Raw genomic sequence first — 72,089 nt, forward strand, 5'->3', positions numbered from 1 at the left:
ACCCCTCACTGTCCTTTGGCACTGTCCTGCTCAGGAGATGATGTGCCCTGGCTGTCAGTTTGGCTTCCCTTTGTCTCCATGTTTCCCTGGTTGGCTGGAAGCCGTTTTGCATTGCTCTGTCAGAAGACACAATGCACTTGTGTAAGTGCCTTTGTGCTAATCACCAGTGTTATGAAATGAGCCACTGAGAAGAGCGACAGATGTATGATGTGCATCTATGTGTTTTCTCCACACATGTATGGTATCTCAAGAATGCCGTTTTCACTTGGCCTATCTCTTTCTCATTACCTGAATCTCCTGTTTATCTTTCCCAAAGTCTGGAAATATCAGTGAATTTCTCTAGTGGGTATGTATAAGCAAGATCAAAAAAAAGACAAATTCACAGTCCTGCCAAAACCAAAAGAAAACAAGAGCTTTAAGAAAAAGATACATCCTCAATGCATGTTCTTTCACTCAGGACTCTAAGGGAAGTTTGAGCTAAGATCCTCTCAAGCATAGAAGGCTATGTGAAAGAAGAAGGATATATATAATCAGTTTGTCAATCTTTGATAAGATGGATCACAGCTTACAAAACACTTATTTTGCTCTATTGACTATAAAGGGACCCAAAGCCTTTCCTGGCAATCCTGAAATCAACCATACTAGATAAGATTTCATGTTCTTCATTCAGAAGAGTGGGAAATGGTGTAGATGGTCCATTGGCACTTCCATCTGTTCTCTGAAATACAGAAGAATGAGTCAACTCTGGTTTAGTAAATAAAGTTCCTATACCGTGCGTCTTGCCAAATGGATTGCTAAGATACATAATGGCTTAGGAGTTAATAGTAATAAAAACTGATTCAATACTCCAGACACCAGCACAGCCTTCTCCTAGGAATGAATGGAAAAAGCGTGTCTGTCATTTCATATACAAACATATTTTTAATAAGGCTGTAATATTGCCAGTAGGTAGCTGAAATGCTTTTGAAATCCAAAACAAGTTTGATACTACCATCAGTAGTAAATGACACACTTTAATGCTTTAATTGTAACTCACTCACCACTAGTTAGTTAAATATTTCAAACTGACCGGTGTTTTACAAGCCTTTGGAAGAAGTGGCTGGCTGAAATATCTGAGGTTTGAAATTTGCAAGCAATGGTACAGAATGGTATTGTTCTTTGTTAGTGCCATGGTAGATAAAAATCTTCCCTATGTTTGCATTTAGGACAGATTTTTTATGTTGTGTGTTTTCCTATCAGATTCACTAGAAATTATAAAACTGTTTCTGACCATTTCCCCACAACAGTTTATGATCAGAGATATTACTTTTGCTGTCTTATCCTAATCTTTAATTATAAAGATAACAGCAACCTGAATCTGCTGTAAGGAAAAATGGATAGGAAGTATTTTGGCATGAAAAAAGGGAAAGAAGGGAAGGGGTAGCTCCTTGTGCTTTTTTACATGGAGCATATTGTGGCATCCTGAAGCATACAGGGCAGATGATGCCTGTGCATATTGGTATGGAGCTGTAACAATGTCATTGGCCATGTAGAAGAGATTCCTTTAAAACCTTGCTAAGTCTGTAACATACAGTCGCATACAGATGTGAAATAGGTTTTGCCTGTGAAATGAAATGAAGATTTTTGGCATTTAATACAGTTTGTGGTTTAATAAAGAAGTCTAATTCAATGTTAATATATTCTGTGGTACTACTAAAAATAGATTTGTATCTCTATAGTCTGACATCTGACAATATCTAAACAAACTTTCATGTTCAGATTAACTTTCTCTCATGTAATGACTGGAATTTGATGCCTACACTGTGTTAATTTTAAGCCTGTCATAACTCAGCTGCATTTGCTTACTTGGTAGCTTCTTGTAAAATAAATACCATAATTTTTTATTGCTTCTAACAAAATCTTTCTTTTCCAGTCTTTATAGTTCTGAGTGATGACCTGTTTATGTCCGGGCTGAGGAGATAAGGATGCCTGGGGGATACTGAGCAAGTCTTGCAGTCTGAATGATTCTGGGACCCTGCAGCAGGCAAGTGGAGGCCTGAGGCTGGCTCAGGTACCTGCCAGGGGTGCAGCATGACCCGGAGGAGATGGGACCACGGAACCAGGCTTTCCTAGTTAATGGAACGGTGACTGGTGCAGTGCAGCTCATAGGACTGCTGTTAAAGGACTAGAGAAAAGGATGAGGAGGGGCAGGTGAATAGTCCCTGTTGCTTCCTTTGAGCACTCATCAACATTTCAGATTTCAATGTTCTATTTGTCTCCCATCTGCCAAAAAACATCTGGTAGATTGCTGGGCAAGGGAGATGACAGGAGCAAAAATAGTTTGTTTCTTCCATGTAAATAGAGTGTGTGATGCAGAAGCTGACACTATATCATGTTTCCACAAGTTGTGGCAGCCCTGAAGGACTGTACATGCTGGTGTACTTCTTGTCTCCGTGGTCAAAACCAAAATTCAGTGCATGCAAGGCACCCTATGCTATTCTAGTAGCTGAGGCTGTGACAGCACCTTGCAGTGTGTGCTTTCTTCATGGTCATTCCCAGGAAACAGACTTCAGAGGGTTAATCACTTCAGCCACACAACCACAGTCTGAGTCTGAGTCTAGGCAAACTCAAGCCATAGGGCTTCCCTGTGCTTGCTGGCTGGGATTCATCCACCCCAGCCTTAGACACTCAAAGATAGCCCCTGTTAAACTGGTCCTCTGCATTTCTCTCCTGTATGCCCTGGGATCAACAGCAATTCCTCCACATGTTCACAGGGACCTGTCCCAGTTCCTTACCTTTCTGACACATCCCCCTTCAGTCTTGGGTAACCAGTTATGCCTGAAAATTGATATTACACACAGTTCATGACAGTGTAGCTCAACAAAAGCTGCTCTTTACCCAGCCCAAACGTATCTCCTCCACAGAAAAAAACAGCAAGGTGGTATATTTGTGAAGGGGACAGTCAGACCTAGACTGTGCAAGGGTAATGTAGTGCCAGAAAGTGCTCAGGAGAAACTTCTTCACTATAACAGGCTGCAATTCAGCATTGCAACTCCTGCCATGGGCAGGGACACCTCACACTAAACCATATCACCCAAGCCCTCGTTCAACTTGGCCTTGAACACTGCCAGGGATGAAGCATTCACAGCCTCCCTGGGCAACCCATTCCAGTGCCTCACCACCCTAACAGGAAAGAATTTCCTCCTTATATCCAATCTAAACTTCCCCTGTTTAAGTTTTAACCCATCACCCCTTGTCCTATCACTACAGTCCCTAATGAAGAGTCCCTCCCCGGCATCCCTATAGGCCCCCTTCAGATACTGGAAGGCTGCTATGAGGCAGGGGGGCTGGAACTTGATGGTCTTAAGGTCCTTTCCAACCCTAACTATTCTATGATTCTATTAAAGTTCGACACAGCAGTGGATGAGGTGAAGGACATAGGCCCTATCCGGCTTCAATTCACTGCGTGAAACTCGCTTCAGAAATAAAACACAGGCTGGTTCATTGCCTGTGTCTGCACTTGCCACCTTACAGCTGCTACTGTAAAACTGCAGGAAGCAAAGTGAGCCTGTTTCCTTGCATGCTGGCAGCCTGCTTGGTTTTGCAACCCTGAATACCTTCATAAGGAGTTTTTGCATTCAAAGAGTTTGATCCTCAGGAGCCCACCTTTTCCCCAGTGCTTTCCATTCTTGTGTTCCTTCTGTCCACGGACAGAAGGATTTCCCAGATGCCCAATGGAGTGTCTGTTTTTTGTTGAGAGAGACATCTCCTTTTGGATTGAAATAGTACAGCAAGTAGTCTTAATCACACAAGCAAAACTTACATGAAAGATGCTTAACATATAGTCTGAGTACTCCCATTACTCCTAGATGTAGTTGGGAGTGCAGGAGGTACTATCTGAGAAAGATGGTCTCTGAGAAGACATTTGGCTAATTGACAATGCCATGCTGTTATTTGGTTTGCTTAAATTAAAGTGTTTGTTGCTGAGATGGTTAAGGCAGGTAATTGAAAGCAAGTGAAGAGATGGTCAACCGTGGTGAAAACTGAAGGAAAAGAGTATGTATGTAGCCCAAAAGCACGTATGAGAAATGGTAGTAGCACTCGGGGAAGGAAGGTGGCATGGAGACTCACGGACTAGCTGAGGGAGGTCAAATCAGAGACTGCAGAGGACTTTTAGTACCTGTTTTGGTATCAACTGCATTGCTCTAATTATCTCCCTTCAAAATCATAGTTTCTAGTCTGTGTTACAGTACTAAACCCGTAGTATAACTTCATGCTCTCGTTCCATTACTGGCAGTTCTATGAGAAAAGTCCTTTCTCCCTTCAATCAACTTCAGTATTTCTTGAATGATTTAGGGAGGTGGTCATTGCTCCAAAGACCGTGTGAACTTTTACATGCTGTGTGGCAATTGCACAATGGCATCTATTTTTAAACTGTGTTTCACATACCTTTTGCAGGAAAGCAGCATTCTGCAGCTATCTGTTTATCCCATTCAGAAAGACTGGTGTAGGTAGTTGCAGTACTTCCTATGTTACCCAGGTGATTTATACAGCTTGTCAAGTTAGGGGATTTGCCCGAAGGGAAAGAAGGCACTTTTGAGGATGCAGTTTTACAACTGGCCAAACTTGATCTAAGACTGCTTTGCTACCCAAAGTGGGAGATCCTTAGCTAGAAAGGTTGGGGAAGGTGAAGCTGCTCCTTTTAATGACAGACTGGTTCAAGACAGGGTACAGTTTCTTCATTTCCTTAAGCTTAAGTGCACAGTGCCTTACCTTCTTTGGTTTCATTTGTCCAATCATTCATAGTTGAATCATAAGAGGATTTCTTTCACATTGTTCTCTATAGACATAAAAATAATGTACACATTTTTTTCCATTCTTTTTCTCTCCCAGGACTTCAGGTAGAATTTCATTTTACTATAATCAGCATGTTGGATGTAATACCTTGATAGCTTTCTGCCTTGGTCTGTGTCCCAAAGGCTCTTGTGTGATCAAAAGTCTGCATGGTACAGCCAGTCCTTTATGAATGTAGTATTTGACATGCATGATGGAGTTCCTGTTTAATTATGTGCACTAGTTATGTCACTTAATTGACTTTAACCATTCTCTATTTTCCCTTTGAGAGCAGTTTTTACTTTCGTCTTGCGTGTGAAAAATCCTATGCTCTGCATTCTGGCTGTGTGATGAGAACAGACTATGTGATTGTAGAATCATAGAATAGTTAGGGTTGGAAAGGACCTTAAGATCATCAAGTCCCAACCACCCTCACACTAAACCACCCCACCCAAGGCTCTGTCCAACCTGACCTTAAACACCACCAGGGATGGAACATTCACAAGCTCCCTGGGCAATCCATTCCAGTGCCTCACCAGCCTGACAGTAAAGAACATCCTCCTTATATCTAAACTAATCTTCCCCTGTTTAAGTTTTAACCCATTACCCCTTGTCTTATCACTACAGTCCCTAATGAAGAGTCCCTCCCCAGCATCCCTATAGGCCCCCTTCAGATACTGGCAGGCTGCTATGAGGTCTCCACGCAGCCTTCTCTTCTCCAGGCTGAACAGCCCCAACTTTCTCAGCCAATCTTCATACAGGAGGTGCTCCAGTCTTCTGATCATCCTTGTGGTTTCCTCTGGACTTGCTCCAACAGTTCCATGCTCTTTTTATGTTGAGGACACCAGACCTGCACACAATACTCCAAGTGATCCAAGTGATCGTGCAGACTTTGTTGCATTTTATGTGTCAAATAGATTTGAGTGCTTTTTTTTGGTGTACTTTTGTTATATCAATATTTTACACTTCATAATTTGAAATATTGGCACTGTAGCTGAACAGCAAAAGAGGGCAGCCAAAACTTTTTGTTTGCAAATGCTTATTTTTGGATTAACAGAGGCAAAGATCTTAATGCTCATCTGCATTGCTTGCAACTGAAGGTTTACATGCTGTCTTTTTTTATTTTCTTGTAAAAGTTATTTTTGTAACTGTATTTTGTATATTCAGTTTGTGTACTCCTTACTTTTACCAAAACTCTGTTGATTTTCCACCTACAGCCATAGCTAAAGCAGAAGAGGAGAGCAAAGTTATGTGTTAGCTATTACAGAAACTTGATTTGAATAGGAAAGTTTTTATATTTTATAAAGCATGAATAAATTTCTTGTGACTCATTTTCAGCCTGAAGCTTTTTAACCAGACTGACGTGAAGTCCGAGTGCTTTCAGTCTTTCTCCTTGTAGGATAAAATGACATCTCTAACAAATGTGATATGGGTCATCTGGAGGCATCCTGTCTAGCCACTGCAGAACAACTTCTAGCTGGGACTTCATCATCCCAAACCCAGGCTAAAGCCTTGCTGTCAGGGCAAAGCCCAGTTATAAATAAATAGATTTCCTATTTTAGTAAGGAGTTGGGTTTGGGAAGGAGACTTAATTTTCAGGTTTGTTTTATTTTTCCATGGAAGTCCTGCTAATCAACTGCAGGCATTTCAGTAAAACCTGCGGAGAAGGACTTGGGGGTCAATGAGAAAATGAACATGAGCCGGCTTCAGTGTGCGCTTGCAGCCCAGAAAGCCAACCGTATGCTGGGCTGCATCAAAAGGGGCGTGACCAGCACGTCGAAGGAGGTGATCCTGCCCCTCTACTCTGCTCTTGTGAGACCTCACTTGGAGTATTGTGTGCAGTTCTGGTGTCCTCAACATAAAAAGGACATGGATCTGTTGGAGCAAGTCCAGAGGAGACCACAAGGATGATCACGGGACTGGAGCACCTCCTGTATGAAGACAGGCTGAGAAAGTTGGGGCAGTTCAGCCTGGAGAAGAGAAGGCTGCATGGAGACCTCATAGCAGCCTGCCAGTATCTGAAGGGGGCCTATAGGGATGCTGGGGAGGGACTCTTCATTAGGGACTGTAGTGATAGGACAAGGGGTAATGGGTTAAAACTTAAACAGGGGAAGTTTAGATTAGATATAAGGAGGAAATTCTTTCCTGTTAGGGTAGTGAGGCACTGGAATGGGTTGCCCAGGGAGGTTGTGAATGCTCCATCCCTGGCAATGTGCAAGGCCAGGTTGAACAGTGCCTTGGGTGATATGGTTTAGAGCAACATATCCCTGCCCATGGCAGGGTGGTTGGGACTTGATGATCTTAAGGTCCTTTCCAACCCTAACTATTCTATGATTCTATGATTCTAAAACAAGCATTAAGAGAAGTTGTTGTCTCCAAGCTGGTTAGTCAGGAGTAGTAAGTAAGGCGCCTGCAAAGGGACAATACATATAAGCCTGAAAGACCTCTCCAGGTAAAGTGCATTTTCCTACTAATTTAGCCTTTTCCTGCTAATGCAGAACTGAGGGTTTCCTTCACATCTCCTTTCTCAACTTACATATCTGCTTACCGATGGTAATCCCAAGAATCTAACAAATGACAAAACCAGGGAATGACTGTGTTCTGTTTCCAGTCATGCCTTAATTTAGACATAGTATGGTTGTTTATAAAACTTGCTTTAAAGTTATTCACAGAGGTGCACATAGTTAAACAACCAAGGTTGTTTCCAACATCCCAGTTTTCTTCCTCCATAGACTGTCACAGTTGTCTGGAAGACTTAAATGCTGGACCATAATGATCTCCGTAAGATGTGGGAGCCCTTGGCTCTTGGCTTTATGCACTGGTGATTCAAGGAGCGTTTCTTACATGCATTGACAGTGGGTAAAATTATTTGCCAGACAATGGAGTGGATAGGCAAATCAGCATGAAGGCTATGAACCAGAGGGAGCATCTTGTGTATTTGGCCTGAAAGGCAGCCTAGATATGTGCAAGCTGAGTATGTCCTCCTCTGGATGCCATTCTTATCTTCCAAAAAAACAAGCTGGCATCTTCTGATAACCACTATGGCTTATAAAGTGTCTGTTGTATGAATGGTGTTCTAAGACGATGGCTGTCCAAATATATGCCAAAATGTATTCTCCTGGCACTATTCACTTTGCCTGAATTACAGGCTATTGGGATGATGAACCATCTCTTTTACTCATCCTATGTGTCTTCTTTCACTTGCTAATAAATATGTATACATTGCCCATGCTATGCCTATTTTTCTGACATGCAACATGAAAGAACAGTACTTTTTTGTTATAAGTAGTTTATATTTTACAGCACATGCACATAATGAGTTGTAGTTTTACACTGGTAATGAGTTTTAGCTTTACAAAGTAAGGGGACCTCAAGCTGAGCCCATACTTGATCGTGTACGATGTGCACTCTTGAAAATATATTACAGAATTTCAAAGCTGCAAAGGCAGTAGTACTGGGTGCAACAAGGATTATTCAGGCTTGAGTCCACTTAAATTCCTTTCCTGAGGGTGTATCAAGGGAATGAATTGAATGGTTCACTGCTAAGCAACTATCGATAAATACTAATGGAAAAATACAATGGTGGTGGGAGGAACAAAGAAAAGACCCTTTTTAGGACTGTAAGTTGCTGAGTGAGGGAATATTTTTGAACACACAGCAAGATTTAAATTGATGCTGATTTCCAAGTGAAAGGTAGTATACACTAGAGCTGCTGTGTTAAATAACAGGTGTCAGCTTTAATTCACACTAACGTATTTGTAGTCATATAGCTGGTCTATGCATTCATTACATAGAACCACAGTGTTATGAAGCTTTCTTGGATTGGTCTAATTAAAGAGAGGAGACCCTTTTCTGCTAGAAACTATAGGTCTTCTCTCCAAAGGACCACATCTCCAAACTCAAGGTCTCCCAGTCAGTTATTGGATTCCATCTCTTGCTACAGAGATCTTTGGGCACGTCTGCAATAGACTTCTACCAGAGGTACTCTGTCCCTCATGGTCATGCTTTGCCAAACTTGTTATGCTCAGGGTGCCAGCCGCTATTTTAAACCATAGTTGATGATGTACAGAATCCCTAATCTAGGGGCACATTTCCTTATTTGTTATGTAGACTTTCTGACCCAATTGTTTCAAGAAAGAATGAATCTTACTCTTTTTAAATATATCTTGCCCATTTCTCACTAAGAGGGAAAAGTCCCTTATAATGCTTTTGCCTGCCCATGATCCTGGCTGGTTTTTTACTCACCATTCAATTTTCTTTCTATAACCTAGAATCTCACCCTTTGATACAGCTGAATGAGCTAGGAAAATCCTTTTTCCTTTGTGAAATCAGTGCATCAGAACAACTTCTTTAAATGGCTCCTAGAAGGAAGCCTACACACCAGAAAATCCCCTTCCATGCTTCTTGTAACACTGATGCATTTGTCAGCTACTGCTGCTATTTCAGTTTTGAGAGGTTGCTGCAACAGCCACAGCTGAACAGCCTTCAGAGAGTTTGGGGCATTTTCCTTTGGATACTTTTAGTTCCCTTTCCCTGAGCACATCTGAGTTCACCCAAACCCCCTCTTTGAGCAATTGCTTCCAGCAGGGTGGGAAAGGCAAAATACCTTGTACTCACTACACTCTTCTGTAGTAGCACTGCCTCATCCTTGTAGGACTCTTCCTCCTTGTGTAGCATCCCTTGCACATTGTCCCATCCTTCTCTGGTCTCTATGAACCAGCCAACAGGTTTTCAGGGGCATCCCCCTTCAGCACTATGTCTGCAGCTGTTATCACAGTAACCTGATCTGTCCTGGTATCATACTTTCCCCAGACTAGGCAGGGGCATGGACAGGCAAAGAGATCTATATTCCTTCACCGAGAGATGAGGCCAATGAGGTTTTATATGTGTCAATTGAACAACAAGGAAAATATTTGTATCCTTTTTTTCTTTTCTTTGATAACTTGCCTTTTCTCTTTCAGGTTGGTTGGGTTCTCCTGAATAGTTGCTCTTTTATCATTAATATACTTGATCACCTTTTCTGATGACATATTGAAGTCTTACAAATACAGGTTCTGGAGCAGCACAACTGGACTTCTCAGATCTGGAGGCAAATTGCTGAGCCTGAAGCTGAAGCTAAGCAACTGCCACCTAGGGGAAGACATAGGGGTTGATTCAGCTATGACTAGGTTACCTGAGCATTGGGGGATCACTATGGATGTTTCACATACTCTTGGCTGGTGAGAGAAAGTACGTGCTTACCCCTGAAGGCAGAATTTTTCCAAAAGACACAAGCAGGGCAATACCAAAACCATTTCAGGGAATATTGCGGAAAGCAAAACTCCAGGCAAGAAAAAACTCACCTGCCGGTGGCAGATGATACCTGTACGTAGCACTGGGGGTCTGATAGGACTCCTTCAGTGCCTCATTGTTTGGCTGAATCTCAGCACGACAAACATTTGCACTACTGCTGCATGCTTGATATAACAAAATGCTATTGAAGTGCAAAAGGAAAGAATTACTGACCAGGCAGAGAATAAAGTGTAATAATATGTCTGGCTGTTCAAGGTCAGTAGACAGACACAGTAATTCCAAGTATGGCTGAGGAAAGCATTCAAAGTGTCTACCAATGCTTCATAGAACTGACTGGCTTTCCTGGTGCCTTATTTGGGGAGTGGAGTTTGATTTAAAGCCATTCTATTATAGCTATGTCCTGATGCTTTAGAAGCTGTTGCATTCACCAATAAATCTGATGTGAGTTTGAACATGGTTGTTGCTACTGATAAAAGGGAAGAGTAAATGGAGAGGGTAGTAAGTGCTCAGGGGCATCAGGCACCATTAAAAGTGAAAGGTGCTTGTTGACTCTATGCTTAGCACTCATGCACATACCATACTTTCCATCTTTACACAGAGGCCTCTTAAAGGTATCTGACATAGTTCTGCTTTGTGTCAAGGGAAGCACACAGCTCTCTAAAAATTGACTTGCACATGAGGTACAAAATATGCAGGGAAGTGAAATGTGCTGGGAAAGGGGATATGTGCTGAAAAGGGGATATGTTTGTTTACTGCAGTATGGTCAGTCTTCTGTTCACACTGGTGGGTACTCGTGCAGGGTGAATTCAAAGCTCAGTCCTTTACAGACCCACGGCATGCTATGTCCTGCCCACCCCAGACCGGTCCAGAACACATGAAAGCAAGCTCATACAGTACACGATGGCTCAAGCTTTCCCTATAACGTACACCTTTGTTCTGGACCTTGGTTTAAGTCTATATCAGAGCAGAGATGGAGGGGTATTCACAGTTATGGGAGCAGGTATAAGTTTGGGAGTGGGCTAAACGCCATTCTTGACCCTACTACCACCACCTCCAGCAGTGGAGTTCAGATTAGCATCAGAGTGAGCATCACTTCATGAAGGAGGACATTACAGTGTGGTTACTGAAAGGCTGTCACAACCAACATGACTAATCCTGCCCTGAGGCCTTGTGCCTTTCTAGGATGGAGTCTTGCAGGGTGTTAAGGTTATTTTTACAAGCCAACTCTGGATTTGTGTTTCTGCCTGTGGTCACCATAGTTTCATCTGTTTGATAGGCCCTTAAATGAAGATAAGGCCTGTGTCCACTAGGAAAGGTTCATACATTTTTGAACATTGCAGCCCTAAGACCTATCAACTGCTTTACAACAAAGTTAGTGAAGCTTCTGTAGCTCTTACACAATTCTTAGCTAATTGGTGATTAGAATGAAAAAAATGAATAAGAAATTTTAGCTAAAGCTTTTTTGTCATAAATTAAACATGTTTTTTTAATGCTATGTTGCTGTCATTGTATTTTGAAGATTTTGTGTCTTGTTTTGCTTTTTTTAATTCAGCAAAGTTCAGCAGAAACCATGGAAATCATCCCCCCAGCCCCCTCCAGCTTCTTCGTGTTTTAGGCTGATCTTCCCTTCTGAACCTTCTTTATACTGATTGAAATGAGTGAAGGACTTCAGTGAGGAGCTTATTGTGACTGTAGCTCTCTCCTCCATTACTTCCTCTCACAAATGTCCTCTTCATAACATAAAAAATAGACCTTTTCTCAAGAATGTCTTTGGGTAGAATATGTCATTTATATACATAAATGTCACCAGTACATCAAAAATCTTTGTCTAGTGAGTGGAGACAGGAGGAAAAACTGTCTTGAACAAAAAACTAAACACAAAAATGACATCTACTTTACTGAGATGGTAAATGGCATAAAAATTGGACAGAAGATAAAGCCGCTGACAGAAGAATATTCCAGAGAAATACTTTTGTTCTTCTTAGTTCCCTGCACACCCACCCCAGAACTGCCTTGTACAGATGAGTTCAGGAACAGCTGAACACCTGGCTGTTGATAAACTGCATGACTCATATCTGATCTTATACTTCTCTTCATTTTAGTCATTTGGGTACTGCTATGCATACACAGTTGCAGGACAGAGTGTTCCAGATTCAGGGATTTTTAACACTTTTTCCCCACTGTGATTTCTGTAAACTTCAGGATCCTTCTCACATTCTGAGCATCTCCCCACAGTCTTTTGGGGAGGCCCCAAAAGTTCAGTGAGGAGAGAAAGGAGGATAGAGGGAGAGCACATTTAATTCATGGGATTAGACTAGAACAGATGTTGATAGGACTAGGTAAATGGAAATGAGAGCTATAGAAGGGGCAGAGGGGTGAGAGGAAAGAAGCTGGACAGGAAAGAGCTTGTGGGGATCATCCTATCACTGGGAGCTGTAGTGAAAAATCCAAAAGGTGTTGCCCACTGGAGGTATCCTCAGAGGCCAAACCTACTACAAGGCACTGCAGCAGTGAAGGTAGGACCCTATATGAGACAGTTTACTGGGTACAGGTACTTGTAGGAGTTTGAAGAGTTCTTGCATGCTGCATTACTTACCCAGGCTGCTGATTTATGATCTGCAGCACCCTGGAGTGAAAGAGGTAGGAACAAAGCTCAAAAAATATGTCTGCTTTTCATTTTCTTCCTTTCATTTCAATTCACTTGCTATGTGGCAGGAGGGATCAGGTCCAGCCAACACACAGAACTCAACAAATGCAGTGTGCACTCTTGATAGCCAGCTGCCCCATCCATCCAGGCTGCTCTACCTCCCTCTTGCACAGTAATGACTGTGGCCTGCAATGGCTGTCCTGTTACTGAGGTCTTGAGGAGCTGAGGTCCTTCCACACCTCAGTGTTCAGATTCTGATCTGATGAATCCTGGGCTCTTGGGTCCCTGGGCTGACCTGGAAAGGGCTAAGTTCCCACATAAACTGGGGAGATCCCAATCACTTCCCTGACCTTGCCACTTGCCCTGGCCCAAGCTGCCCTCCAGGTGTTGTTGGCAGTACCTAGACACGGAGGTCATGGTTGGAGATGGAGGTACTTGGTGGTATCCTAACATTGTTTGTCTGAAGCCAGCTTTTGTATCCTAAGCTGGTTGTGTTTGAATGTCATGAATATATTACTATTATGAACACATTGTTTCCTGATTAGTCACAAAATGTGTATATAGTTTTGTCTAATTACACAATTTCCAGTTTAAATGTCTATGGGATTTGAGCCATTTCAAAGCAACATAGGGAAGGTTCTGTTCCTAAACTAGCTGCAGCACACTCTGTCATTAGCATTCATAAAAACATACAGTCAACATGTAATTGATTGATATAAAATTAAATCCAGGAAAAAAATATCCTTTGCTGTTTTTTGGATGACCTTATTGCCTTCTTCAGGCTGGCAGGAGTAGAGTGACAAGTTGTGCTTCCAAGAGGATTTAAAATTAAGACTTTGAGGAATGAAATGGGAAATTATCACATGGGTAAGTATTTGGTTAAAAATAAGAAACAAAAGGTTGGAATAAGTGGTCAGTCTTCACAGTAAGTTATATTGCAATCAAGGAGATATTAGAGAAGTTTCCAAAGTTATGAGTAGTATTGGAGAAACTGTCCTTCAGTGTCTGTTTCAGTATCAAAATGAAAGACACTGAGAGAAACTATTTAATGGTATGTTCAGTATAAAAGAGAGTCCCAGGGTTTGGCTCTTACTACGTAAACAAGTGGCAGACACCTTGGAAGTTCATGGAGTTCAAATGGCACCTGAGCAAAGCTCATGGAAGAATGGCCACTGAGGGCCATTAAACACCTTTATCCCCTCTGGGTCAGCAACTTCTTATTGCTCAAAGTGCTGGATGGTAGGAAAATGTTTGGAAAGTACAATTACATCCTTTTGCTCTTCTTTGGCTGTTGGCAACTGACAGTGATAGGGTATGGACCCAGATGGCCCCTTGTTTTGACCAGCAGTGCCATCCTGACACGAGCTTTTTGCAAAGAGGGGGCTGTAAGAGGAGAAGAGAGAGAGGACCTGGTTTGTCAGGGTGGAGGACAGGCCACCAAAAAGGCAGCAGGCCATCTGTCTTGGAGAAATGGCTTCTTCGAGGAATTAGCAGAGGCCCTTTGGACATCCAGCGTAGGAGAGATTATTCTGGAATGAAAATAGGGTGATGTCTCTCTTTCCACAGAATAATCACATTTTAAAAAGTAAAAATGGTAAAATTAAGCAAATTACCACAAAATATCTCCTTTAACTAGAATGACTCTGTCTTCTTTCAGAGCTTATATGAAAAATACAGTCCTTCAGCCATGGCATCAGTCTGTTGGGTTTTTTTAGCATGATAGAAGTCTCCATCAGCTGCTTGTGCAGAGGACAAGGTGCTCTGTGAATATTAGGCCATTTATCATTACAAGCGTCATGAAGAGGAACCAAAAACGGTTGCTTAGAATTTTAATACCACGTAAAGGAAGAGCAGAACTGTGGGAACTGGTGAATGTTCAGAGGAACATCACGTGTTTGCAGAGCAACAGCAAGTTATTTTATAGTTTCTGTTTAAGCTGCTTTCAAGCTTTGCTTAAAATTCTTTGAGGCCTGAGTCACATACAATAGAAATGACACATAGTTACATGGGAAAAGTTCATTACAGAATGGGCTTCTAGCCAAAAGCTACCCAGCCTTGTTAGATGGAGGGGAAACTGAGAACAGTAAGCAAAGGGCAGCAAACCGGAAGGACAACAGAAGAGTCAGTCTGCTATCAGAAAATCTCTTTTCAGTATTAGAATTAGGGCTTCCAGATTTTTGGAAAAAAAGCCTGTCATTCGGTATAGTAATTAATGCTTCTCCCAGCCTCCATCTGTGTGCTGCTTCTCTGTCTAACGTGGGAGAGCAGGTAAGAAAACTCATAGAATCATAGAATAATTAGGGTTGGAAAAGACCTTGAGATCATCAAGTTCCAACCCCCCTGCCGTGGGCAGGGACACCTCACACTAAGCCATCTCACCCAAGGCTTTGACCAACCTGGCCTTGAACACCGCCAGGGATGGAGCATTCACAACCTCCCTGGGCAAAAAAACTTGTGACACGGTCATTGTCAGTAGAGAAATTGCAACTGGCCTGCCCAACACAGCAATAGCAAATGAAAGAATTCAGTTTTCTTTTTGACCCAGAGCATACATAATCATGCTCCTTCTTACCCTGCACAGGACTGCAGCTGCACACACTCACCTCTGCAGTAAGGAAACAGTGATGTTATGTTGCCTTTAATACTCAGGATTTAACAGTCAGAGTACAAACAGCAGGGGAAGTAGGGGGGTGGAATTAGTAAGACAATTGGGCAGATCAAGGCAGGAGGCTAAGCTATTTTAGCCTATTTTCATAACATACCTTAGAACCTATGCAGATGGTTACCTGGGACTATTGGTCTGCACGAACTCCTGTTGTGCTTTCACACAGCAGAGAAGTATGTGTGTAGACTTTGCATTGACAAGTGAACCTACCATCCGTCTAAACAAACTGCATGTGTTAGTACTTATACAAACAAATCAGAAACCTTAATGTTGAAAGAGACCATTTAAGATCCCCTGGTCCAACCCACCTGGTCAAGCAGGGTCACCTAAAGTAGGCTGCCCAGAAGTGCCTTCAGTCATCTTTTGGACCTCTTCAAGACTGGTGACTGCACAACCTCTCTGGGTAACCTGCTTGATCCCACTCAGTAAGAAGTTGTCTCTTCTGGTCAGATTGCAGCTTGTTGTCCCATGTCACGGGTTTCTCTGTGTTTTGTGTGTGTTTAGTTGCAGTGCATTTGTTTTGTATCTGATTGTGCAGGTGTTTCAACTATAAACACTTATGACTAGCTATATTTAGCTTTTCATGCTTCCTCCTCCAATAAGTCAGCAGGTAACTGCTCTGCTGGCAGACAGCACAGGGGGCAGGTGGCCTGGAGGAAAGGCTCTCCAAGGTTTTATGCCAGGTAGATAGCTTACCACCATATTTCCAAACTTGAATCATTCATTTGTATGCAGGTTGAGGTAGACATATGATACATATGATATTCTCTGTAGGAAGTTTCTTTCCCCCAGAAAGACGTCAGGTCAGTAAATGTTTTAGTTTCCTTCCCAGCTGAATATAAGGTACAGAAAAATGATGGCTGTATCAGAAGTGAGTAGTGATAAAAACACTTCTGCTTCCTTGGTTTCCTCGTGTTGATAACAGTAGACCATGTTCATAATTGCACCCGTGGCAAAATCAATGCAGTTTTACCTGGCATTATAAAGTAATTTCTTGCTTAGGCTCACATTATGTCATATCATGGCAAAATAGTCTTCCTACTTTTTCCTGAGTAGAAATCTCCTATAATTTGTGATGTCTCATGCATATTCACACTGATAGAAAAGTGCTGTCTTGTGAACTTGGTACCCTAAACCACTCTGACACATAAAGAGCTTGAGAAATGCAGCCACCTTTCTGAACTCCCACATCAGCACCATCAGCCTTGGAACAAGAGCATGCTTTTCTCCTGAGTCATTCTATAGTGGCAAAATTCAGAGCATTCAGCTACATTTTACTTTAGGCACAAAAAGTGTCTTTCATGCCAGAAGTGTGGTATCAATTTTACCATCTGCAAAGCAAGTATTTAGAATATATATTGTCTTTTGGTTTGAAGGTCGTGTGAAAGCTAAGTGGGTTTAGTGTCTCATTATTTCTCAGGAGCTGCAAGCTCCCTGTTCTCAAATATTCTAATGCAAATATGAAAACTAACTGTAAACTGCTGCAGGATTTGACAGGATTGTGTAGGTTTATGGAAAGATAGGAGAGAACTTTGCCAGCTTGTGGTGCCATTAAGTGGAAAGGGTACATAAAATTCCAGCCAGTTTCCTATGTAAGTGAAAAGAAATCAGGAGTACTGCAAGGCAGAAGAGTAGTACAAGTGCCCACAGTGTTCCACCTTTTCCTTTTGATATCCGGATAAACAATCAGAACCTTCAGGTCTGACAGGCAGCAGTACTGAACATGGAGTGAACTGAGTATTTTAACAAAAACACCCTGGATGGATGAATACAGGAGTGGTCCAGCATTTCTAGAGTTTCTTTTAAAGCTTGGGAACCTTGCTTCTACTGTTTTCAATCACACAGAGAAACTTCACTGCAAGGTCCTCCAAAATCAGACAGGGAGATGTGCGAGGGGAAAGGGAGCAACACGGTCCCATTTACTGAATTAAGTTGATTCTGGACCTACAGGTGGTAACTCTGCATGTGAAGCCTTGATTTCACCAAAGGAAGTGAGTAAGAGCATGAAAAGCATGAGCAACAGCTGAGCCCTCGGCTCCAACCACATCAGCCTAAAAGACCTCTTCCCCAGGTTCCAGTATAGGCTGGGGAACGACCTGTTAGAGAGCAGTGTAGGGGAGAGGGACCTGGGGGTCCTGGTGGACGACAGGGTGACCATGAGCCGACACTGTGCCCTTGTGGCCAAGAAGGCCAATGGCATCCTGGGTTGTATTAGAAGGGGGGTGGTTAGTAGGTCGAGAGAGGTCCTCCTTCCCCTCTACTCTGCCCTGGTGAGACCTCATCTGGAATATTGTGTCCAGTTCTGGGCCCCTCAGTTTAAAAAGGACAGGGACCTGCTGGAGAGAGTCCAGCGCAGGGCAACTAAGATGATTAAGGGAGTGGAGCATCTCCCTTATGAGGAAAGACTGAGGGAGCTGGGTCTCTATAGTTTGGAGAAGAGGAGATTGAGGGGTGACCTTATTAGTGATATAAATATATAAAGGGGGAGTGTCACGAGGATGGAGCCAGGCTCTTCTCAGTGGCAAACAATGAAAGGACAAGGGGTAATGGGTACAAATTGGACACAAGAGGTTCCACTTAAACCTGAGAAGAAACTTCTTCTCAGTGAGGGTGACGGAACACTGGAACAGGCTGCCCAGGGAGGTTGTGGAATCTCCTTCTTTGGAGACATTCAAAACCCGCCTGGACACGTTCCTGTGTAACCTTATCTAGGTGTTCCTGCTCCGGCAGGGGGATTGGACTAGATGATCTTTTGAGGTCCCTTCCAATCTCTAACCTACTGTGATACTGTGATACTGTGATGGCAAATGGGTTACACAGGCAGAGCCCCAGGTGACTTGAAGGAGTGTCCCCAGGTCCCAGTTGTTTCCACAAAAGCATTTGAAAGAACACGTGGGTTTACTGTTTCTTTTACTCTTCTTCATTGCCCTTCCACTCCATGGGCAGTTTCTCTGTGAGATCTCCTGCTGCTGTACACTGTCTGGGGAGAAGCATCACCCAGATGACGCCATCTCCAGGCGTCCTTATGTTTTGTGACATGCTGGTTACTGAGACCTCCAGCAGGTTCCCTGTGCTCTGTGATTTAAACATTTTCTCCTTAAATCTGAAGCTTGGAGATTTCTTCTTCTGGCAGCAGTACTCGTCACAACTGAAGCCCCATTTTTCTTTGCAGCAACTATGAGAACAAGTCCTTGTGCAGGCCATCTTGAAATACACAAGTGATGGATTTAAGCTTCTGTTTATCACTTGTTCCCTGGAACCCAGCAAAGAGTTCAGGAAAATAGTTATTACTATCTGAGAGCAGAAGATGGGAACGGGTGATTTAGCCAGGAGCTGTAAGAACTACAAGGAGGGAGTCATTATTTTTTCCAATATGTACCAGTAGCAGAAAACTGAAGGTTACTTCATTTCTGGTGGTGGAGGAGAAATGAGGAAGACTGTTGTAGTGAAAGAAAGTGTAATAATTTTAGTATGAAACAGTCTTGATTTCAGTAAGAAGCCATTATTTGTCTGCAATCATTAATATGATATTTTACTTTAAATCTTGTAAGTCACACATGTTAATAGTATGGAAACTGCAGGCTTATTTCAAACCCCAGGATCCTGGGTTGGGGTTGCTCATGCAGAACTGGAAGATGACCAGTAATACTGATAAGGGAATTAAAGTATTGTTTAGTGCTTGTTTGCAAAGTTGGATCTGCCTCCCATTACTATGGCAGTTATCACTCTCTGTAACAAAGCATTTCAGTGTTGGTGAATCTGTGGAAACTGACTGAAAGAAGAAATCTGTGTAAGAGTTTGCAATGTGGCAAGCATTGACTTTGCTGTATTTATTGATGTTGAAAGGGGTTTCTACCCACAAAGGATGTATTTGACCTTAGCTTTTCTCCACCTAGAGCACTGACAAATACTTGGTTTATTCCACAGTGCAGGAGGATGACATTAATTTTAATGTAAATAGCACTGGCTGAAGTATCTCAGCTTATTTTAATGCTAACCAAGAAGCTATTGTAATCCTACTTGAACAGGAAAAGAAGATGAAAAGTTGTGTTCTTGGCATAAGTATTTCCCCTATGATCCAGCAGAGTTCCTCCCCATGAGCTGGCTCCTGCACACATTTCCATGGTCAATGTGTCCCTGTTGTGTGCATGTGGTTTTGACCTTCACTTGCTATGCACAAAGTAACTCCTGGTTTGGTTGTTTTTTTTTTTCACCCTCTTCTTCTTTACTTTTCATAGGAACTGAAAGGGTGATGTGGAGTTACAATGCCTTCTGCTGTGACTGTTGCTATAGTAATGCAACACCGTATGTACATATATTGCTGTCACTTTCTTCCCAAGCACTTCACGGACAGGGGATACAGGGCAGAGCTCACAGTCACTCAGCTATTTTAACTCCTTTGCAATTCCTGAAATTGGACCCTGCATCCTGCAGGGTCTCACTGGAATGGAGATTTGGGCATCTGGACACAGACACTGGGAGCCAGGTATGCCATGGTCACTGCTGATGTCCTAACAACCTGTGGAAGCACATCATAGCAGAAGCATCACTAACGCCCTCCAGGCCCTGTGCACCTGCTCTGGCCTCACTTTCCTCCTTCATCTCCGCAACAGGCACCACCAAGAAGTATATGAAGTTACCTGTTGTGATCACAGCCCTAGCAAACACTGCAACAGAAGCCACAATATCCTTTATGCCTTACTCTAAGAACAGTCAGAAAACAGATTTATTTTATCTCTTTTGCTGTGATCTCTGTTCACAGATTCTATTCATAGTGATCTCTATTTTGCTCATATTCTATGAACAGATTCAGTCAAGTTAGTTGCTGATATTTCAATCTTTTTTGCTTGATAAATATTGTCATGCTCAGTGACACTCAATGGAAAATTACATGTATTAAAATTATTCAGCAAAATGGGATGTTAATTTTCAGTGATGTTTTTTGCTGCAAGCATTTTTTTCACAGGAAAACAAAAAGCTTGAGGAGTTTAGGTTAAAGGATTTTCCACAAAATTGTGAAAAACAAGAGGCGGACATTTCCTTAATGTACTCTCAATAAATAAAAGCAAATGGACAAAAACCCAAATCAGGAAAACTCCTTGATAGGAAACTTTCAGGTACCTCTGGTGGTTGTCTATACAAGGGGCCATATTGGCAGGCAAAGGTAATATAATTTACTAAATCAACTAATATGAATAATTAATAATGATGTCACCTACAAACCTTGCCTCTCCTCTGTCCTTTGACCATTACAGCTACAAAACCATACTTATTTCATCATTATGGGAAATGTCCTTGATCTGTGTTTGATCTCCTCTCATTTCTCTTTTTCTCTTTGCCTCCCTCTTGCCTGTTTCTTGTCTCTTCTTCTCTCACTCCTGCATTTTCTTTGCTGCAGCACTGTTCATTCCCTCCCTAAAATGGATTTCACCAGAAACAGCTTGTTATCCCTTATTAAGATAATCAACAGTGAAATACCTGCATATTGCCCCTTAGTGTAATAAATGGGCTTCAGATTTGGAGTCTCTAAAGATAAACTCTCTTTTCTCAAATCCACTGTTACAGACTGTCTTCAGAGTCAGTTTATGAGGTAACTCCCACATCTGAATGGAGTATCTCCTCATACCTACAAAATCTATAGATTTTTTTATTTGTAAATCAAAGTTTGAGTTCTGCAAACTGTACATTGCAAGTGGGACACATTTCTCTTGCTGGCATGTGACATTTCAGTTAATGTATTAGGCACAAGAGAGGAATTACACATGGAACTGTTGGAACAAGTCCAGAGGAGGGCAACGAGGATGATCAGGGGACTGGAGCACCTCCTGTATGAAGATAGGCTGAGAAAGTTGGGGCTGTTCAGCCCAGAGAAGAGAAGGCTGCATGGAGACCTCATAGAAGCGTTCCAGTACCTGAAGGGGGCCTATAAGGATGCTGAGGAGGGACTCTTCATTAGGGACTGTAGTGATAGGACAAGGGGTAATGGGTTAAAACTGAAACAGGGGAAGTTTAGATTGGATATAAGGAGGAAATTCTTTCCTGTTAGGGTGGTGAGGCACTGGAATGGGTTGCCCAGGGAGGTTGTGAATGTTCCATCCCTGGCAGTGTTCAAGGCCAGGTTGGATGAGGCCTTGGGTGATATGGTTTAGTGTGAGGTGGCCCTGCCCATGGCAGGGTGTTGAAACTTGATGATCTTAAGGTCCTTTCCAACCCTAACTATTCTATGATTCTATGATCATATTTCTAAATATAGTTCAGTCCCCAAAATACTAGGCATGTATCATTCTGGCAAATAGTTCACATCTCTGCAAGTGCATTTCATCTCTTTGCCTACTGCATGCTGCCAGTTTAGAAGATAAATAGCATTTTATGTAGGGGCTGGTAATCAGTGTGCTTTACTTGCAAAAGCATATCTGTTCTACAGGAGCATTTAGACATGTGTCCCACTGCCTTCTTGAATCAGGTCACAAATGATAAACAGCAGCTCAGATATCTTGGTCTATTCTACATACTCTTCTGTAAAATGCAGGCACGCAGAGAGGCTGCCCCTGTGGCATTTGACATGCGCATACAAATTGCTCTACATCCTTGTATAGTTTTTTTACAAACACAGAAAGATAGGAAATGCGTACAAAGGAAGCAAATGGAAAAATACTGATCTTGTTTCTTTCTTTCTTTGTTTTTAATGGTTGCACACCTGTGTTAATTTTGTTTGAGGAAATTATCCTCAAGGATTTCCATACAAAAAAAATCAGTCATTGTATCACAAGAAAATCTGTGATGTTCCTTAGCAAATGCTAGATAGCACATACGTGGGACAGCTCAGTCTGCCTGGCTTTATTTCTTGTGCAATCACCTGTCATGAAAGTGCTCTCCTTGTGTCCATAGATCCCAATGCACTTCCTAGAGTGTGAATTGAACTTTTTTTTTTTGGTAAGTGAAACAAAACTATGAAAACTTCAACTTACATTAAACCCCATTCTGTTTCTTCCTATTGCCCTGCATATGTGCTTGTTTCACTGCAGTGTGCGATATTTACAACAGTTCTTTGGGGATTGTCTTATCATTTGGTTCCAGAAAGTCTAAAGAGATCTGCATGGTCCAACAGAATTTCTGTTACTCTTACTACAGAATAAATAGCCTCATTCTGTAGATAAACCAAATACTTTCAGAAAAATACTTTTGTTACTAAGTGAATCTGATAAGAGATACCTAAGAGAGAAATTTCCTTTTTGTGTGGAGCAGTTGGGCAGTATTTTTGCATGATGCACTTCAGAATCAAACTTCTTGCATATTGATGAACTGAAATGCATGAAAGTGTATAATAATGCTGCGAAGGACTGCATTGCTTAATTAATCTACAAGCCTATACTAATTTGGCTGTCATCTTGAAAGAACATCTACGGTGCAAAGAAGCTAAAATTTATGAAGACTAAACCAAAAAAGCTGCACCTTAATGCAGTCCTTACTGCACATTCTGAATTTATCTGGAGTTGTTCTCTGCTGATTTCAATAGGAATTGTAATGTGTTAATGCATTGCAAAGTAATTCTATTCAAAGCACATGCAGCAGCAGCATCCGAAGAAGTAAGAAAGAGCAGACCAAATCTTAATGACCTATTTGAATGCCTGTTCGGGTACATGTCTCACTTTGCTAGTTATAACTAGTGTTCTTCAAAGCATCTACAGAACTGTGTAAGGCATTTGCTCCAAAGGAGACATTCAAAGAGCTTATTCAGCAACTTAATAGTTGCAAAGAGTTTATGCTGAGGTTAGTTCATGTCAGATTTCAAACTGTAATTCTTCTAATGGGCATTGCTATTCATGCTTAAAATAAAGTGGCATCTTTTATATCATGCTGCAGTTATTAAAAGGAGTTCTTTAACGTAATTGCTGTACTGCATTTTGGCAAACTCATCTGGGATGTTGCAGTCTGATACCTTTAAGCTTAAGAAATGATGCCAGCCTAGCTATTTGGCTCATCTTGATATGCAGTTGTACTCTCCTTTTTCCCCAAAAGCCTTCCTTATAGGAACAGGATGAGTAAAGAGGAGAAGGTGTCATGAAGAATTGCTTTTTTTATCTCTGGAGTTTGTATACATTTCTTCATGGTGTTTTGGAAATTGAAAGCTTATATTGATCTTATAGCTTGACTTGATTTTAAAATGTCCCTTTTGTCCTTTTTTCTCTTCTTTCAGTGGTTTAGTACCATCATGGGAAGCTCATGAATATGCAGTTTGTTACTATACATTCACCAAACTTGTACTTTTACCTCAATTTAATGGTTATACTGCCTTCATTCTTGGGACAGGGAATCCCTCGGATGCTTTAAATCCTAGGAATTGCATCACATTTTCACTACTTCAGACACTTTTGCAGGTCTGCTGGAAATCATAAAACTTAAAATTCTCATTTAAGTAAGTCCAAGCACTTCTAGGTTCTTCAGCAAGCATAGTACCTTGAGAACAATCTTCCATTAGTAATCAAGATCTCGGGGTTTTAAACTTGAATAGTTAGAATCATAGAATCATAGAATATTTAGGGTTGGAAAGGACCTTAAGGTCATCGAGTTCCAACCCCCCTGCCATGGGCAGGGGCACCTCGCTCTAAACCATATCACCCAAGGCCTCGTCCAACCTGGCCTTGAACACCGCCAGGGATGAAGCATTCACAACCTCCCTGGGCAACCCATTCCAGTGCCTCACCACCCTAACAGGAAAGAATTTCCTCCTTATACCCAATCTAAACTTCCCCTGTTTAAGTTTTAACCCATTACCCCTTGTCCTACCACTACAGTCCCTAATTAAGAGTCCATCCCCAGCATCCCTATAGGCCCCCTTCAGGTACTGGAAGGCTGCTATGTAGTTGTTCCATATTTGTAAAGCTTTTGAAAGTGTGGCTCTGGATGTCATCTCTTTGAATTTGGCAAAACTAAGTAAAGAAAATTGTCCTTATTTCTAAAAAGTCTTTCTATTGTTCTTCTGTTTCCATTTTCTTGACATAAGAAAAAATATTGTCTTGTAAAACCCCAACAAGCAAACAGAAAAAGAATACGCAATATATGCTTCTTGTATAAGACCAAAAGTAACTGATTTACAAGTTACTATTTGCAGGCTGCACTCAATTTGCAAATTAAGATCTCTTACATATTTTTATGAAGCCAATGTTCTCTACTGATATATTTTTTCTAAACAAATCATAAAAGAGTATGATATGGAAAGTAGCTACAAAATGCATCATAAAAGCTAAATTTTCAAGTCTTTATGTATCAATGAGTTTTATGGGGAAATGAGATGTTACCTTCACAATACTTAGCCTGTCCTAGTGTAATACAAAGCTAAAACTTTGTGGGGTTAGTTAGAATAAAACAATCATTCAAAAATAATGTAAATGCAAGTTACTATAATGACCACACCTCAGAATATGTCCCAGTTCCTTGCTAAAGAGAGATTTTCCCAAATTGTACCTGTGGACTTGCTATATACTTTTCAGTGCTTCAGCAGAACCCTTCAGTGCTGCGCATTGCTGATACAGCAACCTAAATCTCTGTCTCACAATGTAGTCATGACAAACATGAATTTGCTGTAGGGAGCACCCAAGTTGCAAGCCCTTTGGATGCTAATGTGAGCAGGGTGCTATATTGAATGCTCTTTCTGATGACACTATCAAAAGGCATATGATGATGAGGAGTAGATGTCACGGTGGACCATGAAAAGCTGTATGGTGTTTCAAGATTGATTGTTGCTAGTCCTAGGGGGTGGGGAGAAATTGAGATGTAGGTTTCTCAGAGTGTCAGGTAATCTTTTCCAGTATTTCTTATATCCAAATTATGTGACCAGTATTTTGCCTAGAATCGTTCACTGGAGATTAATTTCTTTCCAATATTCATACATGTGAGTTGCCAGCCACATCTCTAGCTAGTATTTTAGGGTCTCATTCCTGAACCTGTTGCATATACCAAATACCTTGTGAGTTGACTGATCAAACCTTTTTATGCAATTACCGGTCAATTCGTGTGCACCCTTTGCGTTACCAGCTCCTAGTTCTTTAGTTTGCCAGACTGAGCTCTGCTAATAGGGGAGAGCTATCCCAGGCTTCCTTCTGAGAGCTTGAAAGATGCAACAATTCACAGTTTGGAAATAATAACATCTTCTGAAGGCCTTCACTAATAATTTAAACCAACAGAATATGAATATAGAAGAATCAATTACTTGTGTTAGATTCTTTTGGTTTACACTCAAAATTAACTTGGGCCATGATTATCTTATTGCTTTTTTCCATAAGGTATGAGCTTGACAGTTCCAGATTCCTTGAGAACCCATTTTAAGCAACTTCACATTTCCAGCTGGTGATTTTATTATTATCTGTAGCTATTCCTAAAGTTTTGAGATTTTCCAGGGAATGGTCCAGAACAGGCTTCTCAACAAAGCTTCCCATTCCTGCCAGTAAGGTGCCTGTTAGTACCATAAATCATAAACTTTTGTTATGCACAAGGTAAGAGTGAAGCAGCAGAAGGGGAGGTTCTGTTAAAAGGGCACTATGCTAAATTACACTCCAGCAGGAACTGTATTCTTACAAGGGCACTGTAAGACACTGTACCATGTCTAGGAACTGAAAATGGCAGTCCACTCATCTTAATTCAAGGAATTAATAAGTAACATTAGGAAAATCAACATGAATATTAACAGAAATACACTATAAATATTCATTAAAAGGACTAATTTAACAATTTAATTACTATCAAAAGGCAAGAGAATAGGTGCATTCTGTGGCAGCTGTAGGGATGCACTTGCCTCCCAAAATAGCAGATCTGTGGGGCAGATCAGATCATCTCTTTTTAACTGGATCTCCCCTCATACTGCTGATTGTGACAGTGGGAGAAACAGATGAAGGACGCTGACTTGTTCAAAACAGGGACAAGCATTTTGTTGCACTCACTTGAGATAATAAGATAGTGATAACCTGTATTATTCAGGGGGAAAGAAGTAGAGAAAATCAGGATTCTCACAAGTAGAGGCATAAATGTTACAAATATAATACAAGGTTCTATTGCAATGTTGTAGACAGAGGACAGGATGCTGGGGATGGACTCTTCATTAGGGACTGTAGTGATAGGACAAAGGGTAATGGGTTAAAACTTAAACAGGGGAAGTTTAGATTGGATATAAGGAGGAAATTTTTTCCTGTAAGGGTGGTGAGGCACTGGAATGGGTTGCCCAGGGAGGTTGTGAATGCTCCATCCCTGGCAGTGTTCAAGGCCAGGTTGGACGAGGCCTTGGGTGATATGGTTTAGAGCGAGGTGTCCCTGCCCATGGCAGGGGGGTTGGAACTTGATGATCTTAAGGTCCTTTCCAACCCTAACTATTCTATGATTCTATGATAGGAAGGACTGAAATAAAGCAACAGCAGCTGATTTAAATATGAAGTCCATAATGTTAAAGAATTTCCTTTCATATGGCATACCCAATCTGTCCAAGTTCTGACATCCCTAAGAATTTGAGTACAAGTGTGATTTTAGATCACATATTTTACTGCCATTCTTCTGGTTGTAATGTCTTGAAATTATCTAGTGCAATGTTTGAAGGCTTGTTCTGGATGTCTTACCTATTGTACACTTACTACACTCTTCCTTGTACATACTCTCCTGGTAATTCCCAGGGCTTCCTTAGATGAAATATAGAACAGGATGATTTCTATGCCAGTCAGAAAAGATTCAGAGAACACCACAGCCAGTTTGAAATAGCGCCATTTATTCTTCAGTAAATGATACAGGAATTCATGAGAGGCCAACACTGATGGAAGCCTTTCGTAAGGAGCAGTTCTAGAAAGATTTCATTTTTAGTTTTGGACAAATGCAATTAAAAGTTTTTTCTCCTTTCCTTTTGAAAATGTTCCTATATAAATCCTCCTACGAGCCCAGGAAAATTTCTGGGAATCTCAGTGCACTGGCTTCTGACTGCAGAGTTCTATTCCAAATTCTCTTTGCTGCCACAGCTGCATGTGATCTGGATCTAGCTACCCTGCTACAATCATCTCTGTTCCTCCCTGTACCGCTGGAAGAAAAAAAGGATTTGTTAAATCTATTTTCTGTAGCCCAAGCAAGCCATGGGTTATTAATCCTGCTACTGGCAAATTAAACATAAGCAATGTAATAGCAAAACTTGCCAAGAAACCATTTAAAAAGCTTTATTCACTGGACATAAAATTATACCCTTCCACTTACAGCTCGGCTATATCTCATGGTAGTGCTTTTCCCCTCTTGCCATGCTAGTCAGTTTGTTAGTAACTTCTATTCCCTAAAATTTATTGCTGCATTATCCTTCTTCATCCTAGAAGCACGCAAGTTTTCCTCTGGCCATAAAAGGAATAAGTAAAATTTTACATGATACGGAACAGCTAAATATGATGATGAGGGAAGTCAAAGAGAGACTGCCTGAAACTGTCAGGTAGACAACTTGTTTGGAGTGAAAATGGTAAACTGAACTAGTTTAAAGCATAAATCCAGAATACCTCAAAAGGCCCTGAAGCTGCAGTAATTAACATTAGGAAGTTCTCCCTGTCTAACTACTTCCCATGATAGAATTTAGCCTACATCAATTTGCACACCTGCATGAAAGTCTTGCCATAATTGACCTCTGGCTGCTAAGTACCATTCTCCACCCACATGCATTTAAAGAACTCCAACAAAATCAGCAGCCAAGATACTCAATGCACCCTCTTTCCCTTTCTGCTTCTTCTGGTCTTCCTCAGCCGCCAAATCTACCTCATCAGTGTGAGAAACTAAGGTTGAGGCCCCATGGCATCTCTGCTGTGCCCATGCCTGAGACACATGTCTGCCTCTTATCATCCTGCTTGGATTCTCCTTTCATGTTATCAAGTGTTACATTACATACTCTGCTCCATGATTCACCTACCACCCTGACGTGTGTTCCAGCTTCCTTCCCCCTGACTTTCAATGTCTGATTTTCTCTTCCCTCCTCAATACCATTATTTATTTTGTTTTATCTTTGGAGAGGCCTAAACAGAGGACAGTCACCTGTCTGCATTGCCACCTTGTTGCTGGCTCAGATAGGAACAGCAGATGTGTGAGAGAAGATGCATTGAATACAGGTAGGGAATGTGCTCTTTGCTTCTTCTACCTGTTGAACATGATGCATGCCATGGCTCAAGTGAAACTCAGCCTGTGCCAGTCCATGCAATTAACCAAGTGGACTGGAGTACTTTTTTTCTGGATACACACTAGGATTCACAATAACCACCATGAGCAAAACTTGGATAACATCAAGTATGAACTCTGCTGAGCCAGCTGGACTGCACACCCTGTTCCTCCCTAGAGGTCTCCTCAGGCAGCAACGCAAAGCCTCGTGCCATTAAAGTAGCATCAGAAAATTCCTCCTACAATATGGACAGGATAATAAATTACCCCTGGGTATATCAAGACTTCTTTCCATCTCCCCCAGCCTTGTGAATTTTGACTATCAATATCCTTTGGAATGAAGAAAAGGTTTTCCCCAAATGCATTTTACAGATGCCTATTAAGAACTGCAGTTTTGCAAACCAACATTCTAATGAAAAAGCATTTCGATGAACACATTTTTAGCCAGCTTTGTTCCAGAAAGGATTGGGCTTTTTATAGAGAGAACAGTCTCACAAAGGATAGTCCCACAGAAACTGGAATAATGAAAGTCCCATAAGCCTGCATAAGACTGGCATTTGGACCTCCTCCAGTTTGTTAGAAAGGCTGGATCCTATTTCTCGGTAATATGGTGACAAAATGACTGTGATGCCCCCTGAACTACCAAGCTTGTAAGAATGCAGTTGACGCAATATTTTCAGTACAGATGATTTAGGTGGTGTTTTCTTTACATTCATGATTGCATCAGGATTCCTTCCTACTGCTTTACATGCCTGGAAAGAACTTTTACTGGTATTAAATATTTTTGTAAGAGAGTCACGTCTCATTATGATATCAAGTGTTTTCTAAGAACAAATCATATGAGTAACCATAAATGTTCATTTAACTTTGTTTTTACTGATGACTCTTGCCACCAATCTTCATAAAATATTTTCCCTTGGTTTGGCTAACTAGGAGGGAGCACAAAACATCATTATTAAATTGCCCCTGGTTTAATCCAAACTTGTAGAAGGTGTAAGGAAGCATAAAGCAGGTGTTAGCACACTGATAGAAACAGTAGATTATGGATGGAATGAAGCTCTAGATAGGAGTAATTTGAAAGCTGCCTCAAGGCATACTAAAGATCATCAGTGAGCCTTTAACATCTCTGAAATAAGATAACTGAGAGATAAAACTACTGATTATTTGCTTAAAGCAGAAACACTGAAGCAGTATCTATAGAACTGTAAAATGTGCATTAAGTCTCTCTCAGGTCTGGAAAATCTGAGGTTATACCATTGCACAAGGTAGATAGAACACGAGGGAGCCCAGGTCCAGTTCTTCCTTTTCTGCCAATTACATGAACGAACCTGTGGATTTATGCCCTGATGGTTTTAATCCTTCAGATTGAAGGAGATATTGCTGGCTGAGGCTCTAGTTAAACTCTGGCAGATTATTGTGCCTTGGACGTGCTGAAAATCTGAGCAACGTGTCTCAAAGGGGAAAGGCAGGAGATTTCACTGTGGTTTTTTAGTATGTTGGTTCCACAAGGTTATAAATATGCAAAGGCCCGTATTCCCTCCAGATGCTGTTTCCTTCACTTCCTTGAATCCCAGACAGGCTGGGAAGCTGCTGCGTTAACACTTCTGCCACTGAATGGTTGGTTGAACTCTCTGACTCCCAATAGCCCTGATTGCTATCAGCCAGGTTAGCAACGCTGCAACGAGGGAGGAAAAGAGAAAAGAAGGGCAACATCCTGCTTCTTCTGGTGACAGGCTTCTCTCTGCTTCTGCTTGGAATATTGCATTCAGCCTCCATGGACTGCTTTTGGCAGGGATAGAGTTCAATTTCCGCATACTAGCTAGCACCGGGCTATGTTTTGGTTTTGTGCTGGAAACACTGTTGCTAACACAGGGATGTGCTGTCAGTTACTGCTGCACAATGCTTGCACATCGTGCTCACAAAAGCCTTGGCCTTTTCTACCTTTCACCAGCGAGCAGGCTTGGGGTGCACAAGGAGATGGGAGGGGACACAGCCCTTGGGGTCAGCCCCAGCTAACCAAAGGGATATTCCACACCATATGATGTCATGCTCAGACCTCACTTGGAGTATTGTGTGCAGTTCTGGTGTCCTCAACATAAAAAGGACATGAATCTGTTGGAACAAGTCCAGAGGAGGCCACCAGGATGATCAGGGGACTGGAGCACCTCCCATATGAAGATAGGCTGAGAAAGCTGGGGCTGTTCAGCTTGGAGAAGAGAAGGCTGCGTGGAGACCTCGGAGCAGACTTCCAGTATCTGAAGGGGGCCTATAGGGATGCTGGGGATGGACTCTTCATTAGGGACTGTAGTGATAGGACAAGGGGTAATGGGTTAAAACTTAAACAGGGGAAGTTTAGATTGGATATAAGGAGGAAATTCTTTCCTGTTAGGGTAGTGAGGCACTGGAATGGGTTGCCCAGGGAGGTTGTGAATGCTTCATCCCTGGCGGTGTTCAAGGCCAGGTTGGACGAGGCCTTGAGTGATATGGTTTAGAGCGAGGTGTCCCTGCCCATAGCAGGGGGTTGGAACTGGATGATCTTAAGGTCCTTTCCAATCCTAACTGTTCTATGATTCTGTAAGTGGTGAATGAATTCCTTGTCTTTGCCTGCATGCACAGCTTTTGCTTTACCTGTTAAACTTTACCTCTTTATCTCAACCCATGAGTTTTCTCACTTTTACCCTTCTGATTCTCTCCCCCATCTCACTGTGGGGAGTGAGCAGGTGGCTGTTGGTGCCTGGTTGCCCGCTGGGGTATAGCCACAACATGCCATCATGGAAAGAAACGCAGTATGTCAGTGATGGTCAGACACCATTTCCTATGTGTACCAATACTAGTCTCTGGATCTGGATGTGGTTTCAGTTAATAAGCAAAGGAAAACTGGGGCTTAACCTTAAGGCTCTGTGTTTCCTGGCCACTTTTAGACATTTCCAAACCATGAACAGAGGGCTGATCCTGAAGGTCTGTCTCTTACGGCAGGTTTCTTAATTCTGTGTTTTCCAGAGTGAGAGTTTGCCCTCAGTCTTACTCATTTCTTGGTCTTGTACTGCACACAGCCTTTTCAGAACCCTACATTCAGACTAGTAATCTGTTTCAAAGGCAGTTTGGGGGCAATGCTCTGCCTAGTTTTGCTCTGGTAGCCTAAAAACTAGACCGATGGAGGTTGTAAACAGGGCATTCTTTCAGGGGGCTGGTTTGAGTCCTGGATGTCCTCCTGCCTGCCTTCAGGTGACATTCCATTCCCAGTGATGGTAACTGGGTGGGCATCTGCTTGCCTCCTTGGTCTGCCAGCTTTTATCAAGCCCTCACTCATCACATGTGCTTTCTCCCATACTTGGTTCCCATAGCTGTGATTTTAAAGGTTGGGATCTGCAAGTATCTAAGTTTTGCGGCTCTCCGGGAAGGACTCTCAAACTCAGCCTTACGTTACTAAATACTGTCTGTGGAAGGGAGCAGTACAGATACTTTGAACTTGGAGACAGATGACAGGAGACAGCTGTTTGTATCTATGTAGATGGTTTATGTGCTATTTAACAAGACAGCCAAATCCTCTACAAATAAACAGGCCTCCTTTTTTTAGTTGTGCTTTAACCCTCATCCTGCATGGGGAATTTATTTGATAAAAAACCTTGACCTTCTTTTTTTTTTTTTTGCTTACATTGCTTTTTTGGAACTCTGATGATGAGAGCAACTCTTTACAAAACCTGGCAGACAATCATGTTTTGACTATGAGTAGCTACAATTCAAACCTGCCACTTTTCCTCAAGAAGAGTATGCCGAAAGACCCCTACTTTTTGGTGAGAAGTTATGTTACGGAATACAAGTCATCATCAGCTTCCCAGAATTAAAATCCTGAGCCTTTGACTTGCTCCGAACATTTCTTTAGCCATGGAAGAAGAGACAATGACTGTCTATAGGCAGCAGAAGTTACCACAACAGCAAGGGATGAACGGAAAACAGCTACATTTGGCGTCATACCAGATCATGTTCCAATTAGGATTTTGAGTGTTCTATGGAAGCCCTCCAGTCATCAGTGAATCCGACATACAGAAAGACATCTGGCAACCTTTAAGCACTTTACAGAAGCCCTTATGCCAGCAGAGAACATGCTAGAAGCCCTTCCATCCTTAGACAGCTTTATAGAAAGCTGTGTGTCTGCTGAGAAAATAGTCTTCTCGTGACAGCAACATCAATTTTCCTTACTGAGACTCCAGCTCCAACCTGAGCTTCAGGTGAGTCGCAGGGCAAAGGTGTTAATTCTCCCTAGCAGCCTTCCCAAGTGATGTTTTTTGCTCTTCAGAAGGGTATTCTACAAGTTTTCTGTTAGCTGCTTTTTCCCCCCAATTGCTCTCTGTGTTACAGCTTTCTGTGAGCAGAGGAACCCTCTCCATGTCCAGCCAGGTCAGAGAACATTATTCATTCAGCTTGATAAAGGACACCTACTTGGAAAACTGAAAGCTATACTGATTGATTTGAGCAGCAGCATCTTATCTAAGGCTTCCCCTAGCTACATGGATCCTGTTAGAATTAAGCAAACAAGATCAGCCTCTATGCTGATTAAACTAGAATAGAAACCTCAAGAGCATCGAATTTACTTAATATCTCTAGCAGGAAGACATTTTTTAAGTACTAGATATAAATAAAACTCTCCACTGAATTACCTAGGTCTGTTGAAAAGCAAATTTGCAGCAGCCTGGTTATATCTGTTATCTATAAAAACATTAATATTGACTCATTTTGGGAATGGAAAAAAAATCCCAAACTAAAGGGATATACATGTATATAAACATAAAGACTAGTCCTAGGTTACCTCTGTCTGATGGAGTACAATGCAACAAAAACTAGTAACAGTTTTATGCTTAACACTGCATGTAATTGCTAGGTGCAGTCTGTGCAATGGTGCTGGGGCAGGTTCCCAAGCCCTTTGCTTCGAAAACATGCTTACAAACACTGTTCAGAGGAACTGAATATGGATTGGAAAGGGATGTTTCTGAGATGATGTTGGCTTGACAAACTCTCGGTACACTGAGCTAGCACAGACGTCCTTATCTTATGGTCTAGCTGTTATAAATACACATTTTGTTACACCTGAAGTTTCACTCCTCCTGTTAATGGACAACATACCCAGTAACATATAGAACTTTATGATCCTTGAATGGTTTGCACAGCAGAAAACCTGTTAGCAGTTTCCTGAGTGACACCATTCACTTACATGGTGTTCAGCTCCTGTAAAGCATGTCAGAGAGATAGGCAAGTAATTCTTATGGCAGGGTATGATGCTTTGCATGTGAAAGAGACCCTGTTAGCTGTGTGGTGATGGTATGATATGTGGCTTTAATTTCCCTCTGTATCTGACCTGAAACCTATAGTCACACACACTGATGTGCTGTGGGGCGCGTCTGGTTTCTTAGGTCCACTACGATGTATAGCTTAAGGTAATGTTATGGACCTGTTGTTGAAAAGTTGGGAAACTCCATGAGTTTGACTCACAAAATGTTTGACTCCACAAGGGTTTAATTTCTTACCGATCAACACCTTCAGTAGTGTTCACAGTGTCAGATAAAGAGGCACTCTGCTGTGAATAACACACCCAACTGGTCACAGAAATTGAGCTTTGAACAAAGGTGCCTTTAAAGAAAGAATTTCACGGAACATTTGGACATCCACACTTTGAATGCCAGGTTTGGGGGCATTTTTGCATCCAATGTTATATTTCATTCTACTCATAGTAGGCATTTTTGTGTGATTGAAGTTAGGAGTTTCTAAATTAAGGGTCAAATTCAAGTGCTAGTGAAATCAGGGTGTAAATCCACACTCATGACAATTTACACCAAATCTTCTTTACCAAGAGAAAGAAAACTCTTCAGCTCAAACGTTAAAAACCGAGATTTAATCGATGCATTGACAGGAACTCTCCGGGAAATTAGGAGATTTTGGTTGTACTTGCAGAAACATATGGTTTAGACCTAAATTCTAACGTCTGGGTGACATTTACTGTCCTAGGTGAAATCCTGAAACCTTTACAAGCACAAGGTTTAGCGGGTGCTTTCAGACTTCCTGCTATTTCTAATACCGTTCACTTTGCTGGCGTTTATCCCAGCACGACTGTGAAATGTCACAGGCTCTCATGGGATCTGTCAGCGTCAAAACAGCGCTTGTTAGCGATCAGCTCCGGGTAGAAGCTGGCTCGGCGGCGCTGGACCTATACGGACAGACTTCCAGGTACTCCGCGTGGTTACGGCAACACTTCCATTCTCAAATAGACTTTTAAGTGCTGCATTAACTGCCCGTGAGGACGCAACGTTTCGGCCCCAGCATCTCCTCCCGCTGTCCCTTGCCGCTGGGCTCAGCGGAGGCACGGCAGGGATAGGGGGTGGCGGATCCCGCTGCCCTCGGAGCAGCACGTTTTGGGCGGAGCGGACCCGGTCCCTCGGCGGGGCGCGACGGGACAGGGGCGGGCTGGCGCGGGGCGCGGACGGGGCAGCGGCGGCGGGGGCAGGAGGGAAGGAGGGGGCTGGCGTCAGGCGCCGGGCAGCCACTGGCAGGGAGCTCCCCCCTCGCCTCGCCTCCCGCGGCGAGGGATAAAGGCACCTGGCCCGGTGCTCAGAGCCGCCGGAGCGGGCAGGCGGCGGGCAGCGGCGGCGGCCCAGCGGGCTTGCGGTGGTCGGGCCCGGCCCCGCCGCGCAGCCCCCTCCATGCGGCTCGCCGGGGGCTCCGGCCCGCCCCGGGCGGCGCCCTCTCCCGGGAACGGCAGCCGGTGGCGGGCGGCGGAGCCCGGCGGCAGCAGCCCCAGCCCCGAGGCGTGGTCGGGGTCGCCCAACGGCAGCCTGGGTGGCTGGGACCCGTTTGGACGGGACGAGGAGCTGGCTAAGCTGGAGATCGCCGTGCTGGCCGTCACCTTCGCCGTGGCGGTGGTGGGCAACGGCAGCGTGCTGTTGGCCCTGCGGCGCACGCCCCGCAAGGCGTCCCGCATGCACCTCTTCATCCGCCACCTCAGCCTGGCCGACCTGGTGGTGGCCTTCTTCCAGGTGCTGCCCCAGCTCTGCTGGGAGGTGACCCACCGCTTCCACGGCCCCGACGGGCTCTGCCGCGTCGTCAAGCACCTGCAGGTCTTCGGCATGTTCGCCTCGGCGTACATGCTGGTGGCCATGACCGCAGACCGCTACATCGCTGTCTGCCACCCGCTGAAGACGCTGCAGCAGCCCACCAAGCGCTCCTACGGGATGATCGCGGCTGCCTGGGCGCTCAGCCTGCTGCTCAGCACCCCGCAGTACTTCATCTTCTCCCTCAGCGAGGTGGAGCGCGGCTCGCAGGTGTACGACTGCTGGGCGCACTTCATCATGCCCTGGGGACCCCGCGCCTACATCACCTGGATCACCGGCGGCATCTTCGTCGCTCCCGTCCTCATCCTCGTCACCTGCTACAGCTTCATCTGCTACCGCATCTGGCGCAACGTCAGGGGCAAGACGCGCTCCGGGGAGGCGGCGGCGGGTAGCGGGAGGCGGCCGGGTGGTGGCGGCGGCCCGCGGCGGGGGCTGCTGCTCGCCCCGTGTGTCAGCAGCGTCAAGACCATCTCCCGCGCCAAGATCCGTACAGTGAAGATGACCTTCGTCATTGTCTCGGCGTACGTCGTCTGCTGGGCGCCCTTCTTCACCATCCAGATGTGGTCCGTCTGGGACCAGCACTTCCCCTGGGTCGGTAGGTGACCGGGAGGCCCCGGCGGGTACCGGGAGGGCACGCCGCGGAATTCCGCCGGCCGCACTCCACGCCCTGGGGTTCCTCTGGGGGCACAACCGGTGTGTGGTCCTGAGCCGAGAGCGGAGGGGATGCGGCGCGGAAGCCGGTGCCGTCCAGCTGAACACACCCCTCTATATCCCCCCCCGGGGACTAGCAGCCAAACTCCCTCACCCCTGAAGGCGCCTTCGGGGCCGAGGTGAGCCCCGGGCTGCCCCGCCGACCCCGCTGGCACCCCCGGACGGGACGGCTCCCGGGAGCGGCTGCGCGGAGGCAGCGGCACCCGGCTCGACCGGCCCCGGGGGCAGCCGGAGAGGAACGGCTGCTGGTGGCAACCGGGGACCGGAGGTGGGCAGCAGCCGCTGCCCTCTCAGCCAGAGCGAAAGGAGCGGGTGGGAACTGAATTCCCTGCCACGATAATTTGCTCCAGCAACATTTTCTTCCGTGTGAAGATGCCGGTTAGTAAAACTTCATAAACGTTATGTGCTGTTATGAAGCATACACACTTACATGTCACGAGTAATTATGCGAGCAGGGAATTTACTAAGTCCTCTTTCATGTAACTGCCTTTCATGTGCGCACTCTGCTGTCTAATAACAGGGCTGAGTGCACCCTGAACCCTTCCTCTCAGTAGGGTAGCTGCCCCTGAGCAGCTTCTTTAGCCAGCCACCAGTTCTCACGGAACAGTGGCAATTCAGTATTGTGGAGTTACCTGTCCCACTGTTAAATCTGTCTGAAAATAATTGGTGAGTTTAAAAGTTACTTCATAGGGAATGGCAGGCAACATAGGAACCTATCCCCTACTTGCTCGTGAGAAAGCAGCAAATAAAAAATGTTAGAATTCATAATATCTGGATTATTGTAATATCCCCAAATTACCACTTACTGTAGTGTAGCACTGGTTGCCCCTAACGGGGGAGTGGAGTCAAGCCTACAATGAAGGTCTCTACAGAGAAAAAAGGCTTGCAGTAAAAAAAAAAATAGATTTTTTTTTCTCTTTCACTTCAAAAGAAATGCAAACCTAATTGAACAGATGGGTATTTGGTAGGTTTGTTTGAAGAGATTTTTTAAATCCACAGAGCTGCGTAACACAGCAGTTAAGCTTCATTGAAGATTCGATATTTACAAAGATAGATCACTAATAATTGCTTAGACTAAATATATATTTAAAGTCTCTGATATTTTAACCAGTTATTAAAGGTAGAAGACTGTAACTGTTCTATGGCATAGTGCTTATTTCCATTTTTCCCTTAAGTAAAATTTGTTCAATCTCTGAAATCCAGATTTGATTCACAAGCCAGTAGTTACTTGAGCATCCAACACTTTCCAGCAAGCAAATTCAGTGGTTTTGAAAGCAGTGGAAAACTTGCCATTGCCTCCCAGGCTAGGCAGTTTCTAAAACCAAGGTCTGGATAAAAACTTCAGTATTTAAAACATGAGTTTATCAACACATGGATAAACATGGGACTGAAGCATTGTTTTTGCATCGATTTTTCCATGTCTTCTTCTGTCACAGCTCTTTGAAGTCTGTTTAGACAAATTCCCCGTGACTTCAATGGAAGCCTTACATAAATAAGAACTTCCCTGCTTATGTCCTTATTATTCATTCCAAATGCTGCTCCTCAATGTTGAGAATTAGAATTATTCAGGAAAATAAATCCAGCAGTCAGTAAAGTGATTGACTGAATGGTACAAATGTCCTTTTGATGATTAAACCGCTTTTCCCCCTGCTCCCTAGATTCTGAAAACACTGCGACTACCGTCACGGCTCTGTTAGCCAGTCTGAACAGTTGCTGTAACCCATGGATCTACATGTTCTTCAGCGGGCATCTCCTGCAAGACTGCATCCAGAGCTTCCCTTGCTGCCAGAAAATAAAGCAAACACTGAGTAAAGAAGATTCAAACAGCAACAGCAGGCGACAGACCTCCTTTACCAACAACAGAAGCCCAACCCACAGCCTGAACACCTGGAGAGAGTCACCCCATTCCAAATCCACCAGCTTCATTCCCATCCCGACATGAGACAGGCCCCAGGGGAGGCAGGGCTTGCAGCCCCCTGGCACTGCTTGGGAAGGCTCCTGCATAGCACTTGACACTGGTCAGGGTCACCAGTCATGGTAATAAGGAATGACTGCGATGGCCTTTAGACAAAATGTGCCATATTGCCCAATAAGCAGTTCTGCAGCATATAATTATTTTCTGTAAGGTGTTTAGGACTTGGGCAACTGATAGGAAGGCGTTACAACAATAAAGCAATTATTTTTCTAAATAGAATTTATTATTTTATTTTTTCATTTCTGAAGTATGAAGCATATTGTTTGCTGCTTGTTCAAAGCAGGAAGAACAGTGGAGTTGGCATACGTTGGGATAACTCCGCTCTCTAGTGTTAATGCCTAAAATGCTTCTCATGGTTGATGAAGACACAGGGGAAGAAGATGATATAAGCAAGGTCACAATTTAGTCTTAAACACAAGAAGTAAAGAGTTGTAAAAAAGTCCTGACTCTCCAGATAAGGAGCATGGTTAGACAGGAGCTGAGTTACTGGGAATTTAATTGATCATAGTGCTCTTGTAAAGGTCGAGAAATTCTCAGTTAGTAAAGTGTAATAGCCCGTGTGAAAGCAAATCCTTCATTGCATTGATGTGTGGATGTGTATTGTGGGGTTTCATTTTTAGGGTGACATTTCCTCTCCCGTTCATGTTGATGGCACTCATACAGCATATCTGGGGGGTGGGGGGTGGGGTGTTGTTGTACCTACCTTGATTTTTTAAAACTAATTTAAAGAAAAAATCAGTGATGAAGAAGGATGATCATCTGTGACTATGTCAGCATTGTTACAAACAGCTACAAGACCGTGTCTACCAGAACCACTGGCTTTATGGGTAGGAATCACCTATTTTCTTTGTTTTGTCACTAAGACAGGTAGGATCAAGCCACATTTGATTGACAAGCAAATAAATTCAGGAGAATGTGGCCACTTGTTAAGAGTTGAAGAATCAGTGCATTCCAGAACACAAATCTGAGAAGCAAACTTGGAAATCTTCTGGAAATATGCAAAAGTTGTCAATGTTGTTTTGTTGTGGGTTTTTGGTTTGTTTTTTTTTGGCAGATCTTGATAATATAGACTTCAAAATTGTCAGTAAACTGCAATAAAAAGTCATTACAACACATTTACTAGTTCTAAAGCATTCAAGGTGTGCTTGTTTTCACTACAGTGCATGACAAATCAAATGTAGTTTCTACAGCTTGTAAATAATCCTGTTATGTCTTTCCATGGAGTCCGTCTTTTACCTGGAGATTGGGTTTTGGAGATCCGTGTCTAAGTTTTGCAGTGGCTTTAGAGCCCTATGAATTTCTTTGAGAAGTACAGCCGCATGTCTGCTCTGTTCTCCTGAGCTCTCAGGGTCCTGAAATCCAGGTGTCCCCTGGCATAGTGCAGGACTTCTGATGCAAACCCATCGGGCTCGCTTGAGCGGTTGTGCACATGCATGGCTGTGCAACATGTATGCTTATGCTTGCAAGGAGGAACCTCAGCAGCAGGTTCCTCTCCCACCAAAACCAGGGAAACAAGATTGCTTCTCTTATTGCTTTAGGAGAGGAAAAACCTGGGCCGCAACTGTGGCTTTCACTGAGGATGGTGCTGTTGCCATCCCTGTTGCATAACAGTAGCAGAAATAGAGCTGGATTCAGGGTAAGAGCATATTCAACCTGCTGGCCACTCCACAAGCTCCCAGATGTATCGCTGACTGTTCCAGACAAAGAACAGGTAAGATTATAGCTAGCCCTCCCTTCCCCATAAATTTAGATGCTGTTGTCACTAAAGAAAATCTCAGCTCTTCTCTCCACATATCCTGTTATCGTATTCTGCTTTTTAAGAGGGAAGTCTGGTCTAACACCTTGTTATTCTTCAAAACACTAGAACCCAAAAGACAGCATGGTGGAATGGCTTGTATTTAATAGACTATCCTTTTGACCACCTTTAGCACACAGATATGACTACAACTTTCACCAGTTCTGGGTGAAGGTTTGTGAACCTTATTTTTTAATCCAAAAACATGCATGCAGTGTAGTTGATTGTGTGTGTTTGTGCACATTATATGTACTACATATATTTTGCAAGTAGGTAATTCACAGTTACTGAAACTGCAAATGTTTCAAGTTAAATACACTACCCTTTGCCTAGTGTTCTATTTGTGTTGCTGCTTTCTTTGTACATAAAATAGGTATTAAGAAGCAATTTGAATTGGCTGTACTAACAGAATTTTCATGTTTGTGGAATTGAATTATTTTTCTATTATGCTTTATATTCAAACAGAGAAGATGGCGAGAAAACAAATGTAGAATAATGTTGGTAATAAAACTAAGCTGGGTAATGAGCAATCTATAGAAAAACAAACTCAAAATTATAACTTTCAGTTTCTTCCAAATATGTTGCAAAATCCAGGCTTACGCTTGGGGCTTGTCAGCATAAACATACCCTGTGAGAGCTCTACAGTTTCTGTAATTAAATTGACAGCACCATTTAGCAGTATTTGGATTCCAGGAATTTTTTGTGAATGCAAGTTTTGTTTTTTCACATAATTGTGGAATTGGAAGATACACCCATAGTTTTCAATTGTGCATCTGTGGAAATGTGTTTTGTTCCTTTTTTTAAAGCTCCTTTGGGTTATCATGAAGACACACCAATGAAAACAGAACGCAACAAGAAATTGTGAAACCATTGCATATTTAAAACCTGGAAACATGCTCTAATAAAGCTGTATATTTGTTTGATGAGATGCATTTTTTTCCTTTCACTTGACTAGATTTTGCAGGGACAGAAACATATTTGGTGACACTTCTTATATTTCACAAAATGTAAAATGTTGTCCTTAACTTTAATGAGTTGTTTCCAGGAAAAGCTTTAGGGAGTGAAGAAAATGAAAACGTTTTTCTCTTACACATAATGCATGGATACATGTGAAGAATAGGCAGTCAACTTCCCACTATAGGGTGCTAATATTGTTAAAACAATATGTTCTGGAGGGGTTATTTTGATATTTTTGTTTTAATTTTGGGAACAAGATATTTAGCTTCTAATGTAAAACATGACTGAATGAATGAACCTGCACTGTTGTTAGTGCTGGTGTTACTAGAATTGCAGTATTCTAAAGACACTTTGATGGCAGAAGCGGAGCACATGAGATGATACAGATGATGGAAAGGATTTTGCTCATTTAAATAAGAAGCATAAGTTGCCAAAAAAGAGTTTCTTCATTCGATTCTTCTTAAATTTGTAGGCAAACATACTGTTGGCTCAGAAAAAAAAAAAGATTTCTGTATGTACCACATCAAGAACAAAGTCTACCAGAAGACACAAGCCCATTTGTGCCCACTGCTGCAAAGACAAATATTTTGTGTGCAGCAAATCTTATGGCCAGTTCCGAATTGTCCAGATTGAAGGACTTCATGAAAGTGCATACATGCTCCTTTCCAATCTGTGCATATGGAAACCAGGACAAAAAAGGAAAGGAGCTACAGAGATGGATGCTGTTCCAGGGAATGTACCAGTGACCTAGCTTTGGGAAGTGAACCCAGATCTTTCAGTAGAGCTATTGCTGAAATACAGTTACTTGCTTCACTGGGGAAGCTCTTACAGGGTTGTCTTAGACTGAGTTCCCAATCTACAGTAAGGACTAATTAAACACAATATCCTCTTCTAATAGGTGTCTGGCATGAGTTTCAGTTGTACAGTCCCTCCTGTACAGGACGGGAAGAAGTGCACAAAGTCTGGAGAGGCAGAAAGGAGCTAGTGTGCTTGAACACTAGTTTGGAGCTTTAGTTACTATTACAAGACAGTTTTCTGTGTTTCTCATTAGGAAGTTTTACTGGAAATTGCAGCACTTCATACTTGGGTAAAGGAATTACAGGGTGTATAAATGAACAGGTTTCAAGGTTCAGGAATAGATTACAGCTCCTCAACAAGGAACAGTCCCAGCTGGTTCAGTTAACAGTCCCTTACACAAGAGTAGGTCCAGCCGGTCTTGAGAAAGGCAGGGAACCGTCGAAGGTAATATAAGTCATGCAGCATGGATTGTGCAGGTATGTAAAAAGCAAGCAAACAGCAATTATGACTAGTCCCTGCTGAGCTTCGTTAGAGCCAGCCAGCATGCGTCTGCCTCTCTCAGGACTAGTCCTGCAGGAAGTCCTGGCCCAGTGCTGTGTTAATGGATTAATACTGCATTGGTGTTTTGGTACAATTGCTCACTAATTTGCCATGCCTTAGTATAAACTTGCTTGGAGTAACAGTTTGCATGCAAATTAGCCATAGGTCTCCATAAGGACATTTTTAGCTGAGCTCCTGATGCAGTCTGTTGGGTTACTCCATTTCTGGAATGTAAAGCTGTGAGGCAGCACTTGGAGCACAGTGCTCTTCCCAGCTGTGAGGAGACCAGCAGGTCTCTCTACTTCCAGGTACACCAACACATTGTTGGGTACAGGTGGACTTTCTTCCAATCAGAGAAAAATCATTTTGCCCATGGAATGGGTGGGAGGGAGGAGGACGTTGCACTTGCTCTGTGCTCTGCAAGCAAAGGATGATGTTCAGAAAAAAATGTTGGGATCAGTGGAAGGACATGTACAGACTTCCCACTTCTTCATTGCCTTATATTTTCTCCTTTTACAGATGAAGTAAATACAAGAGTGCCCTCCTTTCTGTTTCATGCCAAATTAGGGCATTCCCAAGAATAGTTTTGAAGCACTGCGATTTGTCACAGGTTTCTGTAAAGTGTTAACACTATTAGCAATTGCATAAGCAGAAATTGATATTTAATGCTGTCTGATTGCAGACCATTTCATGGCTGTCTATTGTTAAATTGACTGTGCTCCTACTCTGCAATAAGAAAGTGCAATTGAAATCACAGTCCTCCTTCCATGGCAGCATTCTGTATGATTAGGACTATAACATTTTATTTTTCCTGCTCAAATGTGGAAGGCCTGTGAGACCTGCTTGACTAGATTTACAAGCTAAAGCTCATAACTGGTCAAAAAACACAGCCTTACCAGAACTGAAGAAGCCCCATCATTTGGATCCCACTTTGACTTAGGAATGACTTGTTAGGGTACATTTCTTCTGTGTTGTCCTATTTGACATAAATCTTTCCAGGCTGTGCTGTGGCCCTTTATCCAAGGAGTTTTCAGTCTAACTCAGAAGAAACCCAAACCAGACATTAGCTTTAGAACCAGGCGAGGAAAGATTACTCCTTCAGGGCATGAATATCTTGGGCAATGACATCATATGGACAAACAAATGTTTGCCACAGAAGCCATGCTGCCATTGCTGTTGCACTTTGTGTTCATCTGTCTCATTTGTCTTTAGTCCAGCTGGCAGGCACAGGTAGGGAGCCACTGCTGCTGTGTGTTCACTGCTGTCTAATCCCTCTTACAAAGGATCAGGTGCTGGGAGAACACTGGGAAGTCTGTACCATACCTCCAAGTGACAGTGGCTGCATATCCAGTTAAATTAATGGTCAAGTTAATTTACTGGTGCCTGAGTTATCCATCTCAGGATAATGATGTTTATTTTCCTCCGTAAGTTCTCATAGGACATATTGATAAGAAGTGCTACAGGCGAGTTCACTATTACTTTTCAAGCAAAGCACTGGTGATGCAGGATGTAGGTGGCCCATCAGTTTTTACACTTTTGAAGCAAAACGTGAGAAAACTGGCATTACAAACGACTTGGTTCTCCATGGCATAAAGCCCATTCTGGAAGATAAGGAATAGGTAACCAGAGACTGACACAGTGGCTTCCCCAACTTCTTCCACCACTACTGTTGTGATTGCTCCTGCCATAGTTTCTCCTATCTCTAGTAATGACAGCTGCAGCAAGAATGGGGACAGGGACCATGGGAGCAGCAGCAAACAGGGTTGCCATTAAAACACATAAATTTTAAACTCCCTTTGCTGAGAGGAATGTGGATCTTATCAAATAAAAACCCCAAAGTGAATACTGGGAGAGAGATGAACTGGTGACTCAGAAAGCAAATAAAACATGCCTTAGCCCAAAGATGACTTGAGGGAGTGGAACACCTCCCTTATGAGGAGAAGCTGAAGGAGCTGGGTCTCTTCAGCCTGAAGGAGACTGAGGGGTGACCTCATCAGTGTTTACAAATATGTAACGGGTGGGTGTCAGGATGATGGAGCTAGGCTTTTTTCGGTGATATCCAGTGATAGGACAAGGGGCAATGGGTGTAAACTGGAGCATAGAAGGTTCCACGTTAACATCAGGAAGAACTTCTTTACTGTGAGAGTGACAGAGCACTGGAAAAGGTTGCCCAGGGGGGTTGTGGAGTCTCCCACATTGGAGATATTCAAGGCCCACCTGGACAAGTTCCTGTGTGATGTACTCTAGGTTACCCTGCTCTTGCAGGGGGGTTGGACCAGGTGATCTCTTGAGGTCCCTTCCAACCCTTGGGATTCTGTGATCCTGTGAAAATATCAAGATGCTTTCCATTTCACAATTGCAAGGTATATTTTCTACATTTAGAAAAGGAGTGTGAATGTCTCCCTGAGTTAGCCAAAACAGCAGGGGGTGAGTGGATACATTGCTCAGCCCAACACAGAGTATAAAAACTAGACAAGCAGCAGAAGTATTCTGAAGTGAGCAATGGGCTGGAGCTGGCTTCAACCCATGTATTCCTCTCCAGTGACCGGGGATGCCCAGCAAATTGACAGTGAGCTTATAGAGACTGATATGCTGGAGGGAAGGAATGCCATCCAGAGGGACCTTGATACACTTGTGAGGTGGGCTGATGCCAACCTCATGAAGTTTAACTGTGCTAAATGCAAGGTCCAACACCTGGGTCAGAGCAATCCCAGGCACAGCTACAGGCTGGGCAGAGAAGAGATTCAGAGCAGCCCTGTGGAGAAGGACTTGGGGGTGCTGGTCAATGAGAAAATGAGCATGAGCTGGCTTCAGTGTGCACTCACAGCCCAGAAAGCCAACGGTATCCTGGGCTGCATCAAAAGGAGCATGACCAGCAGGTTGAAGGAGGTGATCCTGCTCTCATGAGACCTCACCTGGAGTATTGTGTGCAGTTCTGGTGTCCTCAACATAAAAAGGATGTGGAACTGTTGGAACAAGTCCAGAGGAGGCCACCAGGATGATCAGGGGACTGGAGCACCTCCCAAATGAAGATAGGCTGAGAAAGTTGGGGCTGTTCAGCTTGGAGAAGAGAAGGCTGCGTGGAGACCTCATAGCAGCCTTCCAGTATCTGAAAGGGGCCTATAGGAATGCTGGGGATGGACTCTTCATTAGGGACTGTAGTGATAGGACAAGGGGTAATGGATTCAAACTTAAACAGGGGAAGTTTAGATTGGATATAAGGAGGAAATTCTTTCCTGTTAGGGTGGTGAGGCACTGGAATGGGTTGCCCAGGGAAGCTGTGTATGTTCCACCCCTGGCAGTGTTCAAGGCCAGGTTGTACAGAGCCTTGGGTGAGATGGTTTAGTGTGAGGTGTCCTTGCCCATGGCAGGGGGGTTGAAACTTGATGATCTTAAGGTCCTTTCCAACCCTAACTGTTCTATGATTCTATGATTCTATAGTGGGAATCACTTTGGTATGGTGATTAAGCTGCTTATTACAATTGCTATATATATTTTGCTAAGTGTAACTTTCACTGGTATTGTGATTTCAGTATATTTTCTATCACACTGCTGAATCATAAACCCCATGTAACATCAACTAGCTTTAAGTAAGTGAATTGATATTAAGCATTACACCCTCCACACGTGGAATATCTAAAAGCATCTGTTCAGGAAGTCTTGAACCCTGACAGGTCATTGTTGTCTTCTCCCACTACTGCATTGCGCTGGGGATGCTGCTGATGTCTGAGACAGTGAGACAGAACAGTATTAGCTTTGCAAAGCTGCAGTAACTTTGCTGTGAATGCAGCCCTGCACCCTCCTCTGCCTCAATAACCCTTGTGCATGGGCCAAGTCAGAGAAATCATCATGTGCTTCCTAATGCATATGATGTGAGTTTTAAAGGGATTTGTTTCATCATTGTAATATTTCTTTGCAGCACAATAATAATAACAACATTAACAATACTACAAAAAATATTTTCTGCTTCTCTTTTCAAGCTGATGACATTTAATGTTTGGGTTCCTGCGAGATCCTGGGACAGTGTATTTGGAGGTGCCTACTTCCAGATTTTCTTGGTTGCTTTGAAGATTCACTCTCATGAGTACACTAAAAGCAACTTTTTTATTAAAAGCTTGCTGGAATACAATCAAATCCCTATTCTCAGCCATTTCTCCAAATCCAGAAGTTAGTGTCTCTCTTAGGTGGAAGGCTGAATAACTTTGATACCTGCCTTAGCACAGCTCATTGCATGCTGTTCACTGCAGTATTCCTTAGGCGAAGAGACAGTTTTGATGATGCATGTTTCAGAATTTCAGAGCAAGAGAGATTCAGACAACATGCTTGTTTCAAAGACTGTAGGAGAGGCCTGTGTTCCTTTCAGACTATATGGCATTTTTTATTTATAGCATTCACTGCAGTAAACATCATGCACCACAGTGATGGGAGTTCTCCAGTTCCTGTGGTGAGGAGTGTGACTCCCATAATGTCATGGAGTATTAAAAGGATCTGCCAGTGGAAGGCAAAGGGGCTGTTTTCCTCTGGCTGTGGCTCCTTTATAATCAATTCTCTAAAATTAGAGAGAAAAGTCTATTTTGAATACTGCTTCCATAAAACCTCTCATTCCTATCTCTGGCCAGATTATGACTCGCAGTTACACTATATCTTTGCAATATCAGTAAAGTCAGTGATCTCTTTCCCTCCAGTTATTTCTTTATTTTAAGATGCAAAAACTGGGATAAATATCGCTGAATTTAATCAGGTTTTTGTATGCACAAAATAAGGGTAGATTTTCTTTCCTTACATTTTTAAAGAAGTGAGTTTCCTTTACAAATAGCAACCCAGTAGTCCCAGTTGAACCAGTGCTATTTGACAAATTACAAATGCCACGAAAGCAAATCATAATCCACTTGGGAACTCCACTCTCCTCCCTGCTGTAAGGATATTTATAGCTAGAAATAAAAAATGCATGCAAAAAAAAAAAGGAAGATATAAATGGCAAATGATAAACAAGTGCTCAAGGATTGAAAGTCAATAGAAATTTTTAGATGACCCCAAATGATTTCCTGCTTTTTAAGGAACGCTCTGTCCTCTTCATGTCTTCACCAAGGTAAGACAAATTAAAGAATGAGTCAAGCACTCTTATGGCACGTGTCAAAAACTGGGAAAGGAATGTGTGTGAACTTTTAGGGAGTTTTGCTATTAAGAATTAAAATATCTTGGTTAAAATATATCACTCATGGGGGTGAGGGGTAGAAATTTATGGCCTACAGATATCCGCCTGGGAGGGGTACAAGTGGGAAATGAGCTGCAATTCCCTTTACTGCTGATACAGAAAGCACTGTGAAACACTGACATTAGTGACATTTATGCTCTCATACTGTTTTTGTTAACAAAAATAAATAGATACTCCCTTTGTTGTTTGCAGTATCTAGTGGCAATATGAACCAGGGACCCATCTGTCTTGCAGTATCTGACAACTTTTAGACACCTTGGCAAGTCTCAGAGGTAGGCATCTGTGTGTGTGGGAAAACTGCAGTCCTCGGGGTTGGAACTTGATTATCTTAAGGTCCTTTCTAACCCTAACTATTCTGCTATTCTATGATTCTGTGATTTAAATATTTAACAGCTAAATGCTTGATTCAGGGATCAATCGCTTGCTGTGAGATGGGCAGAGTGGGAGGAAAGAAAAGCTCAATGCTCAGGTTGCCCCCTCCTGTCTTCAGCAGTTAGTGAAAAGGAAATGGAGAGCAGAAGGAAGGGAAGGAAGAACATTTGTTACTGCAGCAGTACAAAGGGAAGGACAGCAGTAAAGGGTGCAGTACTGAAAGGACACCAATTCTCCCTGTCAGATTTGCCAGATACCAGGGTGAAGTGAGCTTGTATCCAGCAAGTGCAGCACTACCCAGGGCACAGGGTCAGCATGACAGCAAATGTTTTTACTCTGCTTGGAAATGTATAGTCTGTTACATGTGTTTTAAGGGCATGTTAGAGAAATCAGTGCAACTTCTTGGGGCTGTACAGCACTGAGCTGAGGACTACATGGTGGGCAGTGCTTCACAACCTAGGCTACATCCTGCTACCAGGATGAGGGTGGTAGGTACTGCCCTGCTGCCCCTGGAGGATCTCAGGCTCTGGGGATGCCCCGCCAGCCCTAATCCTACTATGAGACTTCATTTCTCCAATAGCTTCTGCCTCCTACTGCCTCATGTGATTCCGGATCCTGATGCAATATCAAGGCAGGGGCTAGTTGGAGAGAGATGGTTATGTTCTCTTTGGGTTTTCCTCAGTAAAAATGGGTCTTCTCTGAAAGACAGGGACGGCATTCACCAGCAAATAACTTGGGATACAGGTGTCTTGGAGCAAGTCAGTAGAAAGCAGTGAAGACCTGAGAACTACCTGTGGCACACCCCCTTTGTCTGTGTCAGATGGTTAAGAGCTGGAGATATCTACAGGTGTGAAAGGGGGGAAGAATCCATCATGCCCATGCTTTGCAACAGCAGGTCATGGGGTTGCTGGCTCCCTGCAGAGCTTAGTGAGGCTTACATGGTCCCTGGTTAATAGAAGCAACCTCTGGGCTTTGAGATAATAATTCTTTTCAGGGTCCTTACACGAGTGAAGAGCCTTGAGGGAATAAACCCATCCAAATCAGTGGATGACTTGAAGAGGAATTCATTTACTTTTGAAGCTGAAGATCTAAGTAAACCTAAAAGCCCCACTCTTTTTAGCTCACTGCTGTATTTATTACTGTTTTTGAGTTGGGTTTGTCTTTTAATGTAAGTATTAAATTGACTGACTGTCCCTAATTTCTTGGGTCATGACTGGTAATAAGAAGACTACAGAACAAACATGAACCTTTTTGAACCTCTACTCTTCACCCTAGGGACAATTCACCTCTGACTTATGAATACAGTTCTCAGCAGATAACTAATCTGTTCTGTAAACAAACTGATTTCTATTCCCTTGGGAAAAACCCAACAAATAAATGTACAATCTATGAAATCAATGTTCCAATCCAAAGGAGAAGCAAACAGCCAACACTTGGCATCTGCATTGGTTTTCTTTACTTTTATGCCCTCTTGATGATATCTCTGCAAATCATCAGCTATTTCAATGAAAGGCCATGCACTGGTTTCTCTTTTTTTTTTTTCCCATGAAGGAGAATGAAACAGTTACATTCACTGTTTGAGAATCCAGGAGAGTTACAGCTTATCTAAAGGGTGCCTTTTTATCTATTCCAGTCAGTGGGAATGTTAGAAAGGAGCAAGGAAAAGTGCATGAGTAGTACTTTTCACATAAATAAAAGCCATGGTTTAGTTGTACTGTATACCGGTAGAATCATTATTTTATCCATGGCTACAGCAACCAGAGTCTCCGGCCCTGAAGTCCTCCCTAGCTACAAGGACTTTTAAATCCTATTTTGATCTGGGACCCAGAATTCTGCCACCTATCCAAGGACTACAAACTGGAATTCAGTGGAGCCCTTTAGAGGTGAGGTACATCAGATAACCCCCACCAGTTCATCCTTGTCACTCCACCAGCTGTTTGGCTATCATGGCTGTAGGCACCCCACAGTTTCCAGGAAGGCTTAGAGGTGTTGGCATGTGAAGTGTACACTCTTAGAACTGTTTCCACCTCTCTTGCTAACTACAATCATTTTCAGGACCATAGATATTCCCCTGAACAGTCTTGCTAATCCACCATATGATCGCATTGTTAAAATGTTGATGTAATATTTGATATCAGATTGACTCTGATGACCTAGATGAGCTGATTTTCTCCTACAGGGAACTTTTTTGGATGCTTTAGGCCCACTACTGTGCTCTGCTCTTGACAGTGAGGTGTAATCCTAAGCAAGTTTTTGTTTAATTCATAGATGTTCTGGGTTCAGCTGCAGCAGTTGTTTTTCTCCTCCTGAGTAGCTGCTGCAGTGCTGTGTTTTGGACTGGTCTGAGAATAATGCTGGTAATAGAAAAGGCTATGGAAAAAACATTTTCCAGTTTTGTTATTATGTTTCAGCAAAGATCAGCTAAATGTAAAAGAATACTCCATGGAAGCTCTCAATCATCACACACTCGTGATCACCTCTATGGTAACCTAAGGCGTTTAACCCAATTCTTTTATTCACAGGTCCTGCCAGTACTCCAACAGTTGCACCTGCACTGAGATCTTGGTCTTCAACCCAAAACCACACTGTGCAACTCAGTGGGAGTGACTGGACGTGATTTGTCCTGTGTAACGGCAGTGAAATAATGACTTTCTGTCTTCTCTCAAATCTTTCCACTACTGGGTAAGTCCTCTGCAGCTGCTTTTAAAAGATCTGGCTATAAATCGTAGACTCATAGAATCATAGAATAGTTAGGGTTGGAAAGGCCCTTAAGATCATCAAGTTCCAACCCCCCTGCCATGGGCAGGGACATCACACACCAAACCATGCCACCTAAGGCTCTCTTCAACATAGCCTTGAACACTGCCAGGGATGGAGCATTCACAACTTCCTTGGGCAACCCATTCCAGTGCCTCACTACCCTAACAGGAAAGAACTTCTTCCTTATATGCAATCTAAACTTCCTGTTTCAGTTTTAACCCATTACCCCTTGTCCTATCACTGCAGTTCTTAATGAAGAGTCCATCCCCAGCATCCCTATAGGCCCCCTTCAGATACTGGAAAGCTGCTATGAGGTCTCCATGCAGCCTTCTCTTCTCCAAGCTGAACAACCCCAACTTTCTCAGCCTATCTTCATACAGGAGGTGCTCCAGTCCCCTCATCATCCTCTTGGCCCTCCTCTGGACTTGTTCCAACAGTTCCATGTCCTTTTTATGTTGAGGACACCAGAACTGCACACAATACTCCAAGTGAGGTCTCACAAGAGCAGAATAGAGGGGCAGGATCACCTCCTTCAACCTGCTGGTCACACTTCTTTTGATGCAGCCCAGGATACGGTTGCTTTCTGGGCTGCGAGCACACACTGAAGCCGGATCATGTTCATTTTCTCATCGACCAGCACCCCCAAGTCCTTCTCCGCAGGGCTGCTCTGAATCTCTTCTCTGCCCAACCTGTATCTGTGGCTGGGATTGCTCTGACCCAGGTGTAGGACCTTGCACTTGTCATGGTTAAACTTCATGAGGTTGGCATCAGCCCACCTCACAAGAGTGTCAAGGTCCCTCTGGATGGCATTCCTTCCCTCCAGTGTATCAACCAAACCACACAGCTTGGTGTCATCGGCAAACTTGCACATATAGTGTTGTAGACAAAAAAAAAGGTCATGGGACACTGGATTTTCTACATGTGAGAATTCAACAGGAGTCAGGAGGAAAGACAGAACGGTTTACTGCTAAGAAAAAGGACATGCTTTAATAAACATGGATGTTTTTATCAAAGAGGAAACATCAAATCTCATTTAGATTTGTTTTGAATTAAGCTGTCACAGTCTGGCTTTAAGAAAAGTTGGCACAGGGGAAGTTCCCTTCTCTATTGGCATGAAACAAATCTCTCAGGGTTTTTATGCAGTGGGAATGGCATACGCTGTCTGGATCTTAACTGCATGTCACTGTATTCTGCTATAATGTATTTTCTTTCCTAATCATTTGTAATATGATTAGAAAAACAGGAGGGAGGGAGGGAGGGAAGGAGAGAAGGAGGGAAGAAGGGAAGGAAGCTATAGTCCATGGGAAGGTTCCACTATGACAGTCACAAAGTCTAAGGAAACCGAAAGGAAGAAAGAATCTTCCTTTATCACCTTGCTTTGTACATGTCAGATACCTCTGCGGCATGGGGAATGAAATGTCGCTTTCAAGCTTCTTTTCTTGCAGATCATCCTGTGCCTCAGCAGCGAACTGAGAAGTCTCTGTGCGGCTAACATTTTCCTGCTCTGGAGAAGGGCTTCTGATGCTCCACTTGATGATAAGGCACCAGTAATTATTTTTTTCTCAAATCCACATTCAGTTACAACTTAGCCAAAACCCAGTGATTGCAATAGCCCCTAACTGGTCCAGTATTTCTCCTCAGACTCTTGTACCAACTGTTTCTGTCTTTTAAAAGCACCCATGTTCTACTCAGGTTTTTTATGAGTTATGCTACTTCTTCAGAACCCCAATTTGCCATTAGTCAAAGGGATTTTTCCTTTTAAGGTATTGAGGCTATTTTTGAAATGGCTGCAGCTTGAAGCAGAATGCAGCACAGCTTTCTTCAAGAGCAGGGAGGACTGGAGGGGGTGCTTCACAAGGTCATTCTGCTCTTTAGCTCCTTGTGTTTGGGGGGTTTTAAAGTCTTTTACAAGTGTCTGCTGCTACATCCTCTCTCTTTACAACTGTCATTTGTGGTTTTTTTCTAAATATATACTGCAGCCCAATATAGAGAAAAACGCCCTGTTCTTAATCAAAAAGCATCCACAGGAACATTTCAGTCCTGCACTCAGGATGCAGAATACATCATGGTAGCACTCACAGAGAAAGCAAGATGTTACCTGCATAGTATATCAGGTTTGTAAACTAGACCTTATTCCAAGCGTTTTTAAAGCAGAACCATACATTCTGAGTTTCATGTACTGGCCTTTTCATCCCAATAGGATACACATGATATTCCTGTCCTTGTGGTACATGGACTTGGAAAAGCCTTTTTCAATTTAATTCCTTTCAAAAGCAGAATCCGTCACAGAATCACAGAATCCCAAGGGTTGGAAGAGACCTCAAGAGATCATCTAGTCCAACACCCCTGAAAGAGCAGGGTTAACCTAGAGTACATCACACAGGAACTTGTCCAGGCGGGCCTTGAATATCTCCAATGTAGGAGACTCCACAACCCCCCTGGGCAACCTGTTCCAGTGCTCTGTCACTCTCACAGTAAAGGAGTTCTTCCTGATGTTCACATGGAACCTCCTATGATCCAGTTTGCACCCATTGCCCCTTGTCCTATCACTGGACATCACTGAAAAAAACCTAGCTCCATAATCTTGACACTCACCCTTTACATATTTGTAAACACTGATGAGGTCACCCCTCAGTCTCCTCTTCTCCAAGCTAAAGAGACCCAGCTCCTTCAGCCTCTCCTCATAAGGGAGATGTTCCACTCCATCATCTTTGTGGCTCTGCACTGGACTCTTTCAAGCAATTCCCTGTCCTTCTTGACCTGAGAGGCCCAGAACTGGACACAATATTCCAGATGCGGCCTCACCAAGGCAGAATAGAGGGGGAGGAGAATGAATCTTGACCTACTAAACACACCCTTTCTAATACACCCTAGGATGCCATTGGCCTTCTTGGCCACAAGGGCACATTGCTGGCTCCTGGTCATCCTCCTATCCACCAGGACCCCCAGGTCCCTTTCCCCTTCACTACTTTCCAGCAGGTCAACCCCCAGCCTGTACTGGTACATGGGGTTGTTCTTCCCCAGATGCAAGACTCTACGCTTGGCCTTGTTGAATTTCATCAAGTTTCTCCCTGCCCAGCTCTCCAGCCTGACCAGGTCTTGACTGAGGTATAATAGCAGAATCTATCCAATTGCTTAAAATCAATTCTTCATCAATATGAGCAGCAGGTATATTTTTTACAAAACTGGGATTTACCAAGAAATTCTTTATGCAGAGGTTGCCAACAACTACATTACTGCACAATGATCGTGGTCACAATTGTTCAGTAGTACAAAATATTCCTTTTCTTTTTGAACTAAAGTAGCTTCTATTACTGTTGCTGGACCCTGTGAGAATTTGAGAAAAGCACAGTTCCTACCTCTTTTGATTTTCCAAAGTTTTGGGGGCAATAGGTAAATGTTTCTGTGGCATTTCCTTCTTGTAATAAAAAATCCCTGACAAAACAGCCGATGCGGTCCCTATTGATGAAGGAAGACATATAAGTGACTTTGCAGGGTACTTCTAAGGTACAAGCTCAGGCTTGCCTAGGAGCGTTGCCATGCAGTGGGACGTGGTGCTCTACGCTGGAAAACTGTGGGAAGGTTGCTGAATCTGTTGCAGCTAGTGTGTTCTCACACGGCTTTCGAGCACACTTTGGCAGGCATCATGCCCAGTAGGCCTTGTGGGCAGCTGCCCTCTTCACTGGTACAGGCAGACTGCCAGCATTGCTGCAGTTTTAAAGAAGGTCCAACACTGCGCAGAGGCTTGGGTGAGATGCCTCCAGGAGTCTCTCCCAACTCCTCTTTTTTCACAGTTGTAGGAGCTGAGTTTTTTCATGTTTCTGGAATCATAGAATCATAGAATCATAGAATAGTTAGGGTTGGAAAAGACCTTAAGATCATTAAGTTCCAACCCCCCTCCCGTGGGCAGGGACACCTTGCTCTAAACCATATCACTCAAGGCCTCGTCCAACCTGGCCTTGAACACTGCCAGGGATGAAGCATTCACAACCTCCCTGGACAACCTATTCCAGTGCCTCACTACCCTAACAGGAAAGAATTTCCTCCTTATATCCAATTTAAACTTCCCCTGTTTAAGTTTTAACCCATTACCTCTTGTCCTACCACTACAGTCCCTAATGAAGAGTCCCTCCCCAGCATCCCTATAGGCCCACTTCAGATACTGGAAGGCTGCTATGAGGTCTCCATGCAGCCTTCTCTTCTCCAAGCTGAACAGCCCCAACTTTCTCAGCCTATCTTCATATGGGAGGTGCTCCAGTCCCCTGATCATTCTCGTGGCCCTTCTCTGGACTTGTCCCAACAGTTCCATGTCCTTTTTATGTTGAGGACACCAGAACTGCACACAATACTCCAAGTGAGGTCTCACAAGAGCAGAGTAGAGGGGCAGGATCACCTCCTTCGACCTGCTGGTCATGCTCCTTTTGATGCAGCCCAGGATACGGTTGGCTTTCTGGGCTGCAAGCACACACTGAAGCCAGCTCATGTTCATTTTCTCATCGACCAGCACCCCCAAGTCCTTCTCCGCAGGGCTGCTCTGAATCTCTTCTCTGCCCAGCCTGTAGCTGTGCCTGGGATTGATCCAACCCAGGTGTAGGACCTTGCACTTGGCATGGTTAAACTTCATGTAGTTGGCATCAGCCCACCTCACAAGCGTGTCAAGGTCCCTCTGGATGGCATTCCTTCCCTCCAGCGTATCAACCGAACCACATAGCTTGGTGTCATTGGCAAACTTGCTGAGCGCGCACTCAATCCCACTGTCCATGTGCTTTGCAAACTGAATTATTAGTATGAGCATACCTATAGGGCCTATGCACTAGTCTAGAAACTGAGGGGTGTTTTTTTTCATGACAGTTGGCTGTTTTCAGCATATTCCCCTTGAATGTGTAGAGGCCATTCCTCCTGGCAGTGCGCATCCACCTGTTTTTAGACCTGATGACACAAAATCTGGGATGTATTTAGCCCGTTGATATCTTGCTTAAGAGTTCTTCCAGGTATCTGTGGAGAAGGGTCAGCTTTCTCCCATGTCACATGGGAAGCATGGCGGCAGTGGCAAGGTCCAGGCAAGTGTATCATGTCCTGCGCAGCAGACTGTGCTTTGCCAAGTGAGCCTTAGCAATGGTTAAAAAGACTATTAAAGCTTTTGTAATGCCTGAGTATATGTAATAGCCTTTGGCAGGCTTTCTAAATATGCAATCTGTTACCAACAATGAAGCTGTATAGTGAAACCTCACAACCTGTGGAAATCAAGTCTTGAAAGAATTGCTCAAGTTCCCCCTCAGTACTCATATTAATAAAGCTTGAGATTTGGTCTAATTTACTTCACAAACGATATTTTAGCAGCTCAACACTTTGGGGATGTACCCTGCTCTCACAGCCGTGGGAATGCGCTTTCTTACTGGCAGAAGGTCCTAACGTTCCCCTTCTTTTTCTTTGGGAAACAAAACAAGTATCTTCAAGCTCCATGCATCTGGTGGAGATGTAAGTTTTTGTACTCTGAAAAGTGTATTTTTATATTTTCTCTTAAAAATACCAGTGGTTGTAGATTTTAAACAATCTAGGTCCTTTTCACTATAAACTGTGCTAATCTGGGTTCCCAGACTGCTTTTCTGTGGCTGTATAGTTCTGTGTTTCCTTCTGCCTTGTTTTCCCACGCTATGGTGAAGTGGGAACATAGGTTTCCATTCAAAATGCCAATAATGTGAAAGAAGGGACCCCATCAAAGCATGGTTTTGCTCAGACGTTCCAAAAGTTGACTGGGAGGGAAGCAAATTTCAAAGTGTCCAGTAGCGTATTCCTTGGCTTTGTTAACAAAACATGTGGTGTGCAAAACCGTGTTAACAGTTTCTTTACCAGGTTTAAGTTTTTACGGCAGGTGGCATTAACCAAGGGAGCATTGCAAAGTGTTGCAAAAAAAAACAAAAAACCATCACTCTTACGTTTTTCCATCTTTCCAAGAAATACTGAATTCTACACCTTCTTTTTTCCTTAAGAGTGAGCCAACACTGAGTAGCCAGCAATATCCTCAATTGTACACTGAGGGTTTTACTCCAGAACTCTGTCCCTAAACATCTTAAAACTGAACAGATACTCTCTGCTCTTAAATTCCCAAGATTTTTTCTGCTCCTGGTTTTGTTGGGTTTTAGGCTCGTAGCAAAACAAATAAGTAAGATGGACACATTCCTTTTGTTTTTCATAAGGGTAAAGAGCATACTTTAGCACTTTATGATCTTTAATTTAGAGCATAAACCAAAGGTGGTAGTACACAGTGAAAAGATGAGCACAGTTTACAGCAGTTTCATTCATATTTGTCATTTTGATCATGCAGGAGTTTTTAAACTCAAGTTCAACCTGTTCATCAGCTGCCTGAGCTGCAGTTATGTACCTATGGATCAACAAGACAGTCTAAGAGTAGGACATTCCTGCAGCAGTTCAAGCTAGTCCACTTGCACTCAAACAGAAATGGGACTTAAACTTGTAAGCAGTCTATAGTTCTGCCGTGTCTGGATAAATTCAAACCTCTCCATGATAATGTTCACTGTGCAGAGAATTAAAAAGGTTTGGGATACAGGAAGATGAGGTATTCAGACCTACCTGAGCACTAACCTCTGGACACTGGTACAACAAACTGACAGCATCTTCTTTAGGTCTGACCATCCCAATTTCTGATGCAACCAGATTTTCTTCTCCCTCCATTTCTAAAGGACATGGGAGTGAGTAAGGAAGGATGATGTGCATTTCCTCAAAGAATCACCAGGACACAGCTTGTTGAGTACCCAAACCTGGGAGCTGGGAGATATTCCCACATCACACAGTATAGTCATTACCACCCATAGCCAATTCTGTACTTTTGCCTTTTTAACCTACAAATCATTTGCTTTCCAAGACTCTCAGTCAATAGGTTTTACTTAGAGTTTTCAGAAAACTTCTCATTTCTTTATCAAAAGTTATCCTCTCTATCCTTCTTCCTCTGGAGAAGACAAATGTTTTCCAATTTCATGTGCATTTCTTTTAACCAGCATTAAAAAACTTGCTCTTCTGAGGTACTGGCACATTAAGGACAGCATCTGGCAACTCTGGATAATAATTTTCACATATTGTAAAATAATAGGAAGGCATCTCTGCACCTTCTGGCATGCAGCACATAGCATCCTGCCCTACAGTTTATGAGAGATCATGGCTCTGTTTTATATTCATGGCCTCTCAAATCAAGCTCTCATGGCCAGCTGCTGTCTTCCTGATCCCCTTGCCTATTGGAGTGCCTGTGGATGGGAGATTCTGGGAAGGTTTCCAGCAGAACACCCAGATGTCATGCAGCAGCACAATTAAAAGGTTTAGTGGTGTTTTTCCTTCTCTGTTCTCATGCATGTGTGTGTGCTGTGTGAGTGTAGGGTGTGGGTGTGTATACATATACACATGAAGCATGTGAACATAGTAAAGTTGAATGGAGTTCAGTTTTGCCAGAACCACAATGATTATCTTACCATGTATGTGTAAGTAGCCTGAAAATAACAAAACATAGAATCATAGAATAGTTAGGGCTGGAAAGGACCTTAAGATCATCCAGTTCCAACCCCCCTGCCATGGGCTCTAAACCTCGCTCTAAACCATATCACCCAAGGCCTCATCCAACCTGGCCTTGAACACTGCCAGGGATGGAGCATTCGCAACCTCCCTGGGCAACCCATTCCAGTGCCTCACCACCCTAACAGGAAAGAATTTCCTCCTTATATCCAATCTAAACTTCCCCTGTTTAAGTTTTAACCCATTCCCCCTTGTCCTGTCACTACAGTGATACATAAAGTATTATAAACTTCCCAACTGGAAAGAAAACCTTTACAACCCTCACACTGTTCATCACCCAGTCCTCAACAGAAATAGGAATGTAAAAACAAGTGAACAAAATGTGCCATCAGCATTTTCATCTTTACAGAAATACACACAATTGCCTCCCCTCTATTGAAGCACCCATGCACATTTCATGCATTTTAACTCTTACCATGGGTTAAGGACTAGGTTTCGTCCCAGTTTTCCTCCTCTTATTTAGATCTTTTTGTTGTTAATGAGGAGGTGAAAGGTTAGCCATATCAGTTTAATTTACTGTAATTTTTCAGGTAGCATCAGAATGTCTGATAGATTGAAAATATAATCTCAAAGCAGTGTTTCTTGTGAAGTCTGTTACGGGGAAATTTATCTGTCCTGCATGATTTCCAAAAGATCACTGGCTTTCATCGTTATGCAGGCAATTCTGTAAGCAAGACCAAGACCATAGTTATTAGAAGCATGTGGCCAAAACAGAAAAATGTGGGCATGTTCATTTACAGTTATAAAATAAGTTGTATGTAATTCATGTCTGTAATTGCCACCTCATCCAGGAAGCCAAAGGGAACAACAAAAAAAATATTAAATTATGTTTTTATTTCATTACAATAAAATTAAACCGAAACTTTGTAGATCACATCATCCCTCCAACTGTATGCAACATGAAAAAGAACCGTTTTGCAACATGATAATGAAATTAACATTCCTCCAACAACACTCTTACACCAGAATGCAACTGAAAATCTTCCCCTTTTCCTGTCAAACCACAAGTTTCCTTTCCTACAACTTCTAAGAGCAAACATGAAAATAAAGCTCTTGGAAATGAGCGTCATCTTTTGTTCAGCCATTGTGAGACTGGATTCTCACTGCCATCATAAGAGGCTGAGTCTTCCTTCAAGAAAGGAAAATTGAGTTGCTTGATGTCACAAGTGCCCTGAACATCTGGCAAAGGAAAACAGCCATTGATGTCAACAACACACTCCATGTCACAAGGTTAGTGGCAAAGTGGAAGCAGCTGGCACTCCTGCAGCTGCTCCCGAATCACCCCTGATAGTTACCTGCACCTTGGGGCCGTACCACAAAGCTCACTTGAGCATCCTCATATGCCACGCAGTGGCTGTGACAACTGGTTTTACATTTGCAATCAGCACAAGACATAGCAGAAAAGATCCCTGCTTGTCTTAAGTTACAGATGCAAGACACTTCCCCATGGGCCCTGGAAGAGGATTTAAGGTCTTCTCAGACAAAGAAAAATGACAATTTAGATCAGTGATTGATGAGGTCTCTTTAAATTCCCGGAAGCAATCATTTCAGTTCCCTGAGTCTCACAGTCTCATCTCTGTCTGCTTTCAGTTGTTCATCACCAAACATAGAATTGTAGTTTCTATCTCAGTTCTTCTACAAACATTTTAGTTCTTACTTCTACAAATCCATTTCTGCACTGAAATTCCTTCATGTTACATGCACTGCTTTATTGATAAATTATTCCTCTTCACTTTTTCCTGCAGCCAACATCTATCCACACCTTTTAGTACGGCTACTTGTAGATTTTAGTGCTTGGTGCATGTGCCTTAATAATTTACACGATATTGTAACGTTCCACTTGTTTTTTTTTCACATATCAAGGGCCTTGATCTAAAATGTGTTATCTGAACTGAGCTGTGAATGATACAGACTCCTTTCTGTCAGACTTCAAATGCTCAGACATTAATTGTTCCTTCTTCCCACTGAAAACATTCATGCAGCTATCCCCATGACAAAAATGCAAATAGCCATAGAGTAGGTGTCCTCAAGTGGTGATATATTACTGTAGACACTTTTTATCATGTTACAGCTTGCATGAATTCCTAAATAGCTTCCAATTTTTATTTTTACTTTAATAAACAGCCCTTTAGAAACATGTTGCAATCGATGTCACAAAGCATTCATTCTTCACACTATATGATGGGTTATCAGTCTTCTCAGTTATACTCATTAAAAATCATGAGAGCTTTGCAGACACTTACATGACATTTAATAGGGAAATGCCATACACTAGATATTTAGGGGCCAAGCAGACAGACTGTAACGTATAACTGACAACTGTAGTAATAACAAATGAGCTTTCCAAAGTTCTGTGTATGTGGTGGGGAGCATCATGGTTCATCCCAGTGGTGGCCCAAAGCAGTGTAATCCTGAGGTAGGGACACCCCCACTACAACTGTTACTGTCTCTCTTGTAGGCAGTGATTAACACTGTAAAAGGCAGGTCTGGGAGACAGAGGTGTAAGTCAGCCTGTGATAGTTGCATAGGCAACAACCTCCTAAAGACAAACAACATTCATTTGTGTTGCTTAAGATACTGTCTACAGATCACTATGTTAGCTAATGAAAAACAATCTGGGACTCTTTCCTCTATGTCTATTATACTGTCAAGGTTTAACTCACCTTATCTGCTTAACTCACTGTTAAGAAGCCTCCAGAAAAGCTCATTCATACCTGAAGGCATCTTAAAAGAGAAATACCAGTAAGTCATTTAACTGTAGTTTGTTCTAGTCCTTGGCACAGCTGCCTGTTTCTTGCAGGACACTTCAGCAGGTTGTATCAGTCCATCCAGGCTCCAACATCTTGATTTTGTCTCTGTGGGGGGTTTTCTGCACCATCAAGCACAAGTTTCCTTTAGGAAAAAATGAAGAGGTTCTGGTGCTCCAGGCACCTCTCCACCTGCTTTCCCCTTGAGACCTGAGGCTGAAGTGTCCATCAGCAAAAAGTCTGTCGCTGGTAGGATGCTCCTCAAATCACAGCTGAGTGATACCCAGCTCATGGGGTCCATATCAGTGAAAAGGAACAGACTTTGTTTCCAGACAAAATTGTGGGTTTCCGCAGAAGAAACTTGTGCTGAAAGTCTTTGGAAACTCATTGTGCCACAAGCCTGCAAAATCACGGCCCATTCTCTTCCGATTCTCTCACAGTCACTGATGGGAGCAAGCATCCCTGGTTCACAGTTGCTGGCCTACTGAAGGACTGGTACCCAGTGCAGGCGGTTGAACTGTACTGGTTTAGGACCACATAACGGTGGGAGAGCAGAGACAAGTGGCACTGAAAAAGCAACACTTTGAGCTGTGTCAGTGTTTGGACATCCTGAGGGGCAGACTGTGTTTATCTCAGTGCTTAAAAGAAACCCACAAAAGATAATTAGGCGTTGGCTCTCAGAAGCTGCCACCATTGGCGAGGAGGCGCAGATCGCCGTTACACTGGCGCCACACTGTGGACATCTGCTGCTACTGCAAAAGCGCCTGTGCTTTAGAGGCGGGTTTCGTGCTCTGGGGTAAAAAACATTTTCAAGGCCGCATTTATCCTATGGGATAAAATAACCCGGGGGCTCAGAAATGCCAGCTGCCTTCTGATCTGCTTGTGACAGGCACTGGGTAAGGGACACTTCAGGGGGTAGGAGTCTGTGGCACCCTGTCATCGCCTGCCTTCCCCACAGACAGCCAAGAAAGTGGCGTCGGAAGAGGGGGAGACACTGCCACGAAAAACGAAGTGCTGCCTTCTCTCCCCAGTGCAGGACTTTGTGCCGCATCTTCCAGGGAATGGGGCCATAAAGACCCTGGGTCTTGGTGTCAGCATAACAGCCATCCTACCCTGGGTTGGGCTGGTGGTGCCTGGTGTTACCTCCTCTCATCTCTTTTGTGTGCCACAACACATTAATAACCATCCCGTGTTACCTCTTCTCACCTCCCTTCTGTGCCACAACACATCAATAACCACCCCACATGACACACTGGAATGGGTTTCCCAGGGAAGTTGTGAATGTTCCATCCCTTGTGGTGTTCAAGGCCAGGTTGGATAGAGCCTTGGGTAATACGGTTTAGTGTGAGGTGTCCCTGCCCATAGCAGGGGGTTGGAACTGAATGATCTTAAGGTCCTTTCCAACCCTAACTATTCTATGATTCTATGTTACCTCTTCTTACCTCTTTCCTGTGTCAGCACAAATCAATAGCCACTGCTGGTGAAAACACCTTTGCTTTGTATTAGCTAACAAACGTGCCAACACATGTTCACCTTTTCATTCATAGTGGCAGAACAGAGATGTCTGGAAGTGCACCTGCAAAGATCTTTGTCGCCTTTTCCAATAGAAGTATAGGTGTTAGGGCAGGACAGCAAACAGCTACATTCAGCAGGATATATTTTTCTGTAGCGTAGCCTCACTGACTTGGCAATGTTAAAATGCTTAAGAAGTTGTGTCTTGAAACTAAAAGCTGATGTCACAGAACACGCTCCCATTTTTGACTGGGCAAGTATTTGCCATCAAGAACTATGTAGGACCAATGCAGAGTGTTAGTCATTTTGCAGTTTGGAGTATTTTGCTTCCATGGCAGGGGGGTTGGAACCTGATGATATTAAGGTCTTTCCAACCCTAACTATTCTATGATTCTATGATTCTAAAATATACATGGTCCCTCCAAAATGGAGCTAGGCTCTTGTGGGCCTTGGTTCTTTCGTCTTTCTCTTACTTTGCATTGTACATTATGGAAAGAAAGGCCTGAAAGTACAATAGCCACTGTTTTGGTTTTTCTTTGTTAGTTTGAATTAGTAATTAAGGAACATTAATAATGCTGATTTATTTTTTTTATGAAATATTGTTCTTTATTCTCCAGCATAAATTGCCACAGTAGAACATTTTTGACCACAGCATGACATGGGTAAGATGAAAGGAAAAAAAGAATAGAGAAGCAACAGATGACAGATCAAATACCATCAAGGTCTGAACATTTCACCTACTCATGTTCAGAGATGCTAGGTCCCCATACTTCCCCCTCTCCGCAGGAAAGCACTCCCAAGGCAGTGGTTGGCCAACAGGCACCTTGCTGGCTGTCTCTGGCGGGCTGGCAGATAAGAGCTGGCTCAGTAGTAGCTGCCAGTGGCACTCGCAGCAGCAAGAAGAGAGAAACAAAAACCAGAGCTAGAAGTTCCGAAGAATTATTCGAAAGGCCTGCAGACATCTAGCTTTCCAAAGGATATAAGGAGGAAATTCTTTCCTGTTAGGGTGGTGAGGCACTGGAATGGGTTGCCCAGGGAGGTTGTGAATGCTCCATCCCTGGCAGTGTTCAAGGCCAGGTTGGACAGAGCCTTGGGTGAGATGGTTTAGTGTGAGGTGTCCCTGCCCACGGCAGGGGGGTTGGAACTTGATGATCTTAAGGTCCTTTCCAACCCTAACTATTCTATGATTCTGTGATCTTCCCATCAAATGAAGAGAGCTCCTCGCCATCCCTAGCATTTTCCAGGCACAGCTGGAATCATAATGGTCCCTAACTCTTATGCCAATGCTACCATATTCATATTCACATGACTTTTGCTGTTCATACAATGACTGTCCACTCCCTGTAGCCTCTATGTATCTCACGAATAGCACACACAAATAGCATTCTGATGGCTTCCTGCACACTACCACCAGACAAGAAATCTATCAAGCATGAGCTGTTCATGAATTTCCTTTCTCTTTAAGGCTTTTCTTCCTTAGATTTCTATTATTGGTACTATCTCTACAAGAGGGAGAGACAGGCTCCTTAGTGTCAAAGCCTGATTTTTTAAGATCAAAGTCTTTCCTTATTTCACTGAAATTTATTAAAATGAATTACCCGTCAACGAAAACTCTTGTCAGTTTAAAAAATACCAATCCATTGTAATGAAACACCAGCTGGCTGCTTGTAATTTAGAAAAATGGTAACTGTCTGTTTCAGGTCACATATTGTAACTATCTGTGACTCACAGGGGCTTTGTTAAACATCATTTTTTCCAGTGACTGATCTTGCCAAGTGCCACAAGAGCCTTTCTGTGAAACTGCAGGTATGTCATGCAATGTTCATATATGCTGTATTGCTTTCTGGTGGAGTTGATCTATGTTCTGTATGACTGAGATCTTATTTCTTGTAGATTCCACTTATGCTTTATATTATCCAAATATTGATTTAATTAATGCACTGTAAGTAAGTACAGCAATGCCCCCAGGTTGGTAACATCTGATGCACCGATCAATCTGATACCCCTGCATTTTACAGTTGGGGACATCGAAGTGCAACTAACATAAAAGGGCATCTCAATGTACGTTGATAAATTTGTGAGCATTACCAAATAACTAATTCCTTTATCAATTTATATAGCATAAACTGAAGAATGAATCTTTGCTATTTGACCAGTTGCTGATCACGTTCAGAAAGGAAACGTGGAAAAATTTCCTAAGATGCTGCATTTCCTTATGGCTAGAGGGTGTCTTTGCAAATTTGAATGAGTCACAGAGATTTTTTTCAGTAGCTCAAAATCCTTTTTACACCAACACTGAAAGTGCCTGAGCTGCTTTAAAAATGAAAACTGTGTGAAAATGAGTAGGGTTAGAAAGTGGGTTAAACCACACGAGTCAAACTTGCCATCTTCATGGGTGCTCCCTTGCTCAGTCATAGGAGCAGAAAACTAGACATGCACAGGTCCCATCCGCTCTGGCGCCCTGTTGTGCACAAAAGCAATAGTAGGTGGCTAGGGTAAGTTCAGAAGAGCAGGCAAACATGTAGTGACCTCTTCCCAGTGCAATTCCACAGCTTCCCCCAGCCTGTAGCTCATGGGTCTCTTCCCTTGGTCTCATTATAGTGATTTATCTTCTTGCTTACACTTGTCTCTTGCTAATGCGGTTATGCTCATTCAATGCACCTGGCTCATTTCAGCTCACTGCCCCTGCCAGGCAACACTCCCACAGACCAATAAACAAACAGTAGCAGGAAGAAGACAAGGAGGAAGGAGTAGGAGGAAAAGGGCTCATAACATAATGAGGAAAAGCTCTCAACTCATAATTGTTCATTCAGAGCTCTTGTAACAGGATATGAAGATTAAAGGTTATTACAGTGATACTGACAGAAAGCTGCTCCACCAAAATCCTGCTCCCGAAGGAATCTGTGGATTGTGGTGAAGTACAGGGAAAACATTCACTGATTCATCTTCATGCTCCACTTCCAAACTATCCAAACATTATTGTTGAAGCAAAATGTTAAACACATTCTGGAGGAGGCTACAGAGAAAAATTATGATTGAACTATGATAAGCAGAAAGAAATAGGGGCATTTAGTTAAAGAGTTATAGTTTGTCTGCTCCAGACTACTTGCTGAATTGCTTCTTTCCAATTCAGTTCTGTCATTTGTTTCATATGTATTAGTAATAATCATTCGTTTCTATCTCTGCATAAAATATTTATATAAATGCAAGCAAGATCAATAAAGTTTTAGGTGATATTTCTTTGTTAATCTATAAACTGTTTTATTTGTCTGTTTTATTTATCTGTCTGGCCCAGAAAGCCAACCGTATCCTGGGCTGCATCAAAAGGAGCATGACCAGCAGGTTGAAGGAGGTGATCCTGCCCCTCTACTCTGCTCTTGTGAGACCTCACTTGGAGTATTGTGTGCAGTTCTGGTGTCCTCAACATAAAAAGGACATGGAACTGTTGGAACAAGTCCAGAGGAGGGCCACGAGGATGATGAGGGGACTGGAGCACCTCCTATATAGAGACAGGCTGAGAAGGTTGGGGCTGTTCAGCCTGGAGAAGGCTGCGTTGAGACCTCATAGCAGCCTTCCAGTATCTGAAGCGGGCCTCTAGGGATGCTGGGGATGGACTCTTCATTAGGGACTGTAGTGATAGGACAAGGGGTAATGGGTTAAAACTTAAACAGGGGAAGTTTAGATTGGATATAAGGAGGAAATTCTTTATTGTTAGGGTGGTGAGGCACTGGAATAGGTTGCCCAGGGAGGTTGTGAATGCTCCATCCCTGGAAGTGTTCAAGGCCAGGTTGGACAAGGCCATGAGTGATATGGTTTAGAGCGAGGTGTCCCTGCCCACGGCAGGGGGGTTGGAACTTGATCATCTTAAGGTCCTTTCCAACCCTAACTATTCTATGATTCTATTACATACACATAAGGCATACAGCTGATATGGGAGATGTTACACCTAAGTCCATAAAAGAGTGGTCCCAAGAAGAAAGTGGCTGAAATAGCAGTTCTTTACTGCTTACTTGTATTGCTTCTTAGTAATTGAAAATAAAACCCACCCATAAACCTGTAATAGCCAGTAACAGTGAGTCTTGTTCTCACATTGGAATTTTGGTAAGGTCCTGGCATAGTAAGGACACAGTGATTAAATAATGGATGGCATATACCTGATCTGACAAAAAGAAAGAACAGGCTTTCCCCATCATTTCTTGTTAACTATGTGGTGCTGATTTAATAATATTTTGGATAGAATTGCTTGGGGGTTTTGTTTGTAAATTCCCTTTCTTCCTTCCACAGACAATCCTCATGCTAAAAGTGTTTTGCTGTTTAAAGAAGAGCAAATGGAATCTAAGATTGCAGTCTGGAATAATTGCATCAGTCAATAGGGAATAGACTCCTTCCACACTTCCCTCTTGAGATTGCCTTTAAAAGCTGCTTATACTCCTAACTACTTAAGTAGAAGAAAGATGTAAGTACCCTGAAAGTAATGGAAAGAGCAACAGGGATTAACGGGCTGCAGGGATTTGTTTACAAAGAACTATTTTTAAAGCACTGCACTTCACAGATGATTTCGTCCCGTGTGGAAGTGCTTTACGTAACCAGCACCACTGTAGTCAGCCAGGGAAAACCACTTCTCTCACTATCTTCTGTAACCTGTACTTTGATGCATCTCTGGAATGTATAAAATCTGCAGAGCAAAACCATAAAGCTGAGTGATAAATTGCGGGAGCTACAGGGCAAAGTGCACACATGACAATGTGCCTGGCTACCTCAGGAAGTGCCTGGCACAGAGGTTTGTTAGATTATGACACAGGTCCCAAAGAAAGCAGTGTAAATTCTGTAATTTAAGGTATTTTAAATAGGGCCAGACAGTGCTTGAGGGAAAGTACTCCAGCTGCATACATTTATGCAGTGTCCTTCTCAGCCGCATCTCAGAGTGCTGAACCAATAACCACCAAATAATATTATCTGCACTTACTCTGCAGGGAATTGGTGTTTCTTTAGTTTACTTTTAAGTGCCAAGATACAGACTGAGCAGAGAAATTCATAACTTAATTCAGAGCACAGAGTTGCCACACGCCCCTGTCTCCAGCTGACCTTAGTTAATAACTGAGGCAAAGCAAACATGGCATCCTGCTGCTTCAGAACTTAATGCACTGCCCTCAGGAACATGACCAAAGAGAGAATTAGCTGGACACTGCTCTGCAGCCCTGACCCAGGACTTTAAATGTGAATGAAGCAGGCTGTGAAATCCATATGGAATCTGATGATAAACCAATGAAAAAATGACAGGACTAATGGTACATGTGTGGTAAAGTAAGCGCTGTTAGGTTTTGACTGAAGATGCATCTTAGGCACAGTGCAAAGCATAAATATGGTAAATAAACATTACAGCTACATATAACAAACTCCAAAGTAGTTCTTTTTAGAGTTTCACCTCTTTTTCTGAGAAATAATCTCAGCACTGGGTAGTTTTGCAGGTAGTAAAAAAAACCCTCTTTTAGAAATGGACTTATGCATCAAAAATCTGAGAATCTCAACCAAAAAACTCCAAGCATATAGTTCTGTGTGATACAGGCAGTGAAACGTGGCTGAGCTACAGGAGAAGGGACCACCTGACCTTAAATACATCTTTATTTTTTGACTAAAATGATATATCTACTGTTTGACTTTGACCAGTGTCACTTGGGGTACATATTTACCTGAATGCAAGTACCTCACAGGAGCACAAGGTGGATTCTGCAGACTCTGCTTTTAAATCGAGTAACAGGAGAATCTGCAATGGGCAATCTCCAACACGCAGAGACTTTAGTGAACATGCTATCATTGAACGTAACCAGAGTTGGTCATTGTTTAGAAGTGTTAAAACTGTACAAAGAGCTATAGAAAAGAATGTTTTCTGTACTGCACTACTGGGGCTCGTCTCTAGATGCTGATCTTTTGCCTTTCTTCATGCAGAAGACTTGGATCAAACTAAGGAGAAAAGAGCAGAGTGAGGTAGGACAGTGGCCATTGCTGTGCTTGCAAACCCACACTGTTGCACATCTTGCCACTGACCAGCTTATCATTTTGCTCTGTCCAGCTCTGCATTCCCAGCACAGTAAATAAAAAAGAAACACAACAAAGATGACCACTGATGGCTCCATCAGTTGTACTCCCATGGCTCTCGTCATGCCATATTGACAACATCATACAAGGAAAACCGGTGATACTGAAAGCATGAAGCACTGAAATGGACAACCCTTGGAGAAGCTGTTTCTCTTCAGCAGTTTGAAGAGTACTTTTAGAAATCACAGGGAAACTTCTACCCTTCTGATCAGAGGTAAGAAAGACCAATAAAATCAGGTGCATTGTCTTGCCAGAAAAGACTTCTCTCCTGTCAGCCTTGGCAGTCTGATGAGCTGATGCCAGGCACTGTGGTAGCACCTTTTTGCAGCAGGGGAGGCACTGCTCTAGCACAGTTTAAAAATGCAGTGTTACAGCTGGAGCCTGAGAACCAATTACAATATCAAAAGGACATTCAACTTGTCCTTACATTGCCTGGGGACATGGAGACAGGCCTATTCCACTGCTGCCAACAGCACCACACCAATGTGGATGTGGCAAAGGTGCAGAGCTCACAGCATGCATGGCCGGTCCTTTATCACCTCCAGATGATGGATGCTAAAAGTAGACTTTTACAGAGCAGATCTGCCCTTGTCATAGGAGCAGCTCACGTAACTTCCATGGGCATCCTAAAGCAAATGTCCCAAACAGGTGAGAAACCTACACCTTAAAAACAGCTTTTGTTGACCACAAAAAATTCCTATGAACCTGCTCAGTTGTTCCATATTGTAGTTTTCTATGTGTTCTGTGAGACCATGTTCACAAGGAAATCATAGTTTGATGGCTGGCCTTTAGGGCCATTGCTAATGAGCAAGAATTAGTTTACCTGTGGGAGCTGACGTGGGTAGGCAGGTCTACGTGAAATCACACATCAGTAAAAATTCATGGAGAGGAGAACATTCAAAATGTGATCTTTTTCTCCCCTTCTTTCCGTGACGATGACACAGGATCTCCACAACTACAAGATTACAAACATTTTGCTGACTCTAGAAAGCAGTCTTAAATAAAGGAGCTGATTAACTTGTGATGAATGATACTTCGTTAAAAGCAGGGGCTCTTAGTCCCTATAGGGATGCTGGGGAGTGACTCTTCATTAGGGACTGTAGTGATAGGACAAGGGGTAATGGGTTCAAACTTAAACAGGGGAAGTTTAGATTGGATATAAGGAGGAAATTCTTTCCTGTTAGGGTAGTGAGGCACTGGAATGGGTTGCTAAGGCAGGTTGTGAATGCTCCATCCCTGGTGGTGTTCAAGACCAGGTTGAATGAGGCCTTGGGTGCCACGGTTTAGTGTGAGGTGTCCCTGCCCATGGCCGGGGGGGTTGGGACTTGATGATCTTAAGGTCCTTTCCAAACCTAACTATTCTATGATTCTATGATTCTATGATTCTATTCTATGATTCTATGGTAAACTAGTTTGTCATATGTGATCACAGTTTATGCCACTTTAGTTCATTAATATACCCTTACAATAAGGCACCTGTATATTAGAAAAAAAATGGAAAATTATGTTTCTAATGCTTTGATGGGTTTTGTCATAAAACCAGTAAAAGTGTATTGATAGTTGAGGGTAATGTATGATTGGCTCATTCTGACTATGCAGTTAAACCTTTAAGAGGAAACACAATATTTTTCTTGAAAACAGATGGTGTATGTTAGATGGCATCCAGCTATGGTGCACAATTTGTTATCCCATTTTCAGTAATATTTATCTATCTATTTTGTGTTCTTTTCTACCTGCTTCCTTGGCAACAGGATAGTACCTTATGGGCCATCACCATAAACACAAATTATAACTGGTAATTCTTTGGGAAAAGGGGCATTAGACAGCAGGTGAAATGCAGTCTCATTTGTGGCTAGTTCTTAGCAGAGGGTGGAACCATTAGACAAAGGCTGACCTGCCCTTTGCCTGACCTTGAAGGGGAAAACGCAGCTTGCACTCTAAATACTTGCGGGTAGCTGGATCCTATAGTGATATCAAGTCTTATTTTCAACGTGCTTTAATCCAAGCAGGTTCAATGGCCCCCAGTCTCCCATTAGCTTCTTCCTTTGCCTGCAGCCAGGGGTTGGCCGGATGCTGGGCTGACAAGACACAGCACTTGAGCTGTATGGGGTTTAGTTCTGCATCTTCAGTCACCAGAGCTCAGAATAACCCAGGCTTCATAAAACCTGCTCATGATGCAAACCTCAAGTCTTCAAGTCCAGATTTCCCACAGAAATGTTTCTGGAAACTGGCACCCCAGCTTCTTGTCTTCCCTGTATCGTGTTAATCACAGGGAATGGGAGTGGGAAAGTGACTGGTAATTTACTCACATCATCCAAAAATTATTACTCATCCCACTTGAAAGAATAAGTGATTCTTTACAACCAGAAGGAGGACACATGGTTTTGAAGCTGGAGTGCCTTGACTTAAAAGAGCAGCAGACCCTGAATGTGTTTTTTCATTTTAGTGGCATGTTTAAACAAAAGGTGGAAGACTTTAATTTAGCCATTAGAGGTCAGTAAATCACAGGTTATTTGTCGGTTTGTTAAATTCAATTATTGGGGGAAAAAATAGAAACAAGGGAAAGTAAAATAAATACAACTTTTCTGAAGCTTTAGGGTTACATGCTGGGTGAGGTAGAGGCCTGGGATTGGGATTTTAAGAGTAAAATTGTGGTTTTTGGCTGCAAATGAGCACAGCTAAGAATCAGTCCACATCCGTCAGAATTTGTTGGTGTTCTCTTTGTAAGCCTTATATCAACACTTAGACATCTGCCCAATGTAAGATGCAGAATCAATCCACGGAGCTGGGGCTGGCACTAGATAATGCTTTTCTCATACTTGGATGTGCAGCCACTACACCACACTGCAAAGTTACGTTCTTGTATACTGCTGCACGCTCAGCCCAGGGATTTATCTCTCCTGCTCCACAGCGGCCCAAATGCAGTGGGAAAGATGCAAGGAAATACAGACTTCCACACACATACTAGGGGACAAAAAAAATCCATTATTTCTTTTATGCTACTGCAACTAACAGGAGATTGTCTCAATCAAAATAAGGCAACTGCACAAGATTTAATAATGTCTGATCCTAATCAATGTAACTTAAATAATGTATCTATTGGCCATCTAACAGTGAGCTTGCCTTCTGACCCCTGCCAAAGAAAAACTTGGGCTCATTTCTCTCCTGAGCCTTCTCCCTCCAGGATTTTTCTGCTGACTAATTTTCTGCTGGCTTATCTGAAGCTAACTTGATACTTGCTCCCTGAAATGAATGCTCAGATTTGCTAAACAGTTCTTCATATGTTACTGTTCCTGGGTATCCAGGTGCTAAGCTGCAGCCTGGAGGCATCTCCTGGCTCCTTGCAATCACATCCCCCT

The 72,089-nt window shown here is 42.9% G+C and overlaps 1 protein-coding gene across 1 annotated transcript; it reads left to right on the forward strand.

The window, feature by feature from the left end:
* The first annotated feature begins 35,263 nt into the window (after nt 1–35,263).
* AVPR1A (arginine vasopressin receptor 1A) lies at nt 35,264–38,576 on the forward strand. Its single transcript, XM_061348519.1, has 2 exons — nt 35,264–36,266; nt 38,041–38,576. The coding sequence occupies exons 1-2, from the start codon at nt 35,264–35,266 to the stop codon at nt 38,322–38,324; spliced, it is 1,287 nt and encodes a 428-aa protein (XP_061204503.1). The 3' UTR covers nt 38,325–38,576.
* The last annotated feature ends 33,513 nt before the right edge of the window (nt 38,577–72,089 follow it).

Source organism: Neopsephotus bourkii, unplaced genomic scaffold (genome assembly GCF_033783945.1).
Source record: "Neopsephotus bourkii isolate Nb327-2 ecotype Australia unplaced genomic scaffold, CSIRO-AGI_Nbou_v1 NB_359, whole genome shotgun sequence".
NCBI classification, from domain to species: Eukaryota; Metazoa; Chordata; class Aves; order Psittaciformes; family Psittacidae; genus Neopsephotus; species Neopsephotus bourkii.

Excerpts from the sequence above, each read along its gene's own strand:
- AVPR1A (XM_061348519.1), top strand. The coding sequence starts at position 35,264 with ATGCGGCTCGCCGGGGGCTCCGGCCCGCCCCGGGCGGCGCCCTCTCCC. Across the intron at positions 36,267-38,040 it reads CCAGCACTTCCCCTGGGTCG|ATTCTGAAAACACTGCGACT; the intron begins GTAGGTGACCGG and ends CCTGCTCCCTAG.